The 72,089-nt window shown below is 36.8% G+C and overlaps 2 protein-coding genes, 1 long non-coding RNA gene and 1 pseudogene across 4 annotated transcripts; 3 read left to right on the top strand and 1 right to left on the bottom strand.

The window, feature by feature from the left end:
• Positions 1 to 831: 831 nt before the first annotated feature.
• LOC145089013 (uncharacterized) lies at positions 832 to 2,248 on the bottom strand. Its single transcript, XM_079027517.1, has 2 exons — positions 1,814 to 2,248; positions 832 to 1,680 (listed from the first exon to the last, which is right to left on the bottom strand). Exons 1-2 carry the CDS (start codon positions 2,246 to 2,248, stop codon positions 832 to 834), a joined length of 1,284 nt encoding a protein of 427 aa, XP_078883643.1.
• Positions 2,249 to 16,025: 13,777 nt separating this feature from the next.
• LOC145085962 (uncharacterized) lies at positions 16,026 to 18,070 on the top strand. Its single transcript, XR_013700254.1, has 2 exons — positions 16,026 to 16,311; positions 17,801 to 18,070. It is a non-coding gene; the product is annotated as an uncharacterized LOC145085962 (long non-coding RNA).
• Positions 18,071 to 29,073: 11,003 nt separating this feature from the next.
• On the top strand, positions 29,074 to 39,805 carry LOC145085965 (disease resistance protein UNI-like; annotated as a pseudogene). Its single transcript, XR_013700255.1, has 3 exons — positions 29,074 to 29,170; positions 36,010 to 38,723; positions 38,856 to 39,805. The product of XR_013700255.1 is annotated as a disease resistance protein UNI-like (transcript).
• Positions 38,130 to 39,853, top strand: LOC145089012 (uncharacterized). Its single transcript, XM_079027516.1, has 3 exons — positions 38,130 to 38,723; positions 38,856 to 39,545; positions 39,755 to 39,853. Exons 1-3 carry the CDS (start codon positions 38,130 to 38,132, stop codon positions 39,851 to 39,853), a joined length of 1,383 nt encoding a protein of 460 aa, XP_078883642.1.
• The last annotated feature ends 32,236 nt before the right edge of the window (positions 39,854 to 72,089 follow it).

Genomic DNA, 72,089 nt, shown 5'->3' with positions numbered 1-72,089 from the left:
TGGATGCGGACTTTCTAACATCTCTTACTCCATAAAGTTAACGACTTTAGGCCCTTGAATGGCTGATAAGGTCACAACACATGAAACTCTTACTTTCTTAACACAAAATTCACATAACTCATGCATGGGTTGATTCTCATGATCAATATCTCATTTTTATGGTTCCTCACCACTGAAAACACTTAAAAGGACAGGTTATTAAGTTCTGGAGTTCACCAACTCACAAAGTTCCAATCTTGGGACATAAAACCCTAAAAATGGACCATACTAAGCACATATCAAAAGAATGGGAAAGCTTTGAGCTTTATACCTTCAAATGATGCTCTAGCCCCAAGAAAGCTCATATCCAAGTCCTGGATTTCAACTCCCTTCTTTTTCGTGCTCCTTCTTAACTCCAAAGAGCCCACAATAACACATATAAGCTTAACATGGTCACCCACAAGCTCAATAACGGATATTAGGGTTTGAGAGGGTTTGATGACTGGGGAAGGTGGCCAAAAATTAGACCATCTCATTCTATAAATAGGGATACTACTCGAATTAGGGTTTTCCCTTAGCGTCTAGTACGCCCAGCGTACTAGGTGGTCCTGGAGTCTATTCCATGCTCACAGGTACGCTAAGTGTAACCATATTTACGCCCAGTGTACCCGTTGCCACCCATTTCTCAAATAAGGATCAAACTTGCCATAACTTCCAAACTATCATAGCATCTTTGATATCCCTCAGATTCCAAAGATCCTCATGTCTACGGAAACGTGATGAGATGCCCTACGCTTTGGCAACTCGCTGCAACCTGAGACCTGCTCATGCCCGGTTCGTGGCTAGCGAACTTTAATCACGGAAAAATCCAAAACAGGATGTTACATGACAGTGCCCAAGCTTCTTGTGCCATATGTCAATGTTGTTAACTTTATTGTAAAAGGCCATTTGATCTTCTTCTTTTGGATCATAAGCCATGCTTCTTCCTTTCATTTTGACCTTCATCAATTTTTTTCCATTTGGATAATACACACGACACCAAAAATCTTCAAAGTATGTCTTAAATCCTTTTTCTAGCAGCTGGGGAACACTTATTAAATTCTGATCAGTTTCTGGTACATACATGACATCTGAGATTGTTTTTGTACTTGAAGTAGTTATAATTGCAACTGTTCTAATTCCTTTGACTGGAACGTATTCACCATTGCCTACTTTCACTCTCTTGGACTTTGAAGGCAATACCTCTTTAAAGAGGCTGATGTCATTACACATGTGGTTTGTACACCCGCTGTCAATTAGCCAACTTTCAGGAGAAAGTGTTGTTGAATAACAAGATGCAACAAACATATGGTCTTCTTCATATTGAGTAGCTTTATGGACTTCTTCATGCTTTTGAGTATTTCTTCTACATATAACAGCTTCGTGACCAACCTGATTACATTTGTTGCACTTTGCATCTGGTCTTTTCCAACATATGAATGGAAGATGACCCATTTTACCACAATGCTTACAAGGCGGATAATTCTTTTTTGGAGTTTGAACTTTGGTTTTATTCTGATTGTTGACAGAATCTTCAACAACAGAAGTTGCTGAGGCTTTTTTGTCACTCTTGTTCTTTTCCTTTCGTTCATCTTGATGCTTGGCCGGTAGAGCACCTTCAACAACATGCTCATGTCTCATAAGCCTACGTTGCTCTTGTTCCTGTAACGAGTTTAACAGACAGGTCCCTTGTATTATCCAAACTGGTTATTGAAGCTTCATATCTATCAAGTACAGTAACGAGAATTTTTTCAACGATTCTTGAATATGATAACTTAGTGCCAAGCAACCATACCTTGTTTCCAATATCCAGTAATCTGTCCGAATACTCCTTGATAGTCTCCGATTCTTTCATTCTCTGCATCTCAAATTCTTTGATCAAGTTGAGAGCCTGCATGCCTCGAATTCTTTCATCTCCTTCATATTCCTCCTTCAGATAATCCCATACTTCTTTTCCAGTTTTGAGGCACATAATTCTTGTGAAAATGGTTGTAGAGACTGCAACAAACAGAGTTGCTTTCGCCTTTGACTTCCTTGATGTCTTCTCTTTGTGAACTTTGATTTGAGCCATGGTAGGATTTTTTGGAAGTTGAGGAATAATATAGTCCTTTTCTACAGCTTCCCAAAGATCCATGGCTTCAAGATAAGATGTCATTCTTGCAGCCCATAACTGGTAATTATCACTATTGAACACAGGAATAGTGAATTGTGAAACACTACTTTCTGCCATTTGTCCTCATAGATCCCTCAAGAAATAAGCTCTGATACCAATTTTTTAGTTTTAAACAAATAGAAAAGAAGAGAATAGGTTGTAAACAAGAGAAAAGTGAACAGGGGAGATATGATATGCAATGACTGGAATTGGAAATTAGAATATCAAAATCATTGTACTACATCAGCTTATATAGCTGTTATTCATAACTGAAAATTAACTAGAGAATAACTATCCACTAACTCCTAATTAAACTTATTCAATTCAAAAATAAAAACTGACCAAACCATAACTACTTTTATTGCTCATTAGTGGATTCCTTAAAGCATATTTTCAACAGAAGCCTTCTTTTAAGTGGGTGTCTTCTAAATTTAGAGATAGTCCAAATATGTCATAAAGATCCATAGTTTTCTAGAAGGATGTAAACATGAGAAAATGTGATTTAGTCAATGGGTAAAATGGTCATTTACACTCATTTAAACAGTTTATTCAGTGACTAGAAAGGAACAATATTTGTTCATCCATCCCTCCAAAAAGACTGGCCAGATATGTCATTGATATCAATCATAAAGAAGAGAAAATGTGATTTAGTTAAGGGTAAAATGGTCATTTACTCTTCGTTCAGGCGAACTATGGAGTTGAGTCCAACAAAAAAACAATTCTAGCACTCCAAAAAGAGTGGACAAATATCTCATCAAGATCCATACTGTTAATGCAAATAATTTCCCATGGCATAGCATTGTGCCTCTCACGAGTAATAAATACTACAAATAATACAAATGGGCTACATACAATATTAGGCTGCCTAACTAAATGCCAAAGGAGAATACAAGCTAAATATAATATGTATATACGTCTAACAGCCCCCCGCAATCGGAACGAACGTTCAGACTGGATCTGATTTCAAGAAACAAAGTATACAGTAAACCCTTGGTAAAAATGTCAGAGTATTGGGATGAAGAGGGGACATGTAAAACACGAATTTGTCCCAAGGCTACCTTATCACACACAAAATGGATGTTGATCTTAATGTGTTTAATGCGTTGATGTTGAACAAGATTGGTGGATAGGTAAACAACATTGATATTGTCACATTAAACAAGAGTAGTTGTTAGTGGTGGATAAAAGAGCTCCCTGAGTAAGTTATGAAGCCAACTGGTCTCGGCAACAACATTTGCAACACCACGATATTCTGCTTCAACACTCGACCTGACAATGGTACCTTGGCGTTTGGAGGACCAAGATAGAAGATTCTTTCCAAGGAAGACACAATACTCGGATGTGGATCTTCTAAAGGAGGGACATCCTGTCCAGTCAGGAGAAGCATACAACTATAAGCCATGATCAAGAGTGTCATGTACATATCTAAGGATCCGCTTGAGAGTTGAAAAATGAGGTTCGCGGGGATCATGCATATATAGGCACATCTGTTGAACTGCATAAGAGATATCTAGCCAAGTGAAAGTCAAGTATTGAAAGGCACCTGCAAGACTGCGATATAATGTTGGATCAACAACAAGAGAGTCCGAGCCATCAACTTTGGTAGGCGTTTTGGCCGGAGTTCGAACGGGTTTGCAGTTAGACATTTTAGCAAGGTCTAGAATCTCTGTTGCATATTTTTGTTGAGAGAAAAACATGCCATGACGGTCTCGAACGACCGCTATACCGAGAAAATAATTGAGAGCACCCAAATTAGTCATAAAGAACTCGAAACGTAAGGTGGTGATAATCTGCTGTAAAAGATCTGTTGATGAAGCATTCAACATAATGTCATCAACATAAAGTAAAAACTAGGTAATGCGACCCCCTTTGTTGTAGATGAATAAAGAATTATCATATTTGTTGTTGGTGAAGCCGAATTGAGTAATATATTGAGCAAATATGTGGTACCATGCATGTGGAGCTTGCTTGAGGCCATACAGAGACCGTTGTAATTGATGCATGCAATTAGCTACACCTAATTTTATATTTATAACCTAACTAACTTAACTAACTAAATTGCACCTAGGCAGTGTACTTAGTCAAATTATAGAATAGTGTAAGTCGGGTGTTGATCACAGGGAATGGTTTTAACTAATTAATCTACCTACTATTAAGTTAACCTAATTTTCTAGCAAAGTTGTGGTTTTTATCTAATTTTGCAAGTTTAGATGAACTTAATTCTTAACTCAAAATTCAATCAATTAACAAACACTTCTGTTAGTCGAATCCACTTTCCCTTAATGGTTTATAAATTAGCTATGACAATTACTGTTGGTTACCAATTAATAAAGTATTAGCATTCAATTCCAAATTTACTAATATTCAATCAATTCATGTAGATCAAAGTATGTTCACACTTAAGTTAACACAAAATCAATTATTTAATGGATTGGAGAGCTATGTAAAACACAATTATATTCATAATTTGAGTTCTCTAGCACATCATAATTCAATAATTAACTACTTATCTAGGATTGGCTGATCCTAGCTCTAATAATCTAATATTCACTAAATTACCAGGTATTCTAATTCATGCAGATTAATGGTCATTAACTACACTGAATATGAAATCAAATCAATCTCATATCAAATCAAACATGTTAGGTAAAAATCAATCAACAAGCAAAGTCAAATCTAATGTATTAAAACCATGAGTTCCAGCTTCATCTAGCTAACAGAAGCAACTAGATTTAGTTGGACATACTAGCAAACAAACTAACACAAACCATATTCATAAACATGTTTGAAAAGTACCAAATCTAAAGTCAATTTATGAACTTCTCTTCCCCTTTGGTGTTGAAAGCCAATTCCAGACCTCCTTTTCTTTTGAAATCCGTCTCCAGGAACTCTCCCAATTAGCCAAAATTCTCCCAAATCGTAATGATCAAGAGTTTATATAATAATCTAAAAATTTACGCTTCACATCGTGAATTTGCAGGAGTCCTTATCGAGCAAGGATTTTTACTTCACGCGTACTTATCCTCCAGAATATTCATGTCACGTCGTGATATTGTGGTTCACGTCGTGATTGTAGCTGATTTTGTGGGTTTCTTCTTTTATTCTCCAACTCTTAAAAGTTCCGATCTTTGTCAATTTTAGTCCTTTTCCTTCAAAAATGCTTCTACTTGGCTGCAAAGAACAATTAAAGCTTATAAGTACCATTATTCTATGCAAATAACCAAAATATCAATAAAAATGTAAAAAATATTGCCTAAAAACATGTATAAAAATGGCAATATTAGTAATAGACAAAACATGATATGGTGCAGAAGGGTCTCGGAAACTGGGTGGCTGATGCATATAAACTGTTTCTTGTAGATGGTCTTGAAGAACAACGTTCTTCACGTCCAACTGATGAACCGGCCAGTGATGAGAGATTGCAATGCTGAGAACAGTCTGAATAGATGCAGGTTTAACAACTGGACTAAAAGTTTCATCACAATCAATGTTGGGACGCTGACTGCGTCTATTAGCGACCAAATGTGCCTTGTATCGAGCTAGAGAGCCATCTGCATTGAGTTTCTTTTTAAACAACCAAATACAATTAACCACATTAGCATTTTGGGGCCGAGGTACAAGTATCCAAGTTCCATTAAAAATAAGTGCATCATATTCATCTTTCATGGCATTGCGCCAGTTAGGATCTTGGAAGGCTTGGGAATAGTTTTTAAGAAGAGGAGAATAATTAGAAACTATGTCAGTATGAAGATTGAGACAATCAATGGGTTTATGAATACCTAGCCTAGCAAAAATGGTCATAGGATGCGTGCTAGTAGAACCCGACAATGATGAATGGTTGGTATTTGAAGAGAACGAAGGAGTGGTGGAAGTGGCGGCAGTTGAGGAGGAGGGGGTTGTCGCAGGTGTATCATTGACAAAATGATCATGGTCAACGATATTGGATGCGCTGTCGGTGGAGTTGCCACCGGCAGGAGTCGGAGATGTGGTAGTGGGAGGAGTAGGGTGGAAATTGATGGTTGGATCATTGAAGCAATTGTGAGATTCGAATATATCGAGAAAATCATAGGTGGGAGGATGATCTGGGGTCATTGAACCGAAAGGAAAAACAGTTTCATCAAAGGTGACGTGTCTTGAGTTAATTATTTGTTTAGAATGAAGATTGAGACGACAAATTTCTTTGTGATTGGAGGGATAGCCAAAAAAGATACATGGGACCGATTGATGTTCGAGTTTATTAGTGTTATGAAGGTGAGGGTAGCATAGGCATCTGAATACCCGAAGATGAGAGTAGGAAGGGTGTTTGTGAAAGAGTTAGTGAAAGGGAGTATAATTTTGGAGAGAAGTAGAGGGAAGGATATTTAAGAGGTGAGCGGACATATGGAGAGCCTCAACCCAATAGGTGGGGAGAAGATGAGCTTGGAAAAGAAGGGTACGGATCATATTGTTTAAAGTTCGAAGCATACGTTCGAATTTCCCATTTTGTTGAGAAGTGTATGGACATCAGAAACGAATATGTATGCCATTGGTGTCACAACGTTGGTGGAAGAGTGAGTTGTCATATTCTTTTCCGTTGTCACATTGGAATGCTTGAATGTCAGTGTGAAACTAATTTTTAACATAAGCCCAAAAATGAAGGAATTGCGAGAAATTAAATGTTTAAGAACTAGTTGACCAGGATGATCGAGTCTTTGATGCCACCATGATGAGCTAGCAGTGAGAAAGAATTGGGGACTCGGTTGGGTAACTGGATAAAGATCCCCGGTGCTATCACATCAAAGGAGGGTGTGTTTGGTGAGAAAATCCTTAGCAGAAAAACCAAACTCATCAAATTCGATAGAACATTTATTATCACGAGTAAATTGTTGAACAGAAACAAGATTTTTAATAATTTGGGGAATGATAAGGACATTTTTAAGGATAAAAGTGCAAAAAGGATTTAGACCAAGGGTAGATTGAGCTATTTTGGTGGTTGGGATAGGAGATCCATTTCCAGCTAACACATATATATTTGAATTAGTGCACTTATTTTTAAGTGATGTGAGAGTACATGAATCGGCATGAAGATGAGCAGTTGCCCCGGTGTCCATGTACTAATCTGCATTGCCCGGGTCTTGAAGAGTCATGGAACTATGCGGTAAGTTGGTCGGTTGATCCATGTTGGGTGGGTATTGAAACCATTGCCAATTGTTGGGCTTAATACTGGGCTAAGGAGCCATAGAATAAAACGCTTGTGGATGGGTTGCACTCGAATTGGACCAAAGCTGATTATTAACATTTGGGCTTTGCTGGGGAGTGGGCAGGCATGCGATTGACTTGAGGGAGAAGGCAGCAACCCACGTTGCTGTTGCTATGGAAAAAAAGGTGCCGTCGACGAGTAATACCCACCCCAAGAATTCTGGTCGCGTGTGTATCCACCACTGTACCTGCCGGCTGCCGCCTCTGCCACCACGTCCATGGTGGTTCCGACCACCACCACGATTACTGGAGGTATTGAAACGTTTGTTTTTTTTTGTCGATTTTGATGCTCAGAATTCAAAACAGTGGGAGAGGAGGCGTTATCCCGATGTGTGGCTTGCAAAAGACGGGTGTGATCCTTAAACAGTGAGCGTTCTTCGAGAGTAAGCATGGAGCGCATTTCGAGAAACGATGGAAGCGGCTTTTGGTGGCGAATGGTTGTGACCACGTGAGCATATTTTGGAGATAGACCGTTGATTGTGTAAATAACAAGGTTGCGTTCGGGGCACTGGGGAGCCAATATCGGTAAGCAAATCAGAGATAGATTTGATACGGGTGCAGTATTCCATGATTTGATACGACATGGTGAGAAACACAAAGAATAAAGAGGAGAGGAAGAAGATAGAGCAGTAGAAGCTTAGAAGAAGAAAATAGGAGGAGATCGTTGACCAAACCTAGGAATCGGCTAGGGTTGAGAAAATAAGGCCTGATACCATGTTAATGCAATTAATTTCACGGGAAAATGCCTTAAAAGACCAATTAAGTTTCAAAAACGTTCATATTACCCCAATTACGTTTTTGTTGTTCACAAAAAACCAACGAAATAATGTTTTTTTATTATAAATCCAAATAAAGTTACGAATAAAAATAACATTTTTTAATGGTGACCGACATGTTGCAGGAAAACGATGGGGGTAAATGAGTTGGCATATTTCTGTTGAGTTGGCATATGTGTTTGCTACGTGGCATTTGTGTTAGATAGATATAGGGCATAATGGGGGATACGACTCCTTAATCAATCGACTTCTTCAACATGGCTTCGGGGGATACGACTCCTTAATCAATCGACTTCTTCAATCGACTTCTTCAACATGGCTTCTTCGTCTCGATCCTCCAACTCATGGTCAAGATCAAAAATTTCCAAGTCAAAAAGCACAATTGATAAGGCACATCCTTGTGATTGTGGGTTTCCTTCTCGCATTTGGATATCAACAACAAAGGCAAATCCTGGTAAAAAATGTAGGGTTTGTCCTAACTCTTTGGTAAGTATATATCTAAAAGCTTGTTCTTGTTTGGGTCCCTTTTTGTTTTTCATGCTACAATATTGTTTGTTTATGTTATAATTGAAGATGAAGGATCCAAAGGATAAATGTGATTTCTGGGAATGGGTTGATGATGATAAAGAAATTATAACCAAGAACGAGAATAAGAAAGATGAAGAACATGATTTCAATACTGAAGTGAAGATTGCAATATTGGAACATGATTTCAGTGAGTATAAGATGAAGATTGATAAGGAATGTAAGAGTTTTAGAAAGGAATTGGATAAAATGAAATGTTTAGTGTTGATGTTTGTTGTTTTGTTTGTAGTGAAGTACATGATTTAGTGTTAAGTTTATTATGTAAGGAAAATGTACTTTGAAATTATCAGGATATGTATATTCAAAGTAGTTGCATTGTACTCATGTAAAATGGTTACGAAGTGGGAATGAAAAGAAGGTATTTGTGAAGACTGATACACATAGAAGGTGTTTATGAAGGCTAATAGTCCATAAAAGTAACATACTTTTTATTGATTGAAAATAGTAAGGGCAAAATAGTCCATAATAAGATTACACTTTATCAAATGATAATAGGAAGGGCAAAATAGTCCATAAAACATGTGTTTGACATTATGCATGTAATTTGTGTTGTAAATGGTTTTTAAACACAAGGGCAATTTTATTGAAACCACACATAATAGCAACATACTTTTTATTGATTGAAAATAGCAAGGGCAAAATAGTCCATAATAAGATTACACTTTATCAAATGATAATAGGAAGGGAAAAATAGTCCATAAAACCTGTGCACTTTATCAAATGATAATAACAGGGACAAAATAGTCCATAAAACATGTGTTTGACATTATGCATGTAATTTGTGTTGTAAATGGTTTTTAAACACAAGGGCAGTTTTATTGAAAACACACATAATAGCAACATACTTTTTATTGATTGAAAATAGCAAGGGCAAAATAGTCCATAATAAGATTACACTTTATCAAATGATAATAGGAAGGGTAAAATAGTCCATAAAACATGTGTTTGACATTATGCATGTAATTTGTGTTGTAAATGGTTTTTAAACACAAGGGCAATTTTATTGACAAAATAGTCCCACAAAACAGTTTTTTACCAATTTTAACATAGTTTTAACAAATAGGGGCAAAATGGTACATTGTTATAATATGCATAAAAGGTAATAAACTACATATGAAAGCATAATTAAACCACATAATCAAGCATGTGCACATGGCACTAAATGTTGGTAAATGTGCACAACACCAAAAGATAAGCCTAAGCATCAAAAAGACAAGCCTAAGCACCAAAAGATGTGCACTAAGCACCAAAAGATGTGCCATTTCAAAGTATCTGACATAATCCTAATAGAACACACTTATCCTAGTTTATAGTAACTGGATTTTCAGTACTTTCCCCACTTCCATCTTTTGTTACCACCTTCTTCCTTAACTTCAGTTTCGTGATCCTCTCAGAAGGTAATCGCCTTTTGTTCGCAACAAAATGCTGAAAAAAAACAGGTTGATGCTGATGGTGATGATTTTCTTGATGGTCAATCTCATCCTCTTGTTGTTCAATTTCATCCTCCTGGTGGTCTTCAATATCGCTTTCTTCAACAGCCTCTTCTTCACCAATTCCAACTTCACTAACCCCATCTTCATTGATCCTATCTTCATTGACCCCATCTTCACTAATCCCATCTTGACTAATCCCTTCTTCAACATCCCCTTCACTAACAGTTGCTTTATTTGTTGCATTCTTAAAACAAAAATAATAATTATTATACAAATGTAGATGAATGAATAATCAAAATAAAAACGAACCTTCTTTGAGCAATGGACATCGCCTCTTGTTGTGTCCTTATTGATGACAATTACTACATCTTGAGATGGACATCCCTGTCTTGTTAATTTTATGCTTTCCTTCATTTTCTGTAGGACATTTCATTCTGTTTACTTTGGGCCTTCCTGGCATTCTCCTACGCCGAGGTGGTAATATGGGATCAAATAGAACATCAGGCCACATGTCAGCTCCATTTATTGGTTTGACTGGATACCTATAGCAACTTCCAAACATGCTTGTTTTAAACCATACGGCTACATAGTCCTCTGCATTTCCATTCAGGTATAATATAGCAGCAATGGCATGCACACAAGGGATACCACTGAGTTGCCAGGCTCTGCAGCCACAAGTTTTGCTTTCAAGGTGAACAACATAAACTTCATGGGCTAATTTCACTTCATATTCTTCCTCGCCACTTGGAATAACATCCCAATACCTGAAATCATATTAAGAAGGTAAGTTATTTCATATTAAATCACTTACAATTAAATAATATACCTTTGTTCTTCTTTCATCTTCTCAATCCTCTTTCTAATAGAGGGGCAGATTTCCATGTCCCACTTATGCCCCTTAATCTTTTGATTGTACATCCTCTCCATCACGTACAATCTGATTTCTTCCAGCATTGTTATTATTGGTTTCTTCCGGGCCTCTACAATTGCTGCATTGAAAGATTCAGATATACCGTTTTCCACCGCATCACAACAAGTCTGAGGTTCAAAGAATGCTCTGCACCATGTATTTGGGTCTCTTTCTATCAGGTGCTCATAAGCTTCTGTGGACATTGTACGAATTTCCCTCATGTATGATCGGAAATTGGAATCGGTTGTAGCCTTTGCAGCACTCCAAAATAACCTCCTAAACTCAACATCCGTGAACCCCTTCTTCTTAAAGTTGGCATAGATGTGTCGGGCACAATTCCTATGCTCACATGATGGTGCCCTTTCCTTAACAGCCTCCATTAAACCCTACAAGGTGATAACAAATTTCAGTTTTAAAGTACATAATAACACATAATAAAGTAAGTAAAATGTAAACTATAACACACCTTGTGTTGGTCTGAAATAATTGTAAGACCCCTACCATCTCCCATCTCAATGTCCTCAAGTAGAAGATCAATGAACCACATCCAAGTTTCCTTGTTTTCAACTGGCACAACAGCCCATGCTAGAGGATACATTTGGTTGTTTGCGTCCCTACCAACGGCTGTTAACAACTCACCTCTGCAAATACCCTTCAAAAAACAGCCATCAACACCGATAACCCTTCTACATCCTTCAATCCAGCCATCCTTGATAGACTTCAGGCAAATATACATCCTTTTGAAGTAGTGTGTAGCATCAGGCGTATGATTTGTCTCGATCAAGACTGTTGACCCAGGATTAACCCTCAATAACTCAGCACCATAATTCCACAGTTTCTCATAATGGCTTACCAAATTGCCTGAAATCTCATCTAGTGCAAAGTACTTGGCATTTCTACACTGCCCAAGACTTACCTTGAGACCATAGTCTTTCCTAACCACTTCTGCCATTTTCCTATAGCTAAACTTAGGCCTTTCCAAAATGTCAGGTATTAACATTTTTCCAATCCACTTATACGTAACAAGACAACCCAATTTTTGTTGTCTAGCACAATTATGTTTATCAATTAGTGACTTGATCTGGAATGAATTTTCCTTGTTCATGGGACTAGCCCATAGTCTAAAAGGGCAAGATGGCTTCCCTTTTTCATTTTTACTGCACCTTACTAACAATGCTTTTGCCTCATTTGTTTCATACCACAATGAATAACCCTTAGACACAGCATAATTTGTTAACATATGTTTCAGTTCATCTCGATCAGAGAATTTCATACCTAACTCAGGCATCATAGTGTCCCATTTTTGGTTTGGATCGTGAATAGGATGTTTTTTTACCTTACCACCAGCTTCTTCCTCTATGCCTCTTTGTGGAATAAGGTTCTTCTGTGACAAAAAAGGATCAACAACTTCAGGCCATTGAATGTCCTCATCATCAGCTTCATGGTCCACCGATAGATCATCCGATAATACCGAGTCCACATCATCTTCATATGTTTCAGTACCACTATCCCATTCTTCAGCTTTTTCTTCTTCAATCCAATCTAGTAAGGGTTCATAATGGTCATCAATGAAGATACTTATTTGATTATCATCATCATCAAACCCAGCATCAAGGAACCTAACATAATCATCTTCATCCCTGAGCTCCCTTAACCCATCTACGAGGGGCCGATTTTTAAGACAGTAATACATATCCCGACATCTATTGTTGATCAATTTTTGGAGATAGGTCTTGAACTTCTTGAAATCCATGTTACGTACATCTAGCCCCATAACAGGTACTTTATCAGGATGAAAGTAAACCAAGGGATTAGGAGAAAAAAAACCTTGATGGTAGACATCAATGTTGAGTGAGTCACGAGACACGCTTGCTGCACGAGACATCAATGTTGAGTGAGTCACGAGACACGTTTGCTGCTGAGAACCCTTGCTGCACAATCGACTAACTTTCCTTCACCTTCTGTAAAAATCAATTTCACTTACACGAGTTCACCGTTCCGTTATGTAAGAACCCTAGATATCGATTTCACCCTTCACTGAGAACCCTTGATGGTGAATCGATATCTTGTGGCACTTATGTGGCACTTATGTTTGATGTAATGTGGTTTAATAATCCACGTCAGATTATCACCGGTAAACAAAGAAACGTAACCCACAAATGCCGGTCACCATTAAAAAATGTTATTTTTATTCGTAACTTTATTTGGATTTATAATAAAAAACATTATTTCGTTGGTTTTTTGTGAACAACAAAAACGTAATTGGGGTAATATGACCGTTTTTGAAACTTAATTGGTCTTTTAAGGCATTTTCCCTTAATTTCACATGTCATAGCATTGTGCCTCTCACGATTAATATATACTACAAATAATACAAATGGGCTACATACAATATTGGGCTGCCTAACTAAATACCAAAGGAGAATACAAGCTAAATATAATACATAGATACGTCTAACACATACAATATAAGTTTTCTTCAAGGGCATAAAGAAAAGGAAATATGATTTACTCAAGGGCAAAGTGGTCATTTACTCTCGTTAAGAAAAATACGACACTTATTCTTGACACATCATTTATCCATGCAACATTTAATAGGGAAAAAAATAAAAAACATGCCCTCGCTTCATTTAGGATAAGTTAATATGATCATGTTTGCAAAGAAGTCGAAACAGTAGACAATGTAGAACTAAAATTCCGTAAAAAAAAATCCAAACTTGAATTCATTGGTGATCTGCCAGATCATGAATGCTAACCTAATTCTCAAGATTGAAAAGTCAATCATATCATGGATTTGCTTGAACATTTACATTCTCTGTGTCAAAACGAACCATTGAGAAAACAGAAAACCATCTATTGAACAAAAGAAGGTGAAAGAAAGGCAGTTTATATGGCATTTTCAAGTGTTCTACATGCAGAAACAATCATTTTCCAAATAACATTTGGCATAAACAAGACTGCAACAAGATGGAGTTACGAACAAGTAAATTCATATGAACTATAGGGATAATCATGCTTAATTTAGAGTTTACAAAATTGAAAAACTCATAATGTCACAAAAATGAAAAGCTAGAATTTTTCCCCAAAATTAAGTCATGTACTTTAGGGTATATAACTTACGTCTTAGATATAAAACATCACAAAACTACTAAAGTAAGTCAAGTAATTTGGTGTATAAATAAAACTAAACAACGAGGATTAGGTTAACTTACTTGAAACTAGATACTGAAAGACAATATTCAGTAGAGAAAAAGAGATAGGCGAGACAGAGACGTTAGAGAACGAACAAACTCACAGAGTTTGGAGTCTATGGGCTTTGTACAACTTCCCGGAATTGTGGTGAATTGGTCGTATGAAAAAGGTCTTTTGAGTTATTGTTGATGGGCCTATGGACTCTCATCTAAATAAAGGATCGTCATTTGGATCTGCCTCATGTTATTGATATATTTTGGCGAGGAAGAAAAATTAGGTAAGAACAAGACACAAGGCTTGGCTTTTTTTTTTCTCTTGATGGATTTGAGTGATTAGTATTTTTATCATTATTATTATTGATGAAATGTAATTTTAATATATTTTTTTCAGAACAGGGTTGTCCCAAACAATGAAAAACCTGAACGACTGGGCCATATTTCTAAAAGAGCCAAAAATTTTAGCTACATAGCGGTCATTTTATAAATAATAAAAGAGCAAATTATTGAAATTGTCCATGTAGTTTGTCAAAATTGTGTTTTTAGTCCATATCTTATTTTATGCATTCAGAGTATTCCTAGGTTTAGATTTTGTTACGATGTAGGTCCTTACCCGATAAAAAATGTACTTCTAGTTTTCTACCCATAATAGCAACATTCTTATATTTCTTCACCGATAATAGCAATGTATTTTATATATTTTTACCAATAACATGCATATTCCACATACTCCACCTCCATCACTGATACAACCACTCATCACCACCCAACGTTAAAAGCAAATATACCTAACACTTGCAATAAATTAAAATGAGAACAAATATATCAAAATATGAAATTAACACAAATCTGAAAAAATCACCTGATTCTTCAAGCACCATCCTCGTCTATGTTAGAATTAACCCATATCTAGAAGAATCTATTCATTTTTTTGTGACCTCATGTTTTTCCAAATCATGATGTAGTCAAATTTATGGATTTACATACTTACTGAATAAAAAAAAATTGAAAATCAATAGAAAATATAACATCCATTTTGTGAATATGTAACAGTAAACGGGGGTGTAAATATCCTTTTAAAACAGTTGGTTGCATAACAATAACTCTTGTATCTATTGGTAGAATAGTACCATGAAAGGTCGTATTGTTTTGGGAGGAATTGTCGTACTATTAAGGTGTTAGCCTATAGACGATGTTTATCATTATAAAAGTAGAACCTAATGAGGTTTCAATGCATATTTTTATTGATCTTGTAAAATAGTCACTACAATATAGAATGTATGAGCAAAGGAATCCGTTAAAACGGAGTGCGTATGAGAAAATTATACATATTTTGAAATTGAGGATTGAACTAAACTCGAACTAATGAGAGCAAACACTGCCTAAAAGAAATGTTTAGGCAAAATTTGGAAGCACGGCCATGCTTTGGTGTCAAGATGCTAAAAGAGGATATAAATGGGTTTTAAAGAAGTACATCGCTATTCTTGGCATGGTTGGCCAAAATACGGTCATGTTTTGGAAAACTTCGCTCATGCTTTGGGTTCGAACCCTCTACAACATTTATAAGGGGTAAAGGTGGGCTTGGTAGGCCCATTTAACTTTATTATTTCTAAAAATCAGAATTAAGTAAAAGAAATTATAAGATAAATACCATAAGGAATTAAGGATAAAAAATGATTTTATCTGGACCAAAGACCAAAGTTGCTAATTTGACTACACCACACGGACCTCCAGTGCAACAAACAAAAGGTTGAAAGAAAGTTGCCTATTTCTCTTCTCCATATCCAGGGGCCATTTATGTAAGAGTTCTCTAAATTTTAGTTCGGTACATAAGTTCCCACATTTGAACACGACTGTACGTGTACCTGAAAGGTTTGAAGGTAACTTCCAAACTGAAGCAAGAATCGATATGAAGTATCAAGTTAGAGGTTCAATTGGTGAAGAAATCAGCTGGAGGTTGGGGGATCTAGCTTCCACTGCTGACGTAAAAAATCCATAACCCTAAATATTGGTACGCTTATATATCAAATTGGGTCTTTTGTTGAATGAAAAAAGCATGCTCAAAAAACCAGTGTAAGGCACGGTATATCGCATATTTATAGTTACTGATGATAAATGATGATAATTTTGGTTTTACATAAGTTAGGGTTCGTACTTCAACCAAATGTAAGAGTTTTTGTGACTCTATCTATGTATTTGGGGAATCACACTAGCAGCAGGATTGTACTAGTAATTGGTTTGGTAAATATTTGGTTGCAAAGTTGTAAATGCAAAGGTAGGACAATCTTTAATATTGTTTTAAACCGGAAATTGAAGGCATTGATTTTAATTTGAATCTAAATGTTTTCCGAAATAAAATCCTTTAGCTGGTTTCACATTGGGCAGCTTAATTTATCAATGAAATTTATGTGATAAAAAGCCTACTAATTTGACCCCTTAGTAGTCACAGTAAATTAGTGTTTAATTTTTTGAAACATAGTTAGTATATTTTAAAATTTGATATGTTCAATGTACAATAACTTGAAGATGTTTAGTTTTCTTTTTCTCCTGAGCAGAGCAGTGTCATTAACAACAGTATATTTGGGAGTTTAACTGTTTAGTCTCTTAGTTGTATTGTTTAATTAATTGATATATTAAATCTGGAGGTTTTACATTTCTCTCTGATAATTTTTGTTTATATGGATGTAGTTTTTTCTTTAAAAAAATTTGAAGAGGGAAATTGCGTAATTTTATTATTAAATAAGTTCATTAGATCTGTTGGTTCCTTTCCCTCCATATCTTCAATCGTGAAGAAAGTTTTGATGAAAAATTTACTCAAAACTTTCCATGTTTTTCTTTAAAGTATTTTTCTCTAGCCCCTTTACATATTTTGAATAAATATTTTTCTCTAGAGAAGTCTAATTTCTCTTTTGTTCACTTTTTAAAAATTGTAGGATCAGAGTTTTTCATGGTCAAACTTCTTTTTTTTTTTGTTAAAAAAATTGTGTTTATGTCACATATGGCAGTTAAAGTGTTAGCCATTTCCCCATTTTACCAACTAAATTTTTTTATTTTTTTTGGGATACATACTCCATTTAACTTGATGTTTTGCAAGCATCTGTGTCTATCCTTCACATACAAGACATGAATCAATGCATTGTAAAAAAGTGTATCAGGTTCACATCCAAAAGACTTCATTTTTCTAGGTATCCGCAATGCTTCCTCAAATCCCTGAAGTTTTGTCAAGTAACACATAATTATAGTATTAGGAGGGCAATTCTGACCTTTCATGTCGTATAGTAACACATTGACCTTTCATGAATATGTGATAACAGAGAGACTAAACCATACCCTTTCATTTCTTGAATTGTCCATTGTGTTAAATAGGCTTGATATTGTAAGGAGAATTCATTGGTAAGTTTGAATTATTTGAAGAATGGAAAGTACAATGTTATTATTGAGGAATTATTCTTATGAGATTAAACATTACCCTAATCGATAAAAGTCATGTTAATTTTTAGTTAAAATACATCATAGTGGGGTGGAAGTAAGTGGTAATGAAGTAGAGATGGAGCTTTCAGGGTTGAAGCTGTGGGATTTTATAGACAAAGTCAAAGTACGTTGACTTTTTTGATAAAAGTAGTATCCTAAGTTTATTTATATTTGTTTCCTTATGATTGTAAATTTGAGGAAAATCCTAATTAATATTGTTAGGCATAAAGTTTCTTATATAGATTACTGTTATTGTGTTATATTGAATCCGTTTCTATTGCCTAGAATTTGTTGGTTAACCTATTATAGTACTAATTGGATCCATCGCTATAACAGGTATATTTTTCACTAAGAAACAATTTGAAAACTATGTTATAATAAGAAAAAAAATACAATTTTATAATAAGTATAAACTTTCTTATAAAGTACATGGCTCTTGTTATGGTATATTGGGCTTCTAATGGAAGTGTTAAATGAGAAAGCTATTAGGAATTATGTTGTTGGGCCCTAATGTTTAAGTGTTATATTGAATACATTTCTAAGCCCATTCTTTTGGCCCTTGAGATTAAATAATCACCTAGTCCAGGTGACCATTTTTTTTTATTGTTGTCAAAAGCCAAACAATTCTCTATTTTTTCACCTTTGCATTTATATATTTTATGAAGGAGTTTATGTTTAGAAAAAAAAATGATGAGCAATAATTTCAGGTGCTTATTAAAAGGTAAAATCTATTTTTCACGTCATCCTTGCTGCCCATAATCTTATTTTGTGTGCATTAATTCGAGGTCATGCTTTTGAGATGATGGTGATGTGAATTATTGGGTTGGGTTACAAGTTTGGATCATGTTTGCTTCCAACCAAGGACACCTTTCAGAATCAAAGGAGATAAGCTATGAAACATTCCTTTGAAAAATTTGGTTATCGTTTTCTAATAATTAATTCTTTTCCTGTATTTTTCAACCAAAATTGCACGATTGTTTATCATGAGTCTTACACATAATTACAGGATTCATAATACATGTCCTAAATCACATTCGTTGTCCTTTAGTTGAGTCAAAAATGACAGATTACGTCCCTAATTTATTTTTCAACCCCATGTGATTTTAGTTTGCCATGGTTTTTGTCCATGTCGGAGGCAAAAAGACAATTTTACCCTTATTAGATATTTGTATTACTTTTTTTTATTATAAATTTAGTACTATATGGTTGTTAAAATAAACAGGCTCCATCCCCCATTCATCCCCACTTATTTTAATAACCATTTAATATTAAATAAATAGTAAACCTTCCTTGTAAGTTTACTCTTCTTGATTTAATTTTTGTTTATATTGTTTTTATGTGTTAACGGTAAACTCGGAAAAAACCGCCATACCCCCTTATTTGGTATCAGAGCATGGAACGTTCTATGATCTAAAAGATTGAGACAAGCTCGATTTTTTCTGGCAGCATGTTTTGCTTAAGACCATTTTTATATGTCGAGAACTCTCTCAGGTGAAGATTATGAGATTGTTTTATGTTTTAATATAATTTAAGGAGATATGATAGTTTTGTTTGGGTTGTATAATTTTAAGGTTGTGTAACACTAAGATTTTGTAAAAAATATGTTATATCAAGGGATATAAGAAAATCTTAATAAAGAACTAAAGGAATATAAGATTTAGCTAAGGGATAAGAATTTTAATAATCATTGATCCATCAAAAAATTGTCTCGACCTTAAACCATACAATTCAACCAACTTTAAAAAACTAGACTTCTTAAATCTTGAATATAATAAAAGCGTTGATCCTACTAAAAGTCTCTTTGAAAATTATAATTTTTATTGTAGATTTAAAAATAAATATAAACATAGTCTACATACAGAAAATATACACTTAAACGGTATAACAGACTTAATTATTAATCTAGGAGAAAGTTTAGAAAAAGAGTTTAAAAATAATAGAAGTATAATAGAAAAAATAGTTAAAAATACAACTATAAAAACCGAGTTTTTAACTAAATTAGTAGACAACCTAGGATATAATAAAGAACAGAATAATCAAATTATTAAAGAACTAAAAGATATAAAACGATTAATTCCAAGCAAAGAAGAAATTCAGTAATTAAGCTATCAATTAGAAACTAATAAACCTAAAAGAATAGAAATAGAGACAAAACAACTTATAAATAAAATAGAAAATCAATTATTACAATTTGAACCTAAAATAAATACGTAGGAGAAATCTTATAGGTCGTTAAAACTATTGTTGAAAGTTAAAAGTGGAAAACTCTAAAGAATACACTAGAGCTTTAGAAGAAGTTAAAAAATATAAATCAGAAGATAATAAAGAAGAAGTTACAGGATTTACTAGATATTCAGGCACAGGAAAAAATGATAAAACATATCCTATATTACTTAATTTTATAATTAGTTTATTATTACAAATTATTGAAAAACTAAATACATTAATAGAAGTTAGAAATTTTCCCATCATACCTAGTATAGAAAGTGATTTAGACAAAATTATAAACGGAATTAACCAATTAAATATTGAAGACAGTAAAATAATAAGAAAACCTAAACCTTATAAACATTGGCTACCAAGAAAATGAATAATAATAGAAGTTTCTTAAGACGTAGCAGAACATTACAAGACGCTAGAAATTCAACTAGTAATATACAAGATATAATTACAGCGGACACATTTGTAAATAGAATAATTAGAAGAGAATCAGGAGCTAATAGTAATCAACAGATTGTACAATTAGAAGAAGAAATTGATTTAGATAGAAATATAAATTTATATAATCAACATCATCCGGATATATTAAACCCCAGAATATTATATCAAACTGGAATGTTAAATGTTAATACAGTATTAATACGAAGTAGTAGAGAAGAAAGTTTAAGGGTAGTAGATAATACAGTAACAATAGATCTATTTTCTCCAGAAACAATACAAAAGATAAAACAGTCAAAGAAACATTTCGTACATCTAGGATTAGTCATTATAGGAATAAAAGTTTTAGGAAAAAAAATTTAGGAACAAAAATATTAGCGTTATTATTAGATAAATCATGGAAAACAGATTTAAAAAAGACAATAATCTCATGAATGGAGGTAGACTTGAGTCAAAACACTGCACTATTTTATTGTACACCTGGAATATTAAAAGATATAAAAGATTTACATAATATTAAAATAGCATTACAAACTAAAGGATATGAAACCTATGAAGGTAACAATATAGTAATAAGTATAGGAGTTTTAGGAAAAGCAAGTAATAGATCAGGAATGAAATATAAAGTTAATATAGAAGGTATAGTAAATACAATCGCATCAAAATCCATAAAAATGATAGATCCTATAAAAATAGATCCAGAAGATTTAGCAGGATTAGAATGGTCGTTAAATGATTTAAAAGAACAAGAAAATGAAGTATTAATTCCAAAGAAAAGTTATATATATGAAGGAAGTGATGGTATACAAAGTCTTAGATTTTTAAATTTTAAAAAAGAAACAATAAAACAAAGTGACGAAGAAGAGAATACAGAGTATAGCTTTATGAATATAGAATACGATACCGAACCAATATATGATACGGATAATGAAAAAGAAAGCGAACCGATGGAATTAGGATTTAGTGAATTTGAAAAAGAAGAACATATAGATTATGATTTAAGTATTATAGATTATATAGAAGAAGAAACATATAAGCTTCAAAACAGAAGAAATTAATAAAACTATTGAACAAATTATCAATAGAAAATTTACAGAATTAAATATACAAGACGAAGTAGATGATATGATTATAGAATGCATAACTGATTTAGGATTAACATACGAAGAAAGTTATAATAAATTACAAGAATATTATAATTTGCCACTAGTAGAAAATATATTACAAGGAAAGACTATGTTATCAGGTTTTTATAAAAAAGAACAAGTCTTTATGAATAATGGTACATATATGACAAATATTAGAAAAAGACCTAAAATGGAATGGAGTGAACCAGGCACTAGTACAGAAGATAGTATAGGACGAGAAATATGGTCACAGCCAACAGTTACATATACCGGAGAATCTAGTTATAAAGGAAAAGGTAGCCGATTACCAATTGGAAATATATATAGTCGAAGCATGTTATTATTAGAAAAACAAAAACCACAACTTTGGATGGATGAAATTTTGTCATGGGAACAAGTAGTTGTTAGAATGTGGGAAACAAATAAAAAAGATAGTATGGATATGTTTGCTTATTTAGAAACAACATTAGGCCCAATAGCTTTGGGTATCTGGCAAAGTAAAAAAACACAAGATCCAGATGAAATTAATAAATTAAGAGCCTTAGGTGATAACCCATATAATTTTACTAGTCAAATAAGAACATTAATTTTAGAAGTAAACCCTGCAAAAAATAATACATTAATACAAGATACAACTATTAGAAATCTTGAACAATTAAGTATAGCAGATATGAAATATATTAATGAATTCACATTAGATTTTATTAGATTATTATCACAAACTGGGCAAGCAATGGATGATAATTTATGTGATAAATATTTTATAAAACTTCCAGGAGATCTAGGAAGATATATACATGAAACATGGAAACAATATGGAGAACAGAAAAATCTAGGAATAGGACCTAGGATCACATATACATTCACTGTATTAAAAGATAAATGTAAAGAAGTAGCTTTACAAGAACAATTAAAGAAAAATGCTTATGCCTTTTGTAAATCAACAATTTATACACCTCAAGCATATGGACATTATGAAAGAAAAAAGAAATTACGAAAAAGCACATCATATAAAAAAGGAAATAAGCCATACTATAAAAATAAATATGTAAAAAAGCCACAAACAAGAAATTGTAAATGTTTTATTTGTGGTGATATTAAAGATTTAGCTAATAAATGCCCAAACAAAAATAAAAATATAGGAAAAAGTAATTTAATAGAACAAATAGGAGAATATAATATATAACCTCTAAGTTCTGAAAATTTTAATAATGAATCAATATACAGTATATATAGTGATAGCGGTAATGATAAACATTTAACCAAAATAACATATACATATGTAAATACAGAACAGGAAGAATGTCAACATAATTGGATAAACAAACGAGGAAATAGAAAATGTTATAATTGTGGATATTTTAGTATAGAAAAAAGATCACAATGTAATATATGTTTTACATAAATCTGTTACATATGCCTTAAAAAGCTATATAATTTAGAAATAAATAAAGAAAAAACAGAAAAAGAAAATAAATAAGTAAAAATCGGATTACAATCAGAAAAGATAGAAAAATTAGAAATAATAGCTGAATTACATCAATTAAAAATACAAACTTTAGAAAATAGAGTAAATATTTTAGAGGAGGCGTTAGATAAAAAGAAAAAGATCAATATTGAAGAAAACGAAGTAAATGAAATAAATCAAATGTCTCAAATAACAAATGAACATATATTAATACAACTAGATGGATCACCCAACATGATAAACCTACAATGTAGATTATGGTTAGATAATAATAAATTTTTAGATTTAACAGCATTAGTAGATACAGGAGCAACTAAAAGTGTTATATCTTATCATCTAGCACCAAAATCATATCATAAACAGTTATCATATAAATTAATGACAAGAACAATCGAACACAGACTAATAACTATCACACATTACTTAGAACCAACAGGTATTCAATTTCTAGACTTTGCAGGTAACTATAGTATGAAATATGATATCCCACAGGTTAATATCAATCCAGAATATGTAAAATCTAATGATTTTATTCTCGGACTAAATTTTATTTTTGCCTTAAATGGTGCTATCACATTAACACGTAATTTTATCACACTTACTAAACATATATATATATATATATATATATATATATATATATATATATATATATATATATATATATATATATATAGTTTTCCAACACTTAAATATACCAATACATCAGAGTTTGCGCAAAAGCGTGGTGGACAAGGTAAACTAGACTTTTTAAAACATAATCAAATTAAGACAAACATTGAAAATGAAACAATTAAGTTATTAACAGAATTTTTAACACATGAGTTAGAAAAAGGAAAAGATATAACAAAAAGTATGAATCATCCTATAATTTTACACTTGGAGAAAATTGGACTTATAGGAGAAGATATTACAAAATCAAAAGTTAATTATATTTGTAAATTTAAATTAAAAAATCTTGATATTACAATAAGAACAGCAAACATAGAATATAGTCCTTTGGATAAAGAAGAATTTAAAAAACAAATACCAGAAATGATAGAACAGGGATTAATTAGAAAATCGGAAAGTCCACATAGATCAGCAGTTTTTATAGTAAGAAATCATTCTGAAATAAAAAGAGGAAAAGCTCGAATAGTTTATAATTATAAAAGACTAAATGATAATACAGAAGATGATGGTTACAATATCCCTAATAAAGACTCTTTAATAAACTTGATACAAAAGAAAAAAGTTTTTAGCAAGTTTGATTTAAAATCTGGATACAATCAATTACAACTTGATGAAAACTTTAAATCATGGACAACATTTACATGTTCTGAAGGACAATATGAATGGAATGTTTTAAGTTTTGGGCTTAAAAATGCCCCATCTATATTTCAAAGGTTTATGGACAGTATCTTTCTGAAATATGATTTTTGTTTAGTATAGATTGATGATATTTTGGTTGCCAGTGAAACAGTACAAGAACATGAGAAGCATTTACAAAAAATATTTGAAGAAATAAAAAGGAATGATATTGTTATTTCTAAAAGAAAAATGGAATTGTTTAAAAGAAAAATATTGTTTCTTGGTTTAGAAATAGGAAATAGAAAAATTGAATTACAAAGTCATATATCGACAAAAATTTTAGAATTCCTAGAGAAGTTTGAAAATCTAAAACAAATACAAGCTTTTTTAGGATTGGTTAATTATGCGCGAAAGTTTATTCCTAATCTTTCAAAGTTAGTGGGACCATTATATAGTAAAACAACAAAAAAATAGACAAATACATTTTAACCAAGAAGACATTAAATTAGTTAAAGTAATTAAAGAAGAAGTTAAAAATATTAAATCATTAGAATTACCATTAGTTACTGATTACATAATAATAGAAGTTGATGGATGCAAAGAAGGATGGGGAGCCGTTCTCCTTTGTAAATCCGATAAATATAGCCCAAAAGATACAAAAAAAATATGCTTATATGCTAGTGGAAGCTTTAATAAGACAGGAATGAATTAGACTTTTATAGACTACGAAATACAAGCTTTAATAAATGCTTTAGAAAAATTTAAAATATTTTTACATTAAGAATTTACAGTTAGAACAGATTGTGAAGCTATAGTTCGTTTTATTAAAAATGATCAAAGTAAGAAAATAAATAGGACACGATGGATTAATTTACAAAATACAATACAAGAAAGTGGATATAAGATAAATTTTGAGCACATAAAAGGAGAAAATAATGGAATAGCTGATATGCTATCCCGAAATATTAACAAATTATTTTCTGCAGATGGATAGTCGAAACAAAGGAAAGAGCAAATTAATACAACCTACACAGCAAAAAAGGAGTTCCTCTTCTATGAGCATTTCCTCAGAAGAAGATAGAAACACAACATCAACAGAAAAATTATTGGATTCAGCAATAAAAACAGAATATCTACATAAACCCACACAACAGAACTCAACTACTTATATGGAAATAGCGAGTACTACACATAATAATAACCTTTTGCAAGGATCTAGACCACAATCTCAAAACATTCAACATGCACATTATTGGACAGGACCTTCAAAAAATACACAATATACACAGAACAGAAAAGCCGTTATAGCATTTGGTAACTGCACTTTACCAATTTGCTTCGATGAACGTAAAAAGTTTAGGCCCATGATCGGGTTAAACTTGACAGAAGACCAACAATGTTTGCTAGACAACTTATGGCATATTCAGACAGTTCCACAGGCTTCATCATTTAAAGTTCAAATTCTCAATGCTTTAAGTTTTTACTTTAATAAACAATCACTATTGACTCCTGAAAAACAAATAAAAAAGTTTACACATTATGTTGTCATCAGGGGCACTAAAGTTGGGATTTTTAATAATTGGGCAACATTCATAAAATATATACAGTGTCAAAATCCCCTTTACAAGGGATGTTATAGCTTCCAAGAAGCTATGAATATTGCTCGAGAACATTTTGGGTTAAACAGTTTTTTCATAGAACCCGAACAGGTGAAAACATTTTCAGAAATAGCAAAAACTAGTCCAGAGCAAATGATCAAAGCTCAGGAGGAAATTATTGCTAAGTTACAACAACAACTTATCCAATCTGGAAAAGATACACAGCATATACAAAGCCAGATTGAAAACAATATTTTGAAACAAAAAATAAAAATTCTTGAAGCAAAAAATGTACAACTTATACAAAGGAATGAAAAAAAAGACGAGAAATTAAAAACAACAATATACAGAAATTATGTATGCTTTAAAGCTCGCATTTTAGATCTCCCTTGGAGACAAACGTTGAGACCAGTACTTGTTCAGTTCAAAGAATTTGAGCAAATGGTGTCTCAAAAAATTTGTATAGAATTTCCAACAATTCTATATAAATTACAGCAGAAGATTGTACAGATTGTTTTTCAAGAAATCAATTATAAAGGAGTTACAGTAATCCAAAGATTGAATGATGAAGGAGAAGATACTCCCATACTCCTGTTACAGATAAACCTAAAGACTACAGATATGCTAGAAGAACAGATAATTAATTTTTATCACAATGGAATGATAGATTACATAGAATTCTACCTCAATAGCAGCACATAAAGTCTTCTTAATAAATTAGGAGAAAAATTTATTTTAACAGCCGGAAACATCGCCTCTCACAGCATCAGTCCAATTATTGGGTGCAAATTTTTTTCTTCTTTTCCAACAGCAGATGAACATACATATAGACCTGCTAGAAAAAGGATCTTCATCACCCAAAGAACAGTACAACATGGATATCTTAAAAAGTTATCATGCAAACAAGAAATAGATTTTGGGACTCTACAGAATCTTTCGAACGAAGATATATGCACAGCTCAAAAAACACCTTTACTACCTGCAAGCTTTCGTTGGGAAAATTATAAACTCCTAGCAGAAGGACACTACTTACAAATTTGGTCTCATCAAAACTGGCATATGCTCTTGCCATTCAGCGGCGCAAGAGATACACTATTGAGACTAGAAGATATCATGAACAGTGAAGAACAGGTTGACACAGAACCAGGATCACCGGTTTCTATAGATAGTACTCATCAGGATTTTTAGCAAATGATGTTTTTCCAACAAAGGATACAAAGTGATAAGTTTGAACAAATTTAGGGGCCATTTGTGAAAAATGACAAGACATAACAAGTTCAAGGGCCATTTATGATATTATAGTTGTCGTATAGAATTATTATTTCCGACTTTTACAGATGTGCCTTTACTTTATTTGAAGTGTAGTCTTTTCCTACTTTATGTAATTTCATGTTTTGTCTGTCGATATTTTAAGTGTAAATATTACGCTACCCTTTCCTATATAAAGGATTGTAAAATGATTGTAAAAATCATCGAATATTCATACGAATAAAAAATTATGTTGTTATTTCCCTCATGTCTCTCTAAACGCTCTCTTTCCGATTCTCTTAGCCTATCTCTTAAGTTCCTAGTTCTTTCAAGCACTTCATATTATATCCCTTATACATAAAAAAAAAAAAAAGAAGCTGCTGTTGCACATACGACTCTGGTTGCTTCCCTTCTCATAACCTTCCTTGTAAGTTTACTCTTCTTGATTTTAATTTTTGTTCATATTGTTTTTATGGTTTAACGGTAAACCTGGAAAAAACCGCCATACCCCTTTATATATATATATATATATATATATATATATATATATATATATATATATATATATATATATATATATATATATATATATATATATATATATATATATATATATATATATATAAAGACCCTTCTAATGCACACCTGGGAACCTGTAAAGATTTTTTGCAGCCTTATAAATTGCCCCTCTTTATCCCTATAAAATACCCTTTTCAACCAACCTTACTCAATGAAATGAATCTAAGATAAGATGCATGTATTGGCTTTATTATTGATTTCAATCGAATCCCCTTTGGGAAATTGTTTGCTATGCCTATACCAAAAGTAAGGATATCGACAGAGTCTCTCAATGGCATCACTAACAACCGGATTTTAGATATTCATAGGATCTCATAAATAGTTTTTTGAAATCAAAACAATGTTTTCAAATTAGAGTGTGTCATAAAGTCTATTTTACAAAACATTTAGTTATTTTATGATAGCTTAGAAAAAAAAGTTGTTTAGTGATAGTACACATCACGTTTTGGCCGTATTTGTGATTTAAGTTTTTAAAGCAGTGGGATTTTCAAAGCCGGAGTCCTTTCAACTTTTAGAAAAAATAAACTCATATATGATAAACAACTTAAAGTTCAAAGATTTTCACAGAATTATGTACTTCACTAAAATTCTATATAAGTTTAAAAAAATAAACTAATATTAGAAACAACATATATGGTACAATTATTAACAACCCCACACTCCACCTCCCATTTTACTTTATGATACTTTATATCAAACTTTTAGAAAGTTTTTTCCCACTGTCTCAATTTCTCAATAATATTTTTTGGGGATATATTACTAAAATAACCAAAATAGGATTCGTTATCATTGCTTTGAAAATTTGGTTTGACTAGTTTTGCAAATTGCTGATTTTTGGCTAAATTTTAGGTTTCAGTATTGATTCGTGCTCATCAGCCAATTAAGTATGCAAGTGAAACAGGAAAACACTATACTAAACGACAAACATAATACCAAATAGTATCTAAAAACAAATATTTATGCTAAAATTAATTAAGGATTCACAGTCAACAAATATTTTTTACTTAATTGGGAATTTCATAAATACAATTATTATTTTACAGAATACCACCTATTACTTTGCAAATATGAGTTCTGAATCTGCTCCCCAGATGTTCATATACACATGGGGTGCACCAATGTGTTCTCTTTCTTGAAAGGCCAATTACGCTACAGCTACTATATTTCAAATGATTTTTTTATTTAGTAATTGATAAATTTAATATATATATTAGAATTTATTGGATAAAAAACAGTAGGTGTGGACACCTCAAAAGTTAGGTGTGGCCATCTCCAAATTACCATCACACCCCTTCCCCTCACAAAAGCCTTATATAATTTGCTTTTTGTCATATTTGTATCTTTCACAGTTCCTAGTATTATCCTCAAAAAAAAAATTAAATTCTTGTGTTTACAGGGAAGAAGAAAAGAGAAGCATTCACACTCACAGAGGTATTCATTCTCCTTTCTTTACTGATTCACATACACACAATATCTATTCAATGGTTTCGTTAACCCACAATGCCTCTTTAGTTTTCTCCTTTGATTTTGGAAATATTGGTTTGTGTAAGAACAATAACTGATGGAAACCGGAAAGAAACATGCACTCACTAAAAACTTGTATTTCTTCATCAAAATTGGAAAAGGGAGAAAGTTGATTAATCCTTTTGAAAATTTTAATGTAGGTTTTGATTGTTGTAAGTATTTTGGATTCAATTGTTTACGTAGTAATATTTCTGTTATGATTAAATGTTTCGTTTTGAGTTTTGTATTTTTGATTTTATAGAAACAATAAATATGATAAAACGGTTAAAAGGCAAATCTGATGGTGATGAGTGGCTGGACAGGTTTTTAACATAACTGATAACATTAATCGTTATTGATATGAAATATTTTGGATCAAAAGTAAATATGAACTTGACCACTATGAATTAAAGTTAAACTTGAAAAATATTGAATAAGTTAATGATGAAGTGTGTATCTTGCTTTTATATAGATACATTTGTTTTAAGTATATATTGTTTAAGAGACTATTACACAAATTGACTAAAATAGATAAGAGTATGATAACAAATGGGACAAAACTGCAAATATAGTCCCTATGGTATGTATTTTTTTTCAGGAAAAACGTCCAAACCATTAAAGTTTTGGATTGATGGTCTTTTTGAGCATCTTTCATTGCATATTTGGTCCTTAGAAAACTGAAAAGACTAAATCACCCTTTTGATAAATTTTTTTTTGCTTTTTTCTTTTTAATTTAGAATTTTATCAATCTCTCTCTCTCATAAAAGAAAAAAAACCCACCCTCATTTCATCTTTTTGAACTCACATTGATACAAATGTTTGAAGAAGCAATCGATGAAACATAGTTATTAGATTGAGAAATCTGCTTTCAAGACTTGTACTCTGTTTCTCTGGGTTGTTCTTTTCAGCAATAACATAGATCTATTTTGGTTTTGAACTACAAAAAGTACAGAAAAGTAGGATACTTGATACTTGCAAGGATCCATTGCAGAACCAAATGTTTAGGAAGCTATGAACACATTGTATTCTGTTAATCTATATCAATAACATAACAAGAAAAACCCAAAACTGCAAAACAAGAATACCCAACATTTTCAAATTACAGATGACGATAAGAGACAGAGACATGGATTTGGAACAGGATAAGAGATCAAGAGAAATGAAGCACTTCATATTTGATATTAAAGACAGTGTTTGAGATTGAGCGAGAGAGATGAAACTGAACATGCAAATATAAAAAGCACACCCCACCCGGAGTCCTCCACCTCCCCCCGCTTCCTTCCCTACTGATCATCGTCTCTATCGACGTCCTCCCATATCATCTTCTTTTTACCGGCGGCTTCTGCACATTTCAAGAACCCAATGTAAATGAGTCTTGTTGATCATTTAGGAACAAGGGAGATTAAAATACCTCAGAGCAATCCACACACACATATAAGGGAACACACACACACACACACACACATATATATATATATATATATATATATATATATATATATATATATATATATATATATATATATATATCAAGGTTGTGAAAATCGTTCGTCGACTGATGTTAAACGATTAATCAAGGTTGTGTAATTTGCATTATATTTTCATTGCAATCATTCAAGGTTCTTAACCTTCAACCCTTAAGTTGATTTACTTTCAAGATTTTCGGACATTCACAATTATATTCCTCCTACATCATTTCATTTGTAGTGGTAGTATATGAAGCCCATCATGAGGTATTCAACAGAAAGACATGATGTAAAAGGAAGATAATAGTGAAAGTTCAAAGGTTTTGAAAGTAAGTTTATGCTCATCCAGTAAATTTATGGATAGAAGGATCCATAAATTACATGCACGGAAAGGGTGTAACATCCTAAAACAAAAATCACAAAAAATTTAAACTTTTTAAAACAACTCCAAATCATAGAATGTTTACAAAATCATTGTTTTCAAAGTATTGTTCCATACCAGAGTATCCCATAGATCAAAAGTACATAAAGCAGAGGATGTGTACGGTCATTTTTAAAGCCTTTACAGCTCCTTAGTTTGAGTCTGGATTCACACGGATGTTCCTCCAATTTGCTCAAAGCAAGGCTCTGATACCAACTTGTAACATCCCAAAAAAAATCACAAGAAATTTAAACTTTTTAAAACAACCAAAAATCATAGAATGTTTACAAAATCATTGTTTTCAAAGTATTGTTCCATATCAGAGTATCCCATAGATCAAAGGTGAAAGGTACAATAAACAGAGGATGTGTAAATAAATCATTATTTTCAAAGTATTGACACAGACCCTCAACATGTCCTTCAGTGTCTGAATGGTCCGCTCACTCTGGCCATCAGTATGTGGATGATAAGTTGTGCTAAGATGCAGTCTCGTACCCAATTCCTCATGGAACTTCTGCCAAAAAACGATATGTGAACCGAACATCTCGATCCGATACAATGGAGAGAGGAATACCATGTCGAGCGACAATCTGGCGTACATATAAATCGGTCAATTTCTCGGCCAAAGAACTCTCTCGAATTGCTAAGAAGTGAGCACTTTTGTTCAGAAGATCCACAATCACCTAATTCGCCTCGAATCCCTTAGCCGTTCGAGGCAATTTGGTGATGAAATCCACAGTGATCTGTTTCCACTTCCACATGGGAACCTCCAAAAGCTGCAGCTTCCCATATGACCTCTGATGCTCGTTCTTGACCATCCTATAGGTCAAGAACCTCTTGGCATATAAGGTCATCTCTCTCTTCATACACAGTCACCAATTGCTTAATCTCAAATCCCGATATATCTTGGTGGCTCCCGGGTGAATAGAAAAGCGAGACTTATAAGCCTCCTCCAGCACTATCTTCCTAATCCCACTGGAAACTACACCCCAAACCTGACCGCATCGGGTCAAAAACCCCCTCTCTCTTCATACACGGCCACCAATTGCTTAATCTCAAATCCCGATATATCTTGGTGGCTCCTGGGTGAATAGAAAAGCGAGACTTATAAGCCTCCTCCAGCACTATCTTCCTAATCCCACCGGAAACTGCAACCCAAACCTGACCGCATCAGGTCAACAACCTCGACTATCGGTGACAAACTTGTCGAGGTTGCATCTCCCTAACCATATGACGCCTAGCGTTCGAACGTTGGGCGTTCCCATGCAAACGGTTGGCGTTTGCTCGTTGATTACCAACTTCTAAACCAATATCTTAATGGCTTAAGATATCATGTCCAAACTTCAGATCCAATCATAATGGAACGTCTAAATCCATAAAGTTGCAAATTTTTTCGCTCCAAAACTGTTGCATGGAAGATTATGAAGACCCAAGATTGCATTTTTATGATTCTAGACACACTATTATGCTTGAAAGGACAGTCTAAACCTCTGAAGCATTCCAAACTATGAAAGATCAAGTCTTTGGGACCAAAAAGTACACAAACTAGCCCTAAATCAAGATCTAACAAACGAGACATCAAGATTTGAACTTTATACCTCAAAATGATGCTCTAAGATGTCAATAGTCCAGATCCACAAGCTAGAGAGCAACCACTATACTCCAAAGATCTTCCTTCTCTTATCAAGAACACTAAATGATACCAAAAAGATGAACCAGGGCTTCAAACTCTTATACACACTTAGGGTTTTCGAAATGAGGATGGAGGCTGGAGTGGTGAAGGGTTTTGAGGCCATAATGTTCTTTAAATAGGGTATGAACTCTAAAAATTAGGGTTTGGTCTTTGCGTGCAAACGCCTGACGTCCATCATAGAACGTCCAACATTTTATGCCAAACGCCTGGCGTTTGGACCAAAGACTTCATCATCGGGATGTTACAGCTTCATTCTTTCTTACAAAAGAAAGGTGGGTGATGGAAATTCTACGCGCTTCTGGCACGATGTTTGGCTAGGTGACTTACCACTTAATGTTAGATTCGCAAGATTGTTTTGTTTGTAATTTAAACAAAATTGTTGGTGTGAGTGGTATGATGGGTGGAATTGGTCTTGGTCTCGGCCTATACGTGGAGGGGTCAGTAGCCGTCAAGTTGAAGATCTTTTAATGTTGTTGCAAGGCATATGTTTTTCTAATGATCGAGACCATTAGAGATGGTTTTTAGACAAATCTGTTTTTTCTTTATTAAGGAAATCAGGTTGCACATTGACAATTTGACTCTTCCTTATAACATTATGGAAACTAGGTGGTATAAATTCCTTCCTAAGAAGGTTAATATTCTTGTTTGGAGAATTGTACTTAACATGTTCCCTTCTAGATGGAATCTTAGTCGAAAATGTGACGATCTTAACACCCTCATGTGCGTTGTTTGCTTGTTTGTTCTAGAAGAGATAGACCATCATGGACGATGTTTATTATAACATTTCATTTTAGTGTTTTTTGATATATACTTTTTTTTTATGTATAATAAAAATGCATACACTAAAAAATATTGAAGTATCAAAAATAAAAAAATTAAAATCAAAATTAAAAAAATACAAATTAAAATATTTATATAAAATATGTTTTTGTTTTTTTTAAGATAATTAAAGATGTGTTCGGTTCAAAGTTTTTAACGGCTTTTAGTTTTTAATTAAAAAAAAACCTGTTAAGCAACAAGAGATTTTAGCTTTTATTTTAAATAAAACATTCATAATCCAAAAACCACTTCAAATTTCCTTTTCCATCTTTTTAACTTTTGGTTTTTATATGACTTATACCATTAAAAGTTAACTAACTTTTCCTAACAATAAAAATTATATTCTTCAATTTTCAGATGTCATCTATTAGTTAGTTTGACTAAAACACTCTAAAAACATTAGAATTTCTTAAAACTTATATTAAATTTTGATGTGGATATTTTTCATGTTAATTAGTTTCTCCTTTCTTATGTTTGTAACTCGCTTAATATTTTGTACGTGTAATGTTTCTTTTCTCGCGGGCTAGTTCCTTGCTAGTTTTGGCCCTTTTTATATATAATCATTAGCAATTTCAAAAAAAAAAAAGTTTTAAGTAAATGTCAATTATATTCATATTAATTTTTCTATAGTATGAAAAACTAGAGGTAGTTGCGTTTCTTTCTAAATTTATAATTTTTTTAATTGGGTAATTAAATGAAAATTGAAGGTTTATGTATCCACACATAACACATTTACCAATTTGCACTTCTCCCCACTTCCTCGCCACCGCTGTTCATCGACGTCATCGCCAGTCGCACCCTCTTATCCCAAGTTCGGCACTTCATCGCCACTGCCGTTTATCGGCGTCTCTATCTATACGCACCTCCTTCTACTTAGTCGTCTTGACTGAAATTCAACTATTGTTACACTAAATTCAAGGAAACTGCTCTTCCAATTTGGTAGCATTTGACATCATGGATCAACGAACAACTTGGTTAAACTTTAAAGTATTTAACATGAGGGGAGCTGCTCTTCAATTTGGTAAAAGCATTTGACATCAGAGTTCTTATAATATCTATAGTTCTTTTTTTTTTTCCTCGGTTGCAAAGGAATCAACGAACAACCTTATGTTTCAGTCTTGAAATTGATGATTTCTTATTGGGCTTGATTGGTTCGATGCATCTGTTCATTAGATTGTTGGGCTTGCTAAAATAATTTATATTGATTTGCTCTGATTGTGAACCCAGTACTTTCTCCCTGTGGTGCTTTTGCTAAGTACATGTATTCGTTAACCTGAGGCTTGATTATTGTAGATAGTGTGAAATAGATTCTCAATTGGTTCTTTTTTTTATCACTGTCTTTCCCTCCTATTGTTAAAGAAGATGCAAATTCTACAGTCTTGTTGATTTGGTAACATAGTGAAATCAAAATCTGAGTGATTTAATTTGTTAAACTTTTTCTTTCTCATTGATTGATCAAATATAATTGTATCATTATTTATATAAAAAAATGCTATTCAAGTATTTTATAGTTTGTATATTTACAATTACATTTAAGAGAAGTTCTCAAACAAATAATTATTTTCTTTTTCTGCATACTTGTGCATTTGAGGGTGAGGGTATAACAATCATTCACTCTTACTCAAACGGTTCAAGGATTTGGTTGCCAATCGTTATAATCTCTAATTGTATAATATTAAAATAATAGTCTTAGATTTCTGACAATTTAATAAGTTGTAAAGATTGAATATATTGTGTTCAACTTTCGACCTAATTTACCCGTTTATAATTGGGTTAATTGCAAAAAAATACAAGATACTTTCACCATTTATTAATTCATGCAACATGTTCTTTCAGTAGTTTAATGTAACCAACTACATTTTCTACCATATTATGCAACAACCACACGATTATATTACTGTTGTATTTGATGTTTTATATTAAATGATTAAATGTTAAGAAACATTAAGCTTGTTACAGGAGATAGCTGCATAAATTGGTGTGTGTGTGTGTGTGTGTGTGTGTGTATATATATATATATATATATATATATATATATATATATATATATATATATATATATATATATATATATTCTTTGCAATCAGGACTTAACTTTTACCTAAGTTTTAAATTTTAAACCAACCAAAGTTGTTTCTAAATGGATGCAGATTACCACCCCTGCCATCATGTTTAAAATGTCAAAACATTATCTTTAATTCATTTTAGATTATGAGATGGATTATTTTTACATTTTAGATCATCAATATACGCTAACAACCTTTCTCAATAGAATGAATCAAGCATATGCTTGTAATTGCTCAGTCATAGATTTCGAATCAAGTTGCATTGAATTCACTTTCTAATTCGGTCGCTTTTGTATGTGTAGGGGCAACTAAAAGTAAAACTACTGAGCAATGGCGATTGTTGGTTCAATTGTGGACCCAATATTGGGGATTGCTGGTGCCATTATTAACTCAGTTGCTCAGATGGCCTTGGTTCCCGTTACAGACCATGTAGGCTACATGATTTCCTGCAGAAAATATGTGAGGGTCATGCAGATGAAAATGAGAGAGTTGAATACCTCAAGAATCAGTGTAGAGGAACACATTAGCCGGAACACAAGAAATCATCTTCAGATTCCATCTCAAATTAAGGATTGGTTGGACCAAGTAGAAGGGATCAGAGCAAATGTGGCAAACTTTCCGCTTGATGTCATCACTTGTTGTAGTCTCAGGATCAGGCACAAGCTTGGACAGAAAGCCTTCAAGATAACTGAGCAGATTGAAAGTCTAACGAGACAACTCTCCCTGATCAGTTGGACTGATGATCCAGTTCCTCTAGGAAGAGTTGGTTCCATGAATGCATCCACCTCTGCATCATCAAGTGATGATTTCCCATCAAGAGAGAAAACTTTTACACAAGCATTAAAAGCACTCGAACCCAACCAAAAATTCCACATGGTAGCCTTGTGTGGGATGGGTGGAGTGGGGAAGACTAGAATGATGCAAAGGCTGAAGAAGGCTGCTGAAGAAAAGAAATTGTTTAATTATATTGTTGGGGCAGTTATAGGGGAAAAGACGGACCCCTTTGCCATTCAAGAAGCTATAGCAGATTACCTCGGTATACAACTCAATGAAAAAACTAAGCCAGCAAGAGCTGATAAGCTTCGTGAATGGTTCAAAAAGAATTCAGATGGAGGTAAGACTAAGTTCCTCATAGTACTCAGCTCGACGATGTTTGGCAGTTAGTTGATCTTGAAGATATTGGTTTAAGTCCTTTTCCAAATCAAGGTGTCGACTTCAAGGTCTTGTTGACATCACGAGACTCACATGTTTGCACTATGATGGGGGTTGAAGCTAATTCAATTATTAACGTGGGGCTTCTAACTGAAGCAGAAGCTCGAAGTCTGTTCCAGCAATTTGTAGAAACTTCTGAGCCCAAGCTCCAGAAGATAGGAGAGGATATCGTAAGGAAGTGTTGCGGTCTACCTATTGCCATAAAAACCATGGCATGTACTCTTAGAAATAAAAGAAAGGATGCATGGAAGGATGCACTTTTGCGCATAGAGCACTATGACATTCACAGTGTTGCGCCCAAAGTCTTTGAAACGAGCTACCACAATCTCCAAGAAGATGAGACTAAATCCACTTTTTTAATGTGTGGTTTGTTTCCCGAAGACTTTGATATTCCTACCGAGGAGTTGATGAGGTATGGATGGGGCTTGAAGATATTTGATAGACTTTATACGATTAGAGAAGCAAGAAACAGGCTCAACACCTGCATTGAGCGACTGGTGCAGACAAATTTGTTAATTGAAAGTGATGATGTTGGGTGTGTCAAGATGCATGATCTGGTCTGTGCTTTTGTTTTGGGTATGTTTTCTGAAGTCGAGCATGCTTCTATTGTCAACCATGGTAATATGCCCGAGTGGACTGAAAATGATATAACTGACTCTTGCAAAAGAATTTCATTAACATGCAAGAGTATGTCTAAGTTTCCAGGAGATTTCAAGTTTCCAAACCTAATGATTTTGAAACTTATGCATGGGGATAAGTCGCTAAGGTTTCCTCAAGACTTTTATGAAGGAATGGAAAAGCTCCATGTTATATCATACGATAAAATGAAGTACCCATTGCTTCCTTTGGCACCTCGATGCTCCACCAACATTCGGGTGCTTCATCTCACTGAATGTTCATTAAAGATGTTTGATTGCTCTTGTATTGGAAATCTATCGAATCTGGAAGTGCTGAGCTTTGCTAATTCTCGCATCGAATGGTTACCTTCCACAGTCAGAAATTTAAAGAAGCTAAGGTTACTTGATCTGAGATTTGTGATGGTCTCCGTATAGAACAGGGTGTCTTGAAAAGTTTGGTCAAACTTGAAGAATTTTATATTGGAAATGCGTCTGGGTTCACAGATGATAACTGCAATGAGATGGTGGAGCGTTGAAACAGCCTTTCTGCATTAGAATTCGAGTTTTTTAATAACAAAGCTGAACTGAAGAATATGTCATTTGAGAATCTTGAGCGATTCAAGATCTCAGTGGGGTTCTCTTTTGATGGAAATATCAGTATGAGTAGCCACTCATACGAAAAGATGTTGCAATTGGTGACCAACAAAGGTGATGTATTAGACTCTAAACTTAATGGGTTATTTTTGAAAACAGAGGTGCTTTTTTTAAGTGTGCATGGTATGAATGATCTTGAAGATGTTGAGGTGAAGTTGACACATCCTCCTCAGTCATCTTCATTCTGCAATTTAAGAGTCCTTGTCGTTTCAGAGTGTGTAGAGTTGAGATTCCTTTTTAAACTCCATGTTGCAAACACTTTGTCAAATCTTGAGCAAATGGAAGTTTACGAATGCGATAATATGGAAGAACTCATACATACTGGGATTGGGGGTAGTGGAGAAGAGACAATTACATTCCCCAAGCTGAAGTTTTTATCTTTGAGTGGACTACCGAAGCTATCAGGTTTGTGCCATAATGTCAACATAATTGAGCTACCACATCTCGTAGACTTGAAACTTAAGGGCATTCCAGGTTTCACAATCATTTATCCGCAGAACAAGTTGGGAACATCTAGTTTGTTGAAGGAAGAGGTACATATATGTGCTTTATGTTAATACAATTTAAACAATATTTTTAACTAAAAGTTTCATAATATATCTGTAATTTGATTGTATGATGTGTTATTGTTTATATGTGGCTATTAAGGGATGATTATTTTGCAGGTTGTGATTCCTAAGTTGGAGACACTTCAAATTAATGACATGGAGAACTTAGAAGAAATATGGCCTTGTGAACTTAGTGGAGGTGAAAAAGTTAAGTTGAGAGAGATTAAAGTGAGTAACTGTGAGAAGCTTGTGAATCTATTTCCGCACAATCCCATGTCTCTGCTGCATCATCTTGAAGAGCTTAAAGTTAAGAATTGTGGTTCCATTGAATCGTTATTCAACATCCACTTGGATTGTGCTGGTGCAACTGGAGATGAATACAACAACAGTGGTTTAAGAATCATTAAAGTGATCAGTTGTGATAGTCTTGTGAATCTATTCCCATGCAATCCCATGTCTCTGCTGCATCATCTTGAAGAGCTTCAAGTCGAGAATTGTGGTTCCATTGAATCGTTATTCAACATCGACTTGGATTGTGTTGGTGCAATTGGAGAAGAAGACAACAAAAACATCTTAAGAAGCATCAACATGAAGAATTTAGGGAAGCTAAGGGAGGTGTGGAGGATAAAAGGTGAATATAACTCTCGTCCCCTCATCCATGGCTTTCAAGCTATTGAAAGCATAAAGATTGAAAAATGTAAGAGGTTTAGAAATGTATTCACACCTATCATTGCCAATTTTTATCCGGTGGCACTTTTGGAGATTCATATAGAAGATTGCGGAGAAAATCACGAATCAAAAGAGCAGGTAACGCTTTCAATTTCACTTTCATACTTAATTAAGGACTAAGCTCCTGTTTTTTGAATAATAAAGAGGTGGGATGACTAAACTTGGGCATCACAATTGTAACAAAATGTTACAAATCATGAACGTACAAACCATTTCTTGAATTAAGGTTTGCAATACAAGTCATTTACAAATATGGCTTAATCTTTTTTATATTTATGTATCAACAGGATTTTTCATTGGAGATCATTATTATAATAGTAAGTTTAAAGCAATTTAAATTAGAACTAATTTTTCATCATCTAACTTTAGCTAGTAAATCGTTATAAATGTAAGTAGTTACTTTTTAGTGAAAAAAGCTACGGATTTAATAAGTTAACAACTTAAATGTCATTTCCTAACCAAAAAACTATTTGGTTCGGAAAAACCGTAATTCGAGAAAACTAAAATAAAAATATTTGACATTCACTAAGTGCAATTTTTTTCTAAATATGATTGCAAATGATTAAAACTTAAATTTAAACAAAAATGATTTTATATAGGGGTGCAAACGAGCCAAACTACTCTCGAGCTACTCGAGATCGGATCGTTAAAAGCTCGACTCGAAATCGATTTTAAACGAGCCCGAGCCGAGCTCGAGCTTAATATTAAGCTCGTTTATTAAACGAGCTCGAGCTCAAGCCTATGTCATTAAGCTTGATTAGGCTCGCGAGCCTGAACGAGCCTTTATATAATATAATTTAATATTATATATATATATATATATATATATATATATATATATATATATATATATATATATATATTAAAATAAAAACATATTAGGGGAATTATGGATTTGGAGTATTAGTAAACAAGCTTCTTAACGACCTCGAGCCGAGCTTAAGCTTATTTAGACACGTCAGATAAAAAACGAGTCGAGCCCGAGCTTGTATAATTCTTTACGAGCTCGATCCGAGCTCAGTACAAGGAAGCTCGAATCGAGCCGAGCTCGAGCTCGAGCCTTATATAACTTAAACAAGCCCGAGTCGAGCCTGGCCAGGCTCGGGCTCGGCTCGGCTCGGCTCGTTTGCACCCCTAATTTTATATATGTTATACAAAATTTACAAATTGAAATTGGATATCTTAATTAACGGTTTGTAATTCTTGTATCACAAAGGGATATATAATAAAATATTATTTTTCTGTAGTCAATTATAATTATATCTGTAAATGACTTGTTAAGATGGTAAGAGTGGAAACCACTCAATCCACTTAACTCATGGCACACAAGCTTCAAATTCGTTTTTTCTCTCCTTTTACTTTCATCTTTTCCAACCCATAACACATAAAAATAACATATTTTTCAACACATTCAACCTACTGCTACATCATTATTTTTTATTTAATTAAATTAAAAAATATAAAATTAAATAAAAAATAACATTTTTTTAATTAAAAAGCACTCTGTAACATCCCAAATTTCGAGGCCAAAAATATCATTTTTAGAATTTAGCATGTAATAAGGCATGTTACTAAAATATTGTCAAAGTTACATTAATTATAAAACATAAGGTCATGTCTCAAAACGATATCATCGGAAACAAGAAAATCAGAGTACGATCCCAGAAAATCCAGTGCGGAAATCATGTGTGTGATGCGCCGCTACGCCGCCGACTCTTTCCCATTTGACGAAGAGGTACCTGAAACCACAATTAAAATTGTAAGCACGAAGCTTGGTGAGTTCCCCCATCATACCACATATCATTCATTGCCATCGATATCTTTCAACCGATAATCATCTTCGGTATCTTTCAACCGGTAATCATCATCGGTATCTTACAACCGGTAATCGTCATCGGAATATTTCAACCGGTAATCATCATCGGTATCTTTCAACCGGTAACTGGGGTCTATTCCACCCCCTACTACTACTAGCATACAACAACAAGGTATAAGCATACAATCAGGCATATTCGAGTACTGAAGTACTCTTCGGTCCTAAAGACAATTGTCAGGGAAAAACTATCCATATCATACACATAACATATCATACAGAAATATCTCATAACCAAACACATATCCATACCAAGATAATTATCACGAAGAAAATCATCTTCTAAAATACTCCTACTTGGTGGGCCGGCATTGTGGCCTTAGACCCACCCTTATTGGAAAGTAACTCACCTCAAAAGCTGACTGCTGAAAAGTTGATCCACAAATGTCTGATAGCTGCTCCGGTGATCCCTCGAGTATATTCCCATAAAACACTTAATTAGACATTGATACTAATCCCAGGGTAAAATGACTATTTTACCCCTGACCGATTCCAAACCAAAGTCAAGTCAAAGTCAACTTCCAGTTGACCCGACTCGTCGAGTTGGCTTGCCAACTCGTCGAGTTCATATCCAACCGATTGACCTTACTCCCGTCTCTACTCGTCGAGTTAGGCATTGACCCGACGAGTTCTCTTCCTAACTGAATACACAATGGTCCTTCATCCAACTCGCCGAGTTGTATGAACAACTCCTCGAGTGAATCTTCATCCGATGAACACGTTCTGTCCTCGACTCGCCGAGTTGATGAACAACTCGCTGAGTTTTATAAAGATTACCTTGGACCCACCGAGTCAGGGCATTGACTCGCCGAGTCCCTCCATTGATGAGTCTGGCTTCTGACTCACTGAGTCCACCTATGGCTCACTGCTCTACTCGCCTACTCGAAAAGGGGAAAAATCGGGGACTCGCGACTCGACTCGCCGAGTTCGAAGAACAACTCGCCGAGTCGCCTCCATGCAATCTCTTTACACTCGATTCTGCTTGAATCCAGTGCATTCCATTCATAGATCTGGGTTCCTAGGACTCGGTTAACACGTAAAGTTTCCAACTTCACGTGTATATAATCATCCATGGGGATTCTAAGGCTCAAAACACACAAAAAGGGGGTAGATCTAGGGCTTTCATGCAATATGGCCCCATAAAGGTATTAGATCTAGGCTTCTGGGACTCGAACATAGCCAGATCTAGCAGCTATTCAGCCCATTATGATCCCTATACCACTGACAAGCTTGGAAATGGGTCAAAGATAGCTTAATGGTGTTCTAATGGGGATTTGAGCATAGAAACAGAATAGATCCGAATTGTACCTCAATGAACTCTAGATTAAGTCCTAGATTCTTGCTCTTCACCTTCTCTTTTGGTCTTTCCTTCCTTCTCTTCTTCAAACACCTAGGAACAAGCACAAGATCACTTCAAATCACAAGGAGAGGGTTAGGGTTCGGTATATGATGCTCTGAGGGTGATGGAGGCTAACTTGGGGCGCATAAAGGGGGTTTAAATAGGGTGCAAACCCCTGAAATTAGGGTTTCTTCCAGACTAATGACTCGCCGAGTCTCCAACTTAAACGTGCTCAAAATCCCGTACCTACTCGGCAAGTCTAGCCTACGACTCGCCGAGTCCAAGGCTAAAAAAGTAAAATACTTAGATAAATCATAAATACCAGGAACCAGGTGCTACAAATCTCCCCTGCGTATTTTACACTTCGTCCTCGAAGTCTGTTGCTCGATCCTGAAATAACTCGGGGTAATGCTCCATCATTTCCTTCACCGACTCCCAAGTCCACTCCGAACCCTTCCGATGTTGCCATTGCACCTTCTCAAGTTCCACCCTCTTGTTCCTCAGATCCCTCGACTTCCGGTCGAGGATTGCCACTGGTCGCTCAATGTAATTCAAGCTGCCATCGGCCTGAATATCCTCTAGGGGTACCACCGCTGAGTCGTCCACCAGACACTTTCGCAACTAAGAAACATGGAAAGTGCTGTGTATCTGACTGAGTTCGGCTGGCAGATCCAGCCTATATACCACCTTGCCCACCCAGGCCAGAACCCTGAAAGGTCCAATGTATCTAGGGCCTAACTTGCCCCGTTTCCTGAATTGGATGACGCCCTTCCATGGCAACACCTTCAGGAGAACCATATCCCTGACCTGGAATTCCAGGTCTGATCGGCGCTTGTCGGCGTAACTCTTCTGCCGACTCTGCGCAATCTGAAGCCTGCTCCGAACCTGTTGAATCCTCTCGATCGTCTTGAGCACCACTTTGGTGCTCCCCATGACCCTCTGGCCTACCTCGCCCCAACATATCAGGGTCTTGCACCTCATTTCGTATAACATCTCAAAAGGAGGCGTTCAATACTCGCGTGGTAGCTGTTGTTGTATGAGAACTTAGCCAAAGGAAGATAGGTATCCCAGCTACCACCGAAGTCTAGCACGCATGCCCGCAGCATATCCTCCAGAGTCTGGATGGTCCTCTCACTCTGACCAACTGTCTGCGGGTGAAAATTAGTGCTAAAATGCAGATGAGTACCCAGCTCGTCATGGAACTTCTTCCAGAACCTGGAAGTAAACCGTACATCTCTGTCCGAAATCACCGAAACTGGCACTCTGTTTCGCGCCACCACCTCCCTGATATAGATAACGGCCAATTTCTCGGCTGAGATGCTCTCCTGAATCGGGATAAAGTGGGCGCTCTTGGTCAATCGATCGACGATGACCCAAATCGAATCCACTCCCCGCGTGGTCCTGGGAAGCTTGGTGATAAAATCCATCGTGATGTCTTCCCATTTCTACAACGGAATCTCCAACTGCTGCATCTTACTGTGGGGCCTCTGGTGCTCGGCCTTGAACTTCCTGCATGTCAAGCACCGCTTCACGTACCAAGCGATATCCCGCTTCATCCAGGGCCACCAATAGTCCAGACGAAGATCCCTATACATCTTCGTCTCCCCGGGATAAATGGAGAATCGGGATTTGTGCGCCTCCTCCATTAGAACCTGGCGCACGCCTCCATGATAAGGAACCCACTGTTGGATAAGGTGTCTAAGTCCATAACTATTTCTGGTCAGTACTTGACCCGACCCGGCATGGTCCATTTGGGTTGCATGGCACTATGCAATTGGATAGACTAAATGAGAGAAATAACACTTGGAGATTATTAATATATTATAAGTTCTAATATATTAATAATATTATTTGATTAGTTTGATCAAAGAATTAATTTAGAATTAATTAAGTGATCAAAAGATAACTAATTAAATATATGGGTTGATTATGTAAATCATTCATATCTTGTATAGTGGGCTAAGAGGCTCCATGGATTATCAAGTTGGGTTCTACCCATAGGATGCTCCATGGGAGTTACAAACCCATGGGTCATGGAAATGAAGAGTCATGACACATTAGGGTTTACATGGTGTAACCCTAGATGTGTCAACACTATATAAGAGTCCCATTCTCCACCAAAATCGGCTACACATATGAAACAAGAGGGCTAGGCCGATTTCAAGAAGTGTGTATTCTCTTAAAAGTCTTTCCAAGAGCATTTGGTGTTGTGTGAAGCATTTGAGGCATCACACTTGGGGTGCTAGGCTCACAAGGTTTCAAGGAACATAAGCAACAACAAGGTAAGTTATTCTATCTTTCATTCAAGTTAAAAATTGTTCCCCATGTATGCTAGATAGGAATATAACCTTGGAATTCAACTTTTTATGATAATTAGACAAACATAGATCCAAGGTTATTAGGGTTGCATGTACACTTAGGAAGTGTTAGAATGCTCAAAACCCATCAGTGGTATTAAAGCCTAGGCTTGTTTGTTTGTTATTTGTGCTTAAAAGTTGAAAAAAGTCGAAAAACTTGCTGTCTGCCTGATGAACTCGCCGCGTCCATGGGGAGACTCGCCGAGTTCACTTGTATCTTCAACCTACTCGTCGAGTAGGTTCATGCACTCGGTGAATAGGAGCCACAGAGTGCAGATTTTCGACTTTAGTTGCTGGAAATGGACTAGAAACATTGCCCTAAACTGTTTTGGTACTTGAAAACTTGTTTTAGATGGTGTAATGTCTTTGCTAATCCATTTACAACAACTAGTTATCAAAAATTACAAAGTTTTAAGTGTAGTTTTGATTCATGAAAGTGTTCATGTTCATGTTCTTGATCTTATGATGTTTAGATGATCATAGGAATTATTTGTAACCTATGTGGTAGTTTAATTCTTGATCATAATGTGTTTTAATGGAGTCCATAACTTGTCCTCAATTTATGGAAAACCAAAAGTCACTTGAGTTAAAACCATTAAAAGAACACAAGAGTTAGAAAAATGAAGAGTCTTCTTTTTTATTACTCTAATAAACTCATAAGTTACAAGAAATGAAAAGTTTTGAAAGTTTACAAAACTTGCCCTCAAGTTTTGGAACAAGTAAAGTCATGCTAAAACTTTAGTTCCAACCCTTAGAATTTTAAAAGTTAAAATTCTACCCTTATACTTATAATATTATAAGTTAATAATATATATATATATATATATATATATATATATATATATATATATATATATATATATATGTATAAGATTAAAGTCGTCTTACCGCTAGTACGCCTCATTCACGAAGCCGGTCTATTAGGTGGGTATAAGGTTGTTGCCTATAAAATGGCAACTTAATGGGTGTCCACTCTCACCCACCGCTTGCTTGACTGGTGGAGGGTCGTTAGCCGAACGGGTAGGACAAGGACTTATAAATTCTCATTAAAAGTATGATGAATATTATAAAGTAACTAAATATTTTATTAAATTCCCAATCTTAGTTACTTTAGGAAAAATGTGAATAAGGTGCTAATCCATGAAATTACACTTTACACTTTGTTTAAGTCATTGGTGGAGCGTGTGTGGTCAACTGGCACACTAACTTGGACTTAACAAGGTAGGTAAAGGGTGACTTAAGGTTTATTATAGTGTCGGTGGAGCGTGTATGGTTTACAGGCACATCGATTAAGTGATAAACTTTAAGGGTACCAAGTGATTTGCATGGTTACTTCACACCTCGTTTTGTGATCCTCGGTATCCCAGTCACAAAACTTGGAGGGCACACTCGAGATTGAAACATGCCTTTGAAAAGTTCATTGAATCTCAAAGAATCTAGGAATTTCTAAGAACCAATCAAAAACCTAATATTTAATATTTCGTTTTTCGTGGTGGAAATTGGTGAATCGTCATTTACCTACCTTTCAAATATGTTATAGCTTGGATTACGGCATACCTCTTCTAAGTTATAATATATTGTGATTGGATCCTAGCCTTATTATTACATTTTGGTGTTTTATTAAGGACTCTCTTAATATCTAAACTAATCTTGTTCTCTTCCTTCAGATGTCTTCAAACAATGCTGCTTCTGGCTCTAATCGTAATGGCTCCTTTACTCTTATGAACTTGTGTGGGAAAGTCACTTTTGATGGATCCAACTTCAATGAGTGGATCAGAAACATCAGGATGATTACCTGCTATGAGGACAAAGAATATGTCCTTGACAAGGAGCTCAAAGAGATTGATGAGACCACTGCAACTCCCCAGGAGATCGCTGACTTTCAGGCACATGAAAGGGATGCTACCAAGGTGGCATGCATCATGATGGCCACGATGACAGCGGAACTCCAAAAGTCCTATGAAGATTTCTACCCTTATGAAATGCACCAAGATCTGATGGAAAGATACCATCAAAGTGCACGACAAGAGAGGTATGCAATCATCTGCTCCATGATAACAACCATGATGAAGGACGGGGAATCCGTCATGAGCCACATGCAGAAAATGCAAAGGTATGTGGATCAATTGTTGAAGCTTAATGTGAACTTCCCTGAGGAGCTTGCAATAGATATCTTTTTGTACTCCTTACCATCGTGCTATGATCAATTCCGCATGACATATCACATGAATAAGGAAGAGGTCACACTCAACAAACTTCAGGGACTTCTCAAGACCGCAGAAACAGGTCTTAAGGGGAAGTCGGTTGTTAACACTCCTACTCCAAACTCTACTCAAGTTTTGGAAATCGGGAAAAGTCGAGGGAAGAAGAGAAAGAGCTCTTCAAAGGGTACCAAGGCTCAGACCCTTGATGGCTCTTCTTCAAGTGGAACCAAGAAAGGTTTCATCACTCCTTCTTTTGACCCAAAAGAGGCTGAATGCTTCTATTTCCATGAAAAATCACATTGGAAGCGGAACTACCCAAAATACCAGCAAGATGTGAAGGATGGGAAAGTTAAACCCAACCATGCAGGTATTTACACTATCATTTCTAATAACTCACCCCATTCTAAATCTTGGGTCCTTGATACCAGTTGTGGTATTCATATTTGTTGTGACTTGCAGGGACTAAGAAGTGAGAATGTGGAGCAAGGAAGAATAAACCTAATCATGGGGAGTAAGAAAGCTTTACCTGTCACCAAGATTGGAGTTTATACTTTATCGCTAAGTCGTGGGTTTAGTTTAGATTTGAATAAGTATTGTTATTCGCCAGAAATGGAAAGAAATATTATTTCCTTTCATGCATTGTATAAACAAGGTTTCACCTTTTCATTTGATAATGAAGTTGGTTCGATTAATGCTTTCTTTAATAATGTTATTTATTTTAAAGCATTACCTTGTGATGGCATGTATGAAACAGTATCTGTGGTTGATAACTTAGGAAATAATGTATTGTGTATTGATTCTGTTAATAATAACTTGGATAAAGCATCATTATGGCATTGTCGTCTTGGACATATAAGCAAGAAACGCATAGGCCAACTCCAAAAGGATGGAGTCTTGGAGTCATTTGACCTAAAGTCAGATGATAGTTGCAAATCATGGTTACTTGGAAAAATGACAAAGTCACCCTTCACAGGCTTGTGTGAGAGGGGTGAAGGTTTGTTGGACCTTGTACACACGGATGTGTGTGGACCATTCAAACATGCCACAAGGGATGCTAATCGTTATTATTTGACTTTTACTGATGATTACAGTAGATATGGATATGTCTACTTGATTAAGCATAAGTCAGAGACTTTTGAAAGGTTTAAGCAATTTAAACATGAAGTCGAGAATCAATTGGGCAGGAACATTAAGATGCTTCGATCCGATCGTGGTGGTGAGTATCTTAGTTCAGAGTTCCTTGACTATCTAAGGAAATGTGGGATAGTCTCACAATTGACACCTCCCAGGACACCACAGTTGAATGATGTGGCTGAGAGGTGTAATCGAACCTTGTTGGATATGGTTCGTTCCATGATGAGTCGAGCTTCGCTACCAATCTCATTTTGGGGGTATGGCTTAGAGACTGCCACCCATATCCTTAATCTAGTCCCTACAAAGAAAGTTGCCAAAACTCCTCACGAGATGTGGACTGGTAAAGTACCTAAACTAGACCACATCAAGATCTGGGGTTGCGAGGCTTTCGTGAGACGTGAGACTCATGATAAGCTCGAACCTCGAGGCGAGAGGTGTATTTTCATCGGCTACCCACAGCAATCCTTTGGTTACCTCTTCTATAGACCTAGTGAAAATGTGGTCTCTGTAGCTAGGAGGGCTTTCTTTTGAGAGAGAGAGAGTTTATAAGCCAAGGAAACAGTGGGAGGCAAGTTGATTTTGAAGAAATTCAAGAGTCAAGCGGTGAAGGAACTTTAAACCCTAGCACTCAACTTGAGGAGGAAACTCCTGTTGAGTCAATTGACAAGTCTGTACCTTTGAGGCCCTGAGTCAGCCAAGTGGAAAGAGGCAATGGACAGATAAATACAGTCCATGTATGACAATCAAGTTTGGAACTTGGTTGAGAATGTACCAGGTCGTAAGACAGTAGGGTGCAAATGGGTCTTCAAGAAGAAGACCGACATGGATGGTAAAGTACACACTTATAAGGCTCGACTGGTTGCAAAGGGCTTCTCTCAAATTCCTGGAGTGGACTATGATGAGACCTTTTCTCCAGTAGCCAAGATTAAGTCTATTCAGGTTCTGTTAGCCATAGCTGCATTTCATGACTATGAAATATGGCAAATGGATGTCAAAACCACTTTCCTTAATGGAAAGTTGGCTGAAGATGTTTACATGAGTCAGCCAGAGGGTTTTGTCAGCAACGAGTACCCTAATAGAGTGTGTAAACTTGAGAAATCCATTTATGGATTAAAGCAAGCACCTCGCAGATGGAATCTTTGCTTTGATGAAAAGGTCAAGGAATTTGGCTTTTTCTAGGAGTGAAGATGAGTCTTGCGTGTATGTCAAGGCTAGTGGGAGTATAGTTAGCTTTTTGGTATTGTATGTGGATGACATACTACTCATAGGAAATGACATCCCAACTCTGCAGGAAGTCAAGTCCTGGCTTGGGAAGTGTTTCTCTATGAAGGACCTAGGAGAAGCTGCCTATATTCTAGGGATAAGGATCTTGAGAGATCGGAGTAAAAGACTAATTGGACATAGTCAAAGTACCTACTTGGATAAGGTGCTGAAGAGATTCAGCATGCAGGACTCCAAGAAAGGAGAGTTACCCATCCAAAGTAACGCCAGATTGAGTAAGACATAGAGCCCTAGCACCGAGGCTGAGATTGCAGAAATGAGTCGAATACCTTATGCTTCGGCTGTAGGATCGATCATGTATGCAATGACGTGTACTCGACCTGATGTAGCCTTTGCACTGAGCATGGTTACCAGGTATCAGGGGAACCCTGGAAAGGCACACTGGACTGCGGTAAAGAATATCCTCAACTACCTACGGAGGACTAAGGACTGGGTCCTTACCCTCGGTGGGAGTGATGACTTGAGTGTTGTAGGGTATAGTGATGCTAGCTTCCAGACTGATAGGGATAATTTCCACTCTCAGTTGGGCTGGGTCTTTACCCTAAACGGAGGAGCAATTTCTTGGAAGATTTCCAAGCAAGAGACAGTGGCTGATTCAACTTGTGAATCAGAGTATATTGTAGCTAGCGAGGCGGCAGAAGAGGTGATATGGCTGAAGAACTTCATTGGAGACCTTGGAGTTATACCAGCTATTAAAGAGCCAATGGAAATTTTCTATGATAGTGAAAGCGCTATTGCCTTAGCCAAGGAACCAAGGGATCACGGGAGATCCAGACATATCGACAGAAAATACCATTTTATCAGACATCGGATAGAAGAAGGACTCCTCGTGGCAAATAGGGTATCATCGGATGAGAACCCAGCAGATCCCCTCACGAAGGGACTGAATCGGGTTAAGCATCTCCAGCATGCTCGGAGCATAGAGCTGAAGGATGATATTAGATTTAGTAGTTAGATGACCTAGAAATTTGTAAAGTGTAATTGACATTAGATGATGAATAAAAGGTGTTTTATTTATGAGTAAAGTGTTGCTATCTCTTGTTGATCATTTACTATATTTCTTTTGCATGTTTTGACTTCCAGAATAATTTTGTTTGGTATAACATATTATTCAAACCTCCACAGTCGGTCATATGTCAGAAGTAGGTATGAATCAAAACTGTCATGATTGGTTGCAGAGGTCTACAGTGTTGGACAAGGCTACAACAATCATGAGTGCTCATAAGTTCTGAGCATTGGACTCAACCCACGCTCACTGGAATCACTTCATGGAATTTATCTCGAGTGATCGTGAGACGGTAATATCATATAAGTCTTCAAACCTAGAGATATGATTTCTTACTTACAATTTGGTTATGCATTGATTGTACGAAAACGCATTGGTAACTCGATGTTATAAAACGTGATTTTGTGTATAATTCAATGAGTGGTAGAACAAACATATGAGTTGAAGTTTATCTGTTCCTTCTTGGATTAGAAGCTGATATTTGGGCCCCTCGATGATTTTGTTTTGACCTATGTACCGGGCCCAGTCAGAACTAAGTTTATGTGTTCAATTAAGTTCTTTGTCAAACAAATCGGAAATCGGGAAACAAACTGCTGGACAATAAGTAAGACATTGTTCCATGTATTTGTCCGGCTGATATCTAGAACAGAGGATTATATGATCACTTATCTTAAATGGCGTATCAACATCTTCTCAGTTCCGAGAGACCTTGAAAGAGCTACGATTGCCAGTCGGTTCTTGAAGTACTGGAGTTATAGTTATTAGACTTATCCAAGTGGGAGACTGTTGGATAAGGTGTCTAAGTCCATAACTATTTTTGGTCAGTACTTGACCCGATCCGGCATGGTCCATTTGGGTTTCATGGCACTATGCAATTGGATATACTAAATGAGAGAAATAACACTTGGAGATTATTAATATATTATAAGTTCTAATATATTAATAATATTATTTGATTAGTTTGATCAAAGAATTAATTTAGAATTAATTAAGTGATCAAAAGATAACTAATTAAATATATGGGTTGATTATGTAAATCATTCATATCTTGTATAGTGGGCTAAGAGGCTCCATGGATTATCAAGTTGGGTTCCACCCATAGGATGCTCCATGGGAGTTACAAACCCATGGGTCATGGAAATGAAGAGTCATGACACATTAGGGTTTACATAGTGTAACCCTAGATGTGTCAACACTATATAAGAATCCCATTCTCCACCAAAATCGGCTACGCATATTAAACAAGAGGGCTAGGCCGATTTCAAGAAGTGTGTATTCTCTTAAAAGTCTTTCCAAGAGCATTTGGTGTTGTGTGAAGCATTTGAGGCATCACACTTGGGGTGCTAGGCTCACAAGGTTTCAAGGAACATAAGCAACAACAAGGTAAGTTATTCTATCTTTCATTAAAGTTAAAAATTGTTCCCCATGTATGCTAGATAGGAATATAACCTTGGAATTCAACTTTTCATGATAATTAGACAAACATAGATCCAAGGTTATTAGGGTTGCATGTACACTTAGGAAGTGTTAGAATGCTCAAAACCCATCACCCACACCCTACGGTGAAGAGTCAACAACCCTCGGCTATCATAGTCGAAGGAGGAAACCTGACCCACAATCAGCTCACTCTTCTGATGTTCCTCCTTCATAGCCTCCTGCTGGGCCTCCCGAATCCGCTTCAAAAGCGGAGTCATCACTGTCATCCTGAGGCATATATCTCGGATCGGCGCTGCCTTGTGGCTAAGCGCGTCAGGCACCACTTTGGATTTCCCCGTATGGTAGAGGATCTCACAATCATAATCCTTTACCATGTCAAGCCACCGATGTTGCCTCATGTTCAGATTCGGCTGGTCCATGAGATACCTCAGGCTCTTGTGGTCCGTGTAAATGGTACAACGAACCCCATAGAGGTAATGACGCCAAATCTTGAGGTCGAACACAACAGTCCCCAACTCCAAATCATGTGTCGGTTAGTTCGCCTCGTGAGGCTTCAGCTGCCTCGAAGCGTAAGCAATAACGTGCCCTCTCTGCATCAACACTGTGCCCAAACCCGGGATGGATGCATCACAATACACAACAAAATCCTCCATGCCCTATGGCAGGGCTAAGATTGGTGCCTCGCACAATCTCTGTCTCAACGTCTTGAATGCGGCTTGCTGCTCGGGCCCCCAACGAAAAACCACAACTTTCCTCGTCAACCTAGTCAGAGGTACGACTATCTTGGAGAAGTCATGAATAAATCTCCGATAGTAGCCCACCAATCCTAGGAAGCTCTGAATCTCAGATGGAGACCTCGGGACCTCCCATCTGATCACGACCTCCTCCTTGGCCGGATCCTCTGATATCTCGTCCTGGTTGGCAAGGTGCCCCAAAAACTGCACCTCGCGCAACCAGAAATCACACTTGGAGAACTTAGCATATAAGCTCTCCCTCCTCAAAGTACTCAGAACCTCACGCAAGTGCTCCTCATGTTGCTCTCGCGTCTTGGAATAAACCAAGATATCGTCAATGAAAATAATCACGGACCGATCCAACATCGGCCAACACATGCGATTCATGAGATCCAAGAACGCGGCAGGAGCATTGGTGAGCCCGAAAGGCATCACCACAAACTCATATTGACCATAGCGTGTACGAAAAGCAGTCTTCTGCACATCCTCCTCTCTGACTCTCATCTGATGATACCCTGACCGCAAATCAATCTTGGAGAACCAAGATGCTCCCTGAAGCTGGTCGAAGAGGTCATCGATCCTCGGGAGTGGGTAACGGTTCATCACCGTTACCTTGTTCAGCTCCCGGTAGTCTATACACATCCGATGCGACCCGTCATTCTTTTTTACAAACAGAATTGGGGCTCCCCAGGGTGAACTGCTTAATCTAATAAATCCCTTGTCTAACAGCTCCTACAGCTGTGTAGACAACTCCTGCATCTCAGGATGAGCCAACCGATACGGCGCCTTGGCAATCGGAGTCGCGCCATGGACCAGGTCGATCCTAAACTCCACCTGCCTCTCCGAAGGTATCCCAGGCAACTCCTCAGGGAATACATCCATAAACTCCCGCACCACGGGTACATCGCCCACTGTTGCCTTACCCGCCTCCGGGTGTCCATAACATACGCGATATACCCTGTGCAAGCCTGCTGAAGGTAACGCCTGGCTCTCGCTGCTGAACATACAGTTGGTCATCATTGTAGCCTCTCGACCTGAACTACCAACTCTCCCCCACTTGGGGTCCTGATCCGTACCAGCTGATGTGCACAATCTATCACTGCCCCATTGGGGCTCAACCAATCCATGCCTATAATAACCTTGTTCCCCCGCAACGGTATGGGAACCAGGTCTACTAGGTAATGTTCCTCGAACAGCCTCAAGACACAATCTTGGAAGACCTCCGATGCTCGCACTGGTCGGTCGTCTAGAATCTCGACCTCTAGAGGGAAGTCCAACATGCCCGAAGACTCAGGAAATTTCTTGCTAAGCGCATGAGAGACAAAGGATCGGGTAGCACCCGAATCAAACAATACCTGAACTGGGATACCGTTCACATGGAATGATCCTAAACACATATATACAGGGCACATATCAATATCATAACATCATACAAATAAATCAGAGGGAAAGAATCATACCCGTCACCACATCGGGTGCAGCGCGTGCCTCCTCGGCTGTCAGCTGAAAAGCTCGGCACTGAACCACTGGAGCCTCCGACTTGACCTTCCGGCCATCCATAACCCGTACTGTCACTGATGCTGGTGCCATTGTCGGCGCTACTGCTGCTGGTGCTGTCAACCTGGGACAATTGGCCTTTTTATGGCCCTTTTGATTGCAATGGAAGCAAATCAGGTCTGATGTCTGAATGGCAGAAGCAGGGGCAGTACAATCTCTACCAAAATGCCCAACCTTGCCACACTTATAGCAGCCTGAACCCGGCCTAGTGCGACAAACTCCCTCATGTGCCCGACCGCATTTCCCACAGTGGTCCCGCCCCGTCTGGCCTTCCGGCCTACCATCGGGTCCCTTGGGCTTCTTCCCCAAAGCCCCCATCATCTGCCCCTCAACGGCCTTCCTCTTCCATATGTACTCCAAATCAATCTCTCTCTCCCTAGCCCTGGCAATCATGGACTCCAGGGTAGGGAAAGTAGAGAAACAAACATGCTCCCGAATATCAGCCCGTAGCATGTCATAGTATTGGGTCCTCCTCATATCCTCATCCCCCGCATACTGGGGTACCAACAAGGCCCTCTCCTGGAACTTGGCAATGATCTCCGCCACAGTCTACGTAGTCTGTCTTATATCCAAAAACTCTCTAGCCAGCTGTTGAAGCTCCACAACTGGTACAAACTCAGCCCTAAATCGAGTCACAAAATCTGACCATGTCATAGCCTCAATGGCTGGGGCTCCCAACGTATCGCCAATCAACTCCCACCAATCCCTGGCTCTACCCCTCAAACAACCTGCAGCGAAACGGACCTTTGACCCTTCCGGGCAAAAGCTCGTCAGTTGCGCAGACTCGATGTCTGCGATCCATCTCCTAGCAGCAATGGGGTCCTTCACCCCATGGAAATCCAGTGCACCACTCCCACGGAAGTCCTTAAAGGACAGCATACGGGTACCCACATGGCTAGACGCCAGATCACTCCAGAATGCCCGGACTCCATCAGCTCGATAATCCATTCCTTGATCGACCCGAAAATGACCGGGGTCTCCTCAAGGATACCTCTCGTAATATCAGACGCGATGAAGTCGTCCAACCCGTCATCAACATGCTCGGGTCCCTGACCTGAACCCGATCCCGAACCAGGTCCTGATCCCCCTGCTCCATGACGTGTGACCACCATTCTGAAAAATAATAATGCAATTGTCAGGATCATATATACCCCCGAAGGGTCTCACACACTCTCCAAGTTTCCAGGTTCCATCCCAGCCCTCCTTGAATCGAGTACAGATCCTCTACTTTCAGTAGTACGGGCCCATACTACCTTCCACATCTATCCGCACTTTCCCAAGGATTGCCTCGACTTCACCAGGTCCCTTTCACCGATGCTCTCTCCACTAATCACATCCTAGGCTTCCCTAGGGCACTCTCAAACCTACTCCCCGCCATCAGCTGCATTAGGAGTGCTTACCGCGTCCCCCTAACTAGCTTACGGATACCGTTACATATCCGTTCACCAGTTAGTCGAAGTTGGCCAGAACCCCTATAGCGCAAAGCAAGCAGCATTCGTGAGTTGAGTAACCAAACCAGGCATAATCCACACAGGCCATCCTACTGACTAAACAGTCCTAGCATACAGAACATACAACAGGCATGTAAGGCATCCTTCCTAGATCCTTAGCCCTAGCTAGCATGCAATTCTCAGAATCATACATCAGGCACACAAGGTATCCTCCTACATCCTTAGTCCTATTCTAGCATGAAATTTTCTTAATCAAAACCATACAACATAACATAACAAGTATGGGTATCTAAGGGAAAACATACTTGAGCCCGGTCGGTCGCATGCATCACACACTTCGTCTTTCTTAAAACTTCCCATTTTAGATTTTAGAAAACCATTTTCCTTAAAAAAAAATCTTTTAGTCCATTGGTTTGAGTCAAGACACCCCCGAGGGTGCGTCCGAATCCCTCAAACAAGGGCTCTGATACTAACTTGTAACATCCCAAATTTCGAGGCCAAAAATTTCATTTTTAGAATTTAGCATGTAATAAGGCGTGTTACTAAAACATTGTCAAAGTTACATTAATTATAAAACATAAGGTCATGTCTCAAAACGATATCATCGGAAATAAGAAAATTAGAGTACGATCCCAGAAAACACAGTGCGGAAATCATGTGTGTGATGCACCGCTATGCCGCCGGCTCTTTCCCCTTTGACGAAGAGGTACCTGAAACCACAATTAAAATTGTAAGCACGAAGCTTAGTGAGTTCCCCCATCATACCACATACCATTCAATGCCATCGGTATCTTTCAACCGATAATCATCTTCGGTATCTTTCAACCGGTAATCATCATCGGTATCTTACAACCGGTAATTGTTATCGGTATCTTTCAAACGGTAATCATCATCGGTATCTTTCAACCGGTAACTGGGGTCTATTCCACCCCCTACTACTACTAGCATACAACAACAAGGTATAAGCATACAATCAGGCATATCCGAGTACTGACGTACTCTTCGGTCCTAAAGACCACTGTCAGGGAAAAACTATCCCTATTATACACATAACATATCATACAGAAATATCTCATAACCAAACACATATCCATACCAAGATAATTATCATGAAGACAATCATCTTCTAAAATACTCCTACTTGGTGGGCTGGCATTGTGGCCTTAGACCCACCCTTATTGGAAGGTAACTCACCTCAAAAGGCTGACTGCTGAGAAGTTGATCCGTAAATGTAGGATAGCTGCTCCGGTGATCCCCCCGACTATATTCCCATAAAACACTTAATCAGACATTGACCCTAATCCCAGGGTAAAATGACTATTTTACCCCTGACTGATTCCAAACCAAAGTCAAGTCAAAGTCAACTTCCAGTTAACCTGACTCGCCGAGTTGGCTTGCCAACTTGTCGAGTTCATATCCAGCCAATTGACCTTACTCCCGTCTCTACTCGTCGAGTTAGGCATTGACTCGACGAGTTCTCTTCCTAACTGAATACACAATGGTCCTTAATCCAACTCGCCGAGTTGTATGAACAACTCGTCGAGTTAATCTTCATCCGATGAACACGTTCTGTCCTCGAATCGCCGAGTTGATGAACAACTCATCGTGTTTTATGAAGATTGCCTTGGACCCGCCGAGTCAGGGCATTGACTCGCCGAGTCCCTCCATTGATGAGTCTGGCTTCCGACTAACTGATTCCACCTATGGCTCACTGCTCTACTCGCCTACTCGAAAAGGGGAAAAACTGGGGACTCACGACTCGACTCGCCGAGTTCGAAGAACAACTCGCCGAGTCGCATCTATGTAATCTCTCTACACTCGATTCTGCTTGAATCCAGTGCATTCCATTCATGGATCTGGGTTCCTAGGACTCGGTTAACACATAAAGTTTCCAACTTCACGTGTATATAATCATCCATGGGGATTCTAAGGCTCAAAACACACAAAAAGGGGGTAGATCTAGGGCTTTCATGCAATATGGCCCCATAAAAGTATTAGATCTAGGCTTCTGGGACTCGAACATAGCCAGATCTAGCAGCTATTCAGCCCATTATGATCCCTATACCACTGACAAGCTTGGAAATGGGTCAAAGATAGCTTAATGGTGTTCTAATGGGGATTTGAGCATAGAAACATAATAGATCCGAATTGTACCTCCATGAACTCTGGATTAAGTCGTAGATTCTTGCTCTTCACCTTCTCTTTTGGTCTTTCCTTCCTTTTCTTCTTCAAACTCCAAGGAACAAGCACAAGATCACTTCAAATCACAAGGAGAGGGTTAGGGTTCGGTATATGATGCTCTGGGGTGATGGAGGCTAACTTGGGGCGCATAAAGGGGGTTTAAATAGGGTGCAAACCCCTAAAATTAAGGTTTCTTCCAGACTGATGGACTCGCGGAGTCCACGCCAAATCTCCAACTTAAACGTGCTCAAAATCCCGTCCCTACTCGGCGAGTCTAGCCTACGACTCGCCGAGTCCAAGGCTAAAAAAGTAAAATACTCAGATAAATCATACATACCAGGAACCAAGTGCTACACACTCATAAAATTAAAAAAATACATGATAAATAAAAAGATTATAATTAAAAAAAACATAATAAAAAGCAAAAAAGTAAAAAGTGAAAATTAAAATTAACTAATGATCAAGAAAATTCTAAAATTCTCAGCCATATTTTTTTGCAATTTGTCGTTTTTGTTCAAGCACCATTCACAGAATCCCTCCTGTCAAGTGATCATGCGGGTTGAGAAAAAACTGCATGTCTCTGTCACGTATCTCCAAGTTCAACAATTTAGCTTCCCTTTCTTCATTTTCTCGTTTAAGACGCAAATTTTCATCCCAATATCGTTTTCTATCTTCCACATCTAGTTTGTTAAAAGTGTGGATGCCGACAATTTCATTGACCGGATCAACGATTTCATTTGGTGTTGATGCTTCAGATGCTGCTTTCTTTCTTTTTCGTTGTCTCTGAGGCGGTGAGTTCATTTTTTGGTGTTGTTGGTTGAACCCCGATGGAAATTGTGCATCTAAAGATGTTGTATATGCATTCGCTGAAGAAGTTTTGGTTTGTTTTGAAGAAGGAGGCGGGGATTCTTCGTCAGCTCTTTTTACTTGCAACCATTTCATATGGTATTTCAAAACATCACAAGCTTTTTCCTCAGAAAAAGCTTTCTAATTACTAAGCCTCTGATAGTTGCTTTGTTCATCTTTTAGAGCATCTACCTTGGATCCCCCGCTAGCGAGATTGTTCATCTTACAGCTAAAGATGCATTTGAAATCGTTGCATTTCTTTTAATGATCTTTCCATTTTGAGTTTACTTAATGTCGTGGTTGATCCATACCACCCAATTGACCATTAAATTGTTCTACAACCCGCTCCCAAAATGCATCTGACCTTTGGTGATTTCTACGCTTTTTATCTTTAGAAACATCGACATACGCCCTAGCCAAAGCCAACTCTTCCTTTTCCAACCAATTTTTTTTATTTTTTTTATTTTTTTTTATTTTTTATTTTTTTTTATTTTTACTTTTGGCGCTTTTTGTAGTTGCATTTGTTCCTGATAACTAGTTATTGCACCTCGATATCTTGTTTGGGAGTGGGATCGTCACTAAAATCTGATGATTCTGTGTTTTGAGTATCACGATAATAGGATACGTCGGGCGGAGAACTTTGGAATTTGGTTTCAGGAACCCTTAAGCATACTGCATGTATCGAGTAAAACACATCTTATCTTGTGGAATAAGAAATGAGTTGTAACTTTGTTGCACCAGTTATTGATGATAATTTGGGTTTTGCTGATAGTGTTGGTATTGATGATAGTTTAGGTTTTGTTGGAACTTTAGGTTTTGTTGGTAGTTTTGGGATCCTAGGGAAGAAAATGGAATTTCTTGATTTGACCGCCTTGCTTCGATTTGTGTTTTTGACATAATAGCCTTTTTATTTTCATCTAGAATCCATTGAAAGGAATTGAAGAGGTATATAGTGGAATTAGATAGTCAAATTAAGATAAATATAAGAATTGATGAAATTAGATTGACAAATTGAAAGAAATATATAGGTAAAAAAGTTTTTTTTAAAAAAAAGAAGAAATATGTTTAACTCTTGACCTAGTTAATAGGTCAAAGAGGACAATTGACTTTCATCGAGATTTCTCACCAAACTCACGGGCTACATAACCCGAAAATGAGGAAAACCACGGTCCATTTTTTGCTCAGTATAAGCACCCAACGGTACTGTTGATACCGCCCACCCACTTTTCGTCTTCCTGAGCCACTCTGGTATGTGTGTGGAAGTCACCAAAATTAATATCCTTTACATTGCACATAAAAACTATGTAAAATGGTAAAGGAATCATATTTACGAAGATTGGTTCAATATTATAATTCTATGAAAAATTCTTTGTTCAAATACTTGTTAAAATGACAATAAAAGTAAAAATGGGGGATTAACTTTTTTGTTGTTTTTAGAAAACCTAAATTATACTAGCATGTTGACACTAGAATAATGCAAAAATTTCAAATAAAATTCAATCAAAAGTAAAGTTTGATGTAAAATAAATAAGAGAATGATGGTGGACTTTTGAATTTCGTAACTTGAACATTTGGTTAAATAATCATGAGAATACTAAGGTGCAATACTTGTGTTTATAATCAAACTTGGTTATAGCAATTTATGATCATAACTTTCCTCAACTCTTCTTTTGTATTAAAATGACTAGAGAAGCACTTAGTATATTTCCTAAATCAAAGTCAAAAAACTAATGAAGCATATAATTTTGTGAAAATCAATTAGCATTAGGTTTTAAGAATCACCAAATTCAAAGAGTAATCCAATGCTTTCATTACCACTATGGTGAAAATATTTTCTTAGTTTAAATGAAATGAAAACAAACATTCAAACCAATTGTTGCTTATTAAACCGAATACCCATTACTTAGCCAAGAGTTTAACCAAAAAAATTGTATTCATGTATCATTATTCATGACTATATATATATATATATATATATATATATATATATATATATATATATATATATATATATATATATATATATATATATATATATATATATATGAACATGAAGGAAATTTTTATAGAAAATATAACCATAGATATTCAACATAACTTCAGGGAATTCCTCAAAATAACCAAGTCTTTCAAGAAATTACATCCAAGTCAACCAAAGAGAAGTTTAGCCTAGCATGGCTAAACTCAAGAAACTAAAATAAGGATTAGAAGTACCAAACATGTAGTAAGAATCATAATAAAAGATGATGTTGTTCTTGATGTTCTTCTAAGTTCTTCAAGTCTCCAGTTGCTCCCAATAATGCAAAGGAGAGCCATTAAATTTGTATGTATTTGTGACAACCCGATATTTCAACTCTATGTAATGACCTAAAAAGTCATGTATTGTAACCACTTTTGATATAATGAAATTAACTTCGAAAATAAAATGTCCAAAAAGTTTCTAATTAATTACCCACTATGTTTGATCTCATTAAACCGTGATCGTACGTAAAAAGAATGCCCAAATCCGACTTCGTATATTGAAGTTATGATTTTTTCAAGTTCGGCTTAGCGACAGACAGCTAAAAACTCGAATCGGAGATCGAGCGACTTTTTGCTGGAATGACCTAAACTAGAATCGAAGGTCTCGGAAATGGTATTGCAACGGTAAAAAGTCTGGCGAAAACAGACGGCAGATAAAGGAGTTATGAATTTCTAACGAAATTTTCTTACCGCGATCTTTTAAAAATAAATAATAAAAATAATTTCAAAATTTGCCGACGGAATCTAAACGAAAGTTGTAGAGCGTAGTCTCACCCACGCGTGGATATAAAGAACATTGAAAATGAAGTTTGTATGAGGAAGATATGAATTTTTGAAGTTTACTTAATATTAAAAATATAATTTTTAATAGAAATTTCGGTATTATCCGAAGGCTGAGTCGCACACGAGTACGCCCAGCGTACTCAAGGCCTAGGCCTCGGATCGTCCACGTCGCGCCCTATGCGAGCCTATGTCTAGTCCCATCCGTAGTCCGAATCAATCGAGGATGCGCTCATGCATGACGCACGAGTACGCCCAGCGTATCGAGGTAGTTCCCAGCTCCTATAAAAAGGATGCGAGGGTTCCGAAGAAAGGGCTCATTTCTCTCTCAACTTTCTTGCGTTTTTCTCTTTTTCCGTGCAAGTGATATCCTAAAGTCCTGGTTACCTTGCTCAAGTCCCGAAGGTCATTTGTGCTATCGAGATTCCCGAGAATCCCGAGAAAATCCGCTTTCTCGAGTCGAAATTCTGCTCGGTTTTCATCTCGCTTTTTCCGATCTTTCAAGTGAGTTCATACCCTTATAATCAACACTTTTAAATGTTTTATAAATACTTTTATATGCTTTTAAGGGGGGAATATAAGTAAAACACACGATTATTATCGTGTGTTATATAAAGTTTCATTATACATTTTTTATCAACGGAATCATATGTGATTTATAACTATTATAAGGAAACTTTCGTATGCAAAATATATCACGAGAACATCATATTTTTGGAAATGAAAAATGTTGTTATATATGTATAGATCAAACACTCTGCTTATACTGTATGTATATGTGTCCATCTTGGCACTATAAAAATTATAATCTTCATAACAAGTGAGCATTTTCACTAGGGATTACTATACAAACGAGACACACTTTTAGAAAACTATAATAGGTATAGTTTTACGAGAACATTACGAACTTTTACATACTAGAAAACAGTATTTCAAGAAGTTTACTTTCACATACAAGAACAAATGAACATTTTCACTCATAAATCTATTTTATACTAAGTTTTGTGAGACATTAACTTCATGTATGTTCGAGTATACATTTCAAGTCCTGTATTATATACCAGAATCCCTTGGAGGGGGAGCATGGTGTTTGTGCAGAGATCTATACGGGCTTGACAACCCGCGCCCTGACTGTTAGCTACAGTACACCATTTGGGGTGACAAACGTCAGAACATTCCAACGCCTGAAGAACGTTGTGTATAGGCATTTCTAGTCAATAGTATGGTTATAAAACTCACATGGAGTATTAAAAACACATTGATTTACGGGGTTTTTCAGACGTATTGAAAATTTTATGCGTACATACAATTTCTAGAAACAAACATTGGTCTTGATAGAAGACTACATTTATGCTAGTAGAAAATATGGGATTTTCTAGGAACAAACAAACAAAAACAAAACATTTCATTTCATACAAAAATTGTCATTTAATACTTATGAAACTCACCAGCTTAAATGCTGATCTACTCTTTCAAAACTACTTGTATGTCCCAGGGATTCAGTAATTACAGGTAACAAACAGCTTTTGAAGAAGGGACGCTGTGGTGCCAGTTTAAATTCATATTTTGGCATCATATTGTAATTGGTTTTTGAACATGTACCTTTTAACAATGTAAACTTTCAATTATATATATGATGGTTGTATTGCTTTCTTTACTATGTATTCATTTGTTACGTTACTACATGAAATCATCCGCCCCCGAACGTTTCCGCCGTGCCGGTTTGGGGGTATGACAGATTGGTATCGGAGCAATGTTTATAGTGAACTAAGTATATCGAACCACATAAGATATACAAACTATAAATGCTTAAGGGACTAATACTCTCTGACAAAACATTTTTTTTTTGTTTTTACGTGTAAGCCGCATTTCGCTTAACTTAAATTGTTAGTTCATTTAAGTACAAATACATGCATACAACAACTTATTTCATGATTATAACTATACAACAAGTATTTAGACAAGTTGGACACTACGATTAAGACTCGATATATGTAATCAGATTTGGGACAAATATAGCGTGATCAACTATATTTGCCCGAGATCGGACCAATGTATATCGAGGAATGCTCGTAGTGAGCAACAAGTCAAAACTTACCAAAAACATCACAAGGATCAAACACAAGAATTTAAATACTATAGGAGTATTTGCTACATAAAATAGCTTAACTTACATGTTTAGTCTTACATATTCGAAATTTATTCAATTCTTATAACCCTATTCTCGTACAGTCGAATGGCTGGATTTCCTCACCCCGGCGACCCCTACTATCCCAACCACGACAACGGGGGATGGATCGAAGAGGATCCCGAGGAGGACGAAGAACCCATAGAATTCGATGAAGATGATGACTCCGGTACCGACTCAGTGCCGGAAGTGATCAACCCACCACCCGCACAACCTCCCGCCTTCGTAAGGAACTTTCAAGGACCGAATCTCGTTTGGGGAAGTCACCTCCACCATTGGAGCCAACAACAAAGTCTACGCCCTCCCTACGGCATGTGCCGAGACTTTTACGATGTCCGCAGTGGAGGTTCAGCTGATCGGGCACTCCCAGTCATGGTGGGCAAACTAGCCAATCAGTCCTACCAATCCGGAGTTCTAGCTAGCCAGATTCGGGAAGTCAACGTGGAAGTACCGGTTCACACTTCTGACATCCATAGGCTGGACAGAGCTCAGGACAATGCCCAACTCCAAATCGAGGCATTTCAATCGCAATTGATTGCAGCCCTCGCTGAATTGAGGGAACAACAAGACGCCTTCGATAGGCGTCTTATGGAATCAAAGCAATCAGATGCGGAGTCAAGCTCCAAGCGCAACCTATGTCGCAAGTAGTACTTGCCAAAATCCCAAATTTTGTTATAAGTTTGGACATCGGCTAAAAGTTTTTATTTTTCTTAAACTTTGTAACCAGAGACCCTTATGGGGGTCAAATTTTCATGATCATTGTATCAACTATTATATTAATATAAGTGGCACTATTATTACTACGTTGAGTATTTCGTTCAATCCTTAAAATGTTATGGAGAAACCATATACTTGTTTCATATTTCAGTCTTACAAATAGCTTTCATTCTTCTATCTTTGAGACTCATACTATCATCTGTTGTTGAACTATAGCAATTTAGTTCACGAGACACATTGATTTTCTATGTTATGAAATTCTTATCTTTATCTTTTCAACCTATAGTTGAAGGATGCCTCCGCGTAGAAACCCGAGACAAAACAACGGTGGGGAAGCACCTATACCACCAGCACCTGCACCACCTCAATTTGATTCTGCCATGTTCCAAGCAGCAGTCATAGCAGCTATGGCGGCTGCCATGTCACAACTCAATAACCCTGTTACTACTGGCTCGGGGATTGGCACGCTTCCTTCCAACCATGGCGAGATTCATGGGCAACCCGAGAATGCACCTATAAAGAATTTACGAATGCCAAAACCTGGATGTTTAATGGAACTGGTGGTGTGATGGTTCTGAAACAGTGGATCGATAGGACAGAAGCCGTCTTTGAAGTCTGCTCCAGTCCCGAGCACAGCAAGTTCAAGTTTGCCACTTTCACGCTTACCGAAAGAGCTTTAACTTGGTGGAATGGCCACGTTAAGGCACTTACTCTGATAGTGGAGAATGCGATAAGTTGGGAGAGCTTAAAAATCATGCTGATGAGAGAATACTGTCCACGAGGAGAGATTCAAAAACTCGAACACGAACTCTGGACTCTTGGAATGATTGGTACCGATATAGCAACTTATACCAACAGGTTCTGCGATCTGGCAATCCTCTGCCCAGATATGATTGCTCCTGAGAGCAAGAAAATAGAGAGATACATTTGGGGACTGTCGCCCCAAATTCAGTCAAGCGTGTTAGCTTCAAAACCTGACACTTTTGAAAGTGCCAAGGAACTGGCACAATCTCTTATTGATCATGGAAGTCATCAGAACTCAACAATCTCTGCACCAGAACCACAAAAGGGAAACAACAACAACAATAACAGGAAGAGAGGATGGAATAAAGGGAAGGGTGGGTATTCCCAAGAGTCTGCGAAGAAACAACAACTAGTTTCAGTGAATGCTGCTACTGTACCTACTACCGTTCCTACAAATCCCTACCCAACAAAGCCTTATGTGGGTAACATTCCAAAGTGCACCAAATGTACTTACCACCATCATGGACCTTGTCGGGAAATGCAGTGCTCCAACTGCAACAGAAAGGGACACACAATCCATTTCTGCAAGGCTCCCACAAAGCCGATCACTCAAGTTCCCAACGCTGGTGTAGGCCAAGCTTGCTACGGTTGTGGCGAGGTGGGCCACTACAAGAGAAACTGCCCAAAGGCAGCAAATACCGGCGGGGTGAGACGAGTTTTGGCTATAGGCCACGATGAAGCCGTAGCTAATCCGACAGTAGTCGCTGGTACGTTCCTTCTCGATAATTCATATGCATGCATACTATTCGATAATGGAGCGGAGAGAAGCTTCGTGAGTCAAAACTTTATTCATTTACTTAAACATAAACCTAGCAAGTTAGAAAAATCATTCACTATAGAAATGGCAAACAGCTTAATGGAAAACACTAACTGCATATACATGGGCTGTACATTAACCTTAGACGGTCATTCTTTCCTAATCAACCTCATGCCGGTCCAAATTAAAAGTTTCGACATCATAGTCGGCATGGATTGGTTAGGTCTTCTTCACGCCGACATCATGTGCTTTGAGAAAGCAGTTCGTCTTAGTCTCCCTAACGACGAAACATTAGTGATTTACGGCGACAAATCAGGTACAAACTTTCGCATCATTTCATGCATCCAAGCGAGAAAGTGTTTGCGGAAGGATTGTCATGCATTTCTTGCACACATCGTCGATACGAGTCAAGAATTAGAGGACATCATGAGCATTCCAGAAGTACGCAACTTGCCTGATATATTTCCAGAAGAACTACCGGGATTACCTCCACAACGCCAAGTCGAGTTCAGAATCGACTTAGTTCCAGGGGCTACCCAGTAGCGAAATCACCTTATCGCCTGGCACCAGCAGAGATGCAAGAACTTTCAGTCAGCATAACGAACTCCATCAAAAAGGATTCATTAGACCAAGTTTCTCACCTTGGGGAGCACCAGTCTTGTTTGTAAAGAAGAAAGACGGATCGTTCCGTATGTACATTGACTACAGAGAACTGAACAAACTTACTGTCAAAAATCGTTATCCTCTGCTCCGCATTGACGACCTATTTGATCAACTTCAAGGAGAAAACTACTTCTCGAAGATAGATCTACGATCCGTATATCACAAATTACGAGTACTAGAGAAGGATATTCCCAAGACAGCCTTCCGAACTCGTTATGGACACTACGGGTTTGTAGTAATGCTGCTCGGATTAACCAACGCACCAGCGGTATTCATGGACCTAATGAATAGGGTGTGCCGTCCTTACTTGGATCAGTTCGTTATCGTCTTCATCGATGATATACTTATCTACTCCCGAAGTAAGGAAGAGCATAGTTAGCACCTACGAAGAATCTTAGAAACATTATGATCGGAGAAGCTCTATGCGAAGTTCTCTAAATGCGAATTTTGGATTCGAAGAGTCGAATTTTTGGGCCACATTGTTAGCAAGAAGGGGATACACTTGGACCCCTCCAAAATTAAGGCCATTGAGAACTGGTCGGCACCAAAGACACCTACAGAGATTCGACAATTTCTAGGTCTCGCTGGTTATTATCGCAGGTTCATAAAGAACTTCTCTAGCATTGCGAAACCTCTTACTACATTGACCCAGAAAGGCGTGGCCTTTGACGGGGAAGCAAAACAAGAGAAGACATTCCAAACACTGAAATAGGCTTTGTGCACCGCACCGATACTATCCCTCCCCGAAGGGATAGAAGATTTCATAGTGTATTGCGATGCATCAAACCAAGGACTTGGTTGTGTTCTTATGCAAAGAGGGAAGGTTATTGCTTATGCCTCCCGTCAGCTTAAGACACACGAAGTAAACTATACAACACACGATGTTGATTTAGGAGCAGTGGTATTTTCTATGAAGATCTGGAGACACTACCTATACGGAACAAAGAGCACTATCTTCACCGACCACAAGAGCCTTCAACACATTTTTGATTAGAAGGAGCTCAACATGCAACAGCGACGATGGGTCGAGCTACCTAATGACTATGAATGTGAAATTCGTTATCATCCTGGCAAGGACAATGTGGTAGCTGACACCTTCAGTCGAAAAGAATACACTGGTCGGAGAGTCAAATCTCTGACTATGACTATCCATTCCTACTTATTCACACAAATTAAGGAGGCTCAACTGGAAGCTTTGCAACCTGAAAATGTGGCGGGGGAATCCCTAAGAGGAATGGGAAAGAATCTAGAAATCAAGGGTGGCGGAGCATATTATCTCATGGACCGTATCTGGACACCGAAACATGGTGGTTTAAGAGACGTAGTCATGGCCGAAGCACAAAACACGAGATATTCCGTTCACCCAGGTTCAGATAAAATGTATCTGGATCTTAAGAAACTGTACTGGTGGCCTAACATGAAAGCAGAATCTGCTACCTTCGTAAGTAAATGCCTTACTTGCGCTAAGGTTAAGGTCGAGTATCAAAAACCGTCAGGATTACTACAACAACCGGAAATACCGGAATGGAAATGGGAACGGATTACTATGGACTTCATAACCAAGTTTCCCAAGACGACGGGTGGACTCGATACCATATGGGTCATCGTCGATAGATTGACCAAATCCGCACATTTCGTACCAATCAAGGAGACTGACAAGATGGAAAAGCTTACAAGAACTTACATAAGGGAAATAGTGCGACTGCATGGTGTTCCGATATCCATTATCTCTGATAGAGATAGTAGATTCACTTCAAGGTTCTGGCAGTCACTACAAAGTTCCCTGGGGACTAGGCTAGACATGAGTACAGCCTACCATCCACAAACAGACGGGCAAAGTGAGAGAACGATACAAACTTTAGAAGATATGCTGAGAGCCTGTGTGATTGACGTTGGAAAGACATGGGATATCCATTTACCCCTTGTCGAATTTTCATACAACAATAGTTATCATACAATCATAAAGGCTGCTCCGTTTGAAGCCCTCTATGATCGAAAGTGTAGGTCCCCTCTGTGCTGGACTGAAGTTGGCGACACCCAGTTAGCTAAAGGACGAGTTCCTGAATACACTCTCACCGGTCCGGAAATCATACAGGAAACGACAGAGAAGATCGTTCAAATTCGTGAATGGTTGAAAGCCTCTAGAGACCGACAGAAAAGCTAAGCTGACCAACGGAGGAAACCTTTGGAATTCCAAGTAAGAGACTGTGTTCTATTGAAGGTCTCACCATGGAAGGGCTTGATACGCTTTGGAAAGCGTGGAAAGCTAAATCCAAGGTACATTGGGCCTTTCGAGATTCTTGCCAGAATCGGCCCAGTAGCTTACAAACTCAATCTACCGAGTGAACTTAGTAACGTACATTCTACCTTCCACGTATCGAACTTGAAAAAGTGACTGTCCGACGAGACTCTTGTTATTCCACTCGACGAGATCGAGATAAATGAGAGCCTCAACTTTGTGGAAGAACCGGTGGAAGTGATGAACCGAGAGGTCAAACAAACAAAACAAAGTCGCATACCCATCGTGAAGGTTCGCTGGAACGCCAAGCGAGGACCTGAATTCACATGGGAACGCGAAGATCAGATGAAACAAAAGTACCCTCATCTTTTTCTCTGATTCACTAGTATCTTTACTACTTTAAATTTCGGGACGAAATTCCCTCTAACGGGGGGATGATGTGACAACCCGATATTTCAACTCTATGTAATGACCTAAAAAGTCAAGTATTGTAACCACTATGTTTGAGGTCATTAAACCGTGATCGTACGTAAAAAGAACGCCCAAATCCGACTTCGTATATTGAAATTATAATTTTTCCAAGTTCGTCTTAGCGACAGACAGCTAAAACTCGAATCGAAGATCGAGCGATTTTTAGCTGGAATGACCTAAACGAGAACCGAAGGTCTCGGCAATGGTATTGCAACGGTAAAAAGTCTGGCAAAAACAGACGACAGATAAAGAAGTTATGAATTTCTAACGAAATTTTCTTACCGCGACCTTTTAAAAATAAATAATAAAAATAATTTCAAAATTTGCTGACGGAATCTAAAAGAAAGTTGTAGAGCGTAGTCTCACCTACGCATGGATATAAAGAACGTCGAAAACGGAGTTCATATGAGGAAGATATAAATTTTTGAAGTTTATTAAATATTAAAAATATAATTTTTAATAGAAATTTCGGTATTATCCGAAGGCTGAGTCCCACACGAGTACGCCTAGCGTACACGCGTATGCCCAACGTACTCAAGGCCTAGGCCCCGGATCGTCCATGTCGCGCCCTATGCGAGTCTATGTCCAGACTCATCCGGATTCCGAAGCAGTCGAGGATGCGCTCATGCATGACGCACAAGTACGCCCAGCGTACCGAGGCGGTTCCCAGTCCCTATAAAAAGGATGCAAGGATTCCGAAGAAAGGGCTCATTTCTCTCTCAACTTTGTTGCGTTTTGCCTCGTTTTCCATGCAAGTGATATCTCGAAGTCCCGGTTACCTTGCTCAAGTCCCGAAGGTCGTTTCTGCTCCCGAGATTCCGAAGAATCCCGAGAAAATCCGCTTTCTCGAGTCGAAATTCTGCTCGATTTTCATCTCGCTTTTTCCGATCTTTCAAGTGAGTTCATACCCTTATAATCAACACTTTTAAATGTTTTATAAATACTTTTATATGCTTTTAAGGGGGGAATACAAGTAAAACACACGATTATTATCGTGTGTTATATAAAGTTTCATTATACACTTTTTATCAACGGAATCATATGTGATTTATAAGTATTATAGGGAAACTTTCATATGCAAAATATATCACGATAACATCATATTTTTGGAAATGAAAAATGTTGCTATATATGTATAGATCAAACACTCTGCTTATACTGTATGTATATGTGTCCATCTTGGCACTATAAAAATTATACTCTTCATAACAAGTGAGCATTTTCACTAGGGATTACTATACAAACGAGACACACTTTTAGAAAACTATAATAGGTATAATTTTACGAGAACATTACAAACTTTACATACTAGAAAACACTATTTCAAGAAGTTTACTTTCACATACAAGAACAAATGAACATTTTCACTCGTAAATCTGTTTTATACTAAGTTTTGTGAGACATTAACTTCATGTACGTTCGAGTACACATTTCAAGTCCTGTATTATATACCAGAATCCCTTGGAGGGGGAGCATGGTGTTTGTGTATAGATATATACGCGCTTGACAACCCGTGCCCTGACTGTTAGCTACAGTACACCATTTGGGGTGACAAACGTCAGAACATTCCAACGCCTGAAGAACGTTGTGTATAGGCATTTCTAGTCAATAGTATGGTTATAAAACTCACATGGAGTATTAAAAACACATTGATTTACGGGGTTTTTCAGACGTATTGAAAATTTTATACGTACATATAATTTCTAGTAACAAACATTGGTCTTGATAGAAGACTACATTTATGCTAGTAGAAAATATGGGATTTTCTAGGAACAAACAAACAAAAACAAAACATTTCATTTCATACAAAAATTGTCATTTAATACTTATGAAACTCACCAGCTTAAATGCTGATCTACTCTTTCACAACTACTTGTATGTCCCAGGGATTCAGTAATTACAGTTAACACACAGCTTTTGAAGAAGGGACGCTGCGGCGCCAGTTTAAATTCCTATTTTGGCATCATATTGTAATTGGTTTTTGAACATGTACCTTTTAACAATGTAAACTTTCAATTATATTTTGGCATCATATTGTAATTGGTTTTTGAACATGTACCTTTTAACAATGTAAACTTTCAATTATATATATGACGGTTGTATTGCTTTCTTTACTATGTATTCATTTGTTACGTTACCACATGAAGTCATCCGCCCCCGAACATTTCCGCCGTTCTGGTTTGGGGGTGTGACAATATTGATCCCTTCAAAAGCTGTTTCAACCTCCATTAAATAACACTCAAATCAAAAATGATGAAATTGCCCCTGAAGGACCCTTTGCAGGTGCCTTGCACGGGTGGAGCTGAATACGAAAGGTCTTTGGTCTTCGTGAAGGTGGTGTTGTGCGGGTTAGTTGGTCGCATGCTTTTGCGCGGTTCGCGCACATCTGCACGGGTGAGGCATGGTGTGTGCTTTCTTGAGTTTTGAGCCTCCAATGTTTAGTCCACTTGGCCCAATTCGAGTCCAATCAACCTATGACCCATTTTTCTTCAAGTTCTCTACAAGTTAATCCCAATTTGCCTTCTCCAAATCATCCATAACTTCATAGAATCGCCCGTTCATCTTAATCTTGAATGCACAA

The sequence above is a fragment of the Lactuca serriola genome, chromosome 2 (genome assembly GCF_051521515.1).
Source record: "Lactuca serriola cultivar US96UC23 chromosome 2, Lser_US96UC23_V15, whole genome shotgun sequence".
NCBI lineage: Eukaryota > Viridiplantae > Streptophyta > Magnoliopsida > Asterales > Asteraceae > Lactuca > Lactuca serriola.
This window is presented reverse-complemented; position numbering and strand designations above follow the sequence as displayed.

Bases quoted from the DNA above. Each gene is read 5' to 3' on its own strand.
- LOC145089013 (XM_079027517.1), bottom strand. From the start codon at position 2,248: ATGGCAGAAAGTAGTGTTTCACAATTCACTATTCCTGTGTTCAATAGT. The intron at 1,681-1,813 runs GTATGGTTGCTT...AACTCGTTACAG, and splicing joins TACTGGATATTGGAAACAAG to GAACAAGAGCAACGTAGGCT.
- LOC145089012 (XM_079027516.1), top strand. From the start codon at position 38,130: ATGTCATTTGAGAATCTTGAGCGATTCAAGATCTCAGTGGGGTTCTCT. The intron at 38,724-38,855 runs GTACATATATGT...ATTATTTTGCAG, and splicing joins CTAGTTTGTTGAAGGAAGAG to GTTGTGATTCCTAAGTTGGA. The intron at 39,546-39,754 runs GTAACGCTTTCA...ATGTATCAACAG, and splicing joins ATCACGAATCAAAAGAGCAG to GATTTTTCATTGGAGATCAT.